We start from the raw sequence: 72089 nt of genomic DNA on the forward strand, positions 1-72089 counted from the left end.
TAATCAACTTCAGATTTTTGTTACAGTTTTATTTTTATTTTATTTTATTATTTCTTTTAAATTTTTTGTACTTGAATTTTAATTTTAATTAATGTAAAATTTATTTTTCTGTACTTTAAATTTTTATCTTTTATTTTTTGCATGTAGATGCTAGGATCTAATTAGTAGATCTTAGTACTAATTTATTTTTATATTTTTTAAATTTTTATTATTTATTTTTATTGCAAGTAGATACTAGGATCTAGTTAGTAGATCTTAGTATCCGATTTATTTTTCACACTTTTAATTTTTATTTTTTGACTTAAATTACTTTCTTCAAAATTTTATTTTTTTTTGTAAAATCAAAGATTTTAAATCAAAATCCTATCTTCTTTGTGGATTTGACCCGACTCACTACTTTCTACATATTTTTAATTTTTATTGAAGTCAGAATTTGATTGATAATCACGGTGTCCTAACGACAGCATCACGATCGTATTAGATCTCCATCACCCGAAGTAATTGGTGCACCTATGAGCCCATCATGTAAGCTTAACAAGGATGAAGGAGGTGAAAATATAGACTCAAAACTTTATAGAGGGATGATTGGTTCTTTATTGTATTTAACTGCTAGTAGATAAGATATTATATTTAGTGTTTATTTATGTGCTCACTTTCAATCAAATCCAAAAGAATCACACTTAAATGCAGTTAAAAAAATTCTTAAATATTTAAAAGGTATACAAACTCTAGATTATGGTATTCTAAGGACTTATCAATTGACTTAATAGAATATTCAGATATCGATTTTACTAGATGTAAATTAGATAGAAAAGGTACTAGTGAAACTTATCAATTTTTTGAAGTTAATTAATCTCTTGATTTAGCAAGAAGTAAAACTCGTAGCACTGTCTACGGTCGAGGCCGAATACATTATAGTCGGAAGTTGTTGTGCTCAGATCTTGTGGATTAAGCAACAATTTGAGGACTTTGGCATCAAACTCAATAAAACTCCCATAAGATATAATAATACTAGTACTATTAATTTAACTAAAAATCCAATTTAGCACTTTAGATCAAAATATATTGAAATTAGACATCATTTCATAAGAAAATATGTCCAAAATAATAATATAATTCTTGATTATGTATGTACTGAAAAATAATTGGCTAACATTTTTACCAAGACCTTAAGTGAAGATAGATTTTATGAAATTAGAGAAAATCAGAAATTCTTGATCCATCAGCTTAAGTATCTCTCTGATTCCAAGTTTTAATGCCAAAAATTTATTGAACCAAATTTGTTGAGCTCAATTCTCATCTCTCCTTTTTCTTAAGAGCTCAAAAGCTCAAAACTATCCTTCACATGATCAATCTCTAGGTAAACACCCTTCTCTCAAAGTTTCAAATTTTTTTTTAAAATTTTTTCATCATTCTTTTAAATTTTTTCATGCCATGAGTCGACCCCCAGGGTTGATCCTAGGATAAACTTGTAATTTTTGACAAAACTCGTCGGACGCTCTTTTTTTATTGAAAAATTTTTTGTTGAGCCGACTCTTACCCTTCTTCTTCTTTCTCCCACCAAACGAAAGCTCTCCCTCTCTTCTCTCTCAAACCGAAGGTTTCTGTCAAAATCTCTCTTCCCATCAATCTTCATCCTTCAAATCGTCCATTAAAGAACCAACTTCCTCTCCTCTTTCTTCCTTGTTTGGGCGGTTCGACCTTGCCCTAGATTCAACCCCTCTTCTCCAAATCGATGATTTACCTCTCCAAAATTTTTGTTTTTTCTTCTAAAATCCTTTCCTTTCTACCTCTCATTTAGTCTCCTAAGCTCCTTGCAAGTCTCTTTTGTCCAAATGGCTCTCAAAATGAAGCTACCGCAAAGAAAAAAATTTGTTTGCGGGTTGGAAGAGAATGTGCGTAGAAAAAGAATGGCAGCCGAGCCCTCTCCTGCTCCAATCCCAGCTCCAAGTCCTGCTTCAGCTTCTACACAGTCTCCAATCAGTTCAAGCAAGGTACCTCTCTCTGATCGAAAATAGAATCTGAGAAGAATATAGATTTCAAATTTTTTGAAAAAAAAGGGTTCTCTATTGGATCAAAGATTAAAAATCAAGGATGAGAGTTTTAATGTCTATTGAAAGAAAATACTTATGTTGATTTGGTCAGAGAATTTTATTTGAACTTAAGTTACTTCAATAGAACAGTAAAATCTACAGTGAAAGGTGTTGATATTATTCTTAATCCATTGCATTTGAGATAAATCCTGCACTTGCCTTGTGAAGGCTATACTCATATGGAGCTCTCAATCCAAGAAGAAGGAATTAATATTATCTTAAGGAGAACTTTTACTAAAAGTTTATTTGAACTTAAGTTACTTCAATGGAACAGTAAAGTCTACAGTGAAAGGTGTTGATATTATTCTTGATCCATTGTATTTGGGACAAATCATGCACTTGCCTTGTGAAGGCTATACTAATATGGAGCTCCCAATCAAAGAAGAAGGAATTAATGTTATTTTAGGAAGAACTTTTACTGAAAGTTTAAATAGATTAGAAGCCAAGATACTTTTAGTGGAATGAGGCTTTTGCATCACATGGTGATCAAGCTCTTTGTCCCTAGGAGTGGTAGGCATGACTTCTTATCTGGTAGGGATATTTACATCATGTATCATGTGATCATCCAAACCCCCTTGAACCTTTCTGCTTTGATGTTTGAGGCCATGAGGGAGACCTTGAACAGGTCTAAGGCTCACTTGTCCTATGGTACGGCACTCATCTGATCTTTAGGAAGTTCGGAGTCTGTTTTGAGGGGGAGGCAGTCACCAAATTATCACACTCTGACACCATCAACCGTCACACATTGCACCGCATGAATTTTTCAAAGATTGATGGCAGTTGGTCAAAAGGTGTTGAGAAGAGAGCAGAGGAGGAGAGACTGTCTTCACCTCTTCGTGATCACAGAGCATCTCCTGATATTCAGTTCGTGTCTGATCACGAGACTGGTCCCTCAGTGTCAGTGAGGAGGCATACTTCAGTTCCACAGTTAGGGAGCATGGTACATCCTTCAGAGTTCTAGATTTGCAGAGGCAAGTATTAGCCTTAGCCCATCTCCAGCCGCATGAGGACATCACAGAGGTCTCCAACCTATCTACAGAGGCGGCTAGACTTTGGGGAGTTTTGGAGGATGGATTTGATTTTTTGAGGAGAGGGATCAGGGACTCTAGTGAGACTGTCTCTACTCAGTTTGGTACCCTGATGCAGTCTATATCGAGAGCTTTAGATCTTCTGGACACCATCAGACTTTCTCTCCTAGCACAGTCCATAGCTTCCCAGTCTCCAGAATCTTCTCGTCCCTCTACTCATGCCGGTACTTCTATCCGTGGCCGAGGCAGACGTGGTCGAGGTCGTATCCGTGGATTTGATCCCACATCTCCTCATCATATCTCAGACTCTTCTGATCTGATGCCTCCAGCCATGATATATATTAGATCTAGAATAGTTAGTCTTCTATGTCTAAGATCTATCTTATGGTCTTTGTATTTGTTGGCTGATTGACTCTTAGATAGTTGTTATCCATGACTTTTGTATTTTGAGTTGACTCATATGTATTGAAACATCTATGTATTCAGTCACATTTTGGATATATATATTTATATGCTTTGAATTTCAATGAATATTTATGATCGGGATCAATTGAATTGTCTTAATTATGAGATATGAAAAATAACTCATATTTGTGCTATGAAATATTATGAATAACAATATCTTCTATATGAGCAAATTGATATGTCCTTTATGATTGCTATAATGAGAGGGAGTAGAAAAATAAACAATCAAAGAGGGGAGTAAAGAAATAAAATATGGTATCAAAAAAGAAGAGTAGAGTAAATATATCCTTTATATTATCCTTTTTTTTCTCTCTTCAAAATTTTTTAAGATCTTAATTGATGCTGTCAAAAAAGGAGAGTAAAGAATCAAAAATTGAGATCGAGCAATAAGCAATAGAGAAATAGAATCAAGAGCAATAAGCAAAATTATCAAAGTAAATGTGTCAAAGAACCAAAATTATCAGTAATTTTTAATTTAATCTTTCAAGCAAATGATCTTATAAGTAAATTTTAAATTGATCTTCAAACTACTCGTGATGCATTTCATTCAAATAACTGGCTATGATGTTTAAGTGATGCATCTTCATAAATTTGAAATTCATGTTCAATGCTTTATATATGTTATACTCTGCTTTTGCTCAAGTGTTTTGTCATCATCAAAAAGGGGAAGATTGTTGCTCCTTGAATTGATTTTGATGATTACAAAGCATTTGAGGGGGTTACTAATGATTTTAGGTTGGAAAAGATTTATTGTTCATCAGGGGCAAAATCATAATTTCACCAAGTCCTAACTCGAAAGCCTCAAGAGCAAGAACTGAAGATTTGTGATCTATTGGTGATTACTCTCCACCATCATTTGAAGTTATAAAAGGCACTTAAAGGAGAAATAAACAAGATTTTTCAAGCATTCATTTCAGCCCTAAGCAAAGAGTCCTCTTGAAGTTAAAGAAGCTTTTATTTCAAGTTCACCAACCCCTCAAGAGCTCATTCAAATCTTCAACTACCTTGAGAAAAATCAAAAAAACTTCCTTCTTATTGTGTAAAGTGTATTTAAAATTTTATTTACTCATTAAAGGAGCTAAATTTATATTTTCGTATGATTAACTCACATACTCTATTTTGTCTTGATCTTTAGTTTTGGAAGGGTTCTAAAACTTGAAAAGATTGATTCGAATCTTAAATCGAATTGTATTGGGTTGGCTTGTACCCGAAAAATAAGTGTTCTAGCTTGAGATAGCTAGAGTCGAAGGTACCGATGTTGTATTCTTGTTGAATATGGTTTAGTGGACTTGAATTCTCAAGTAGGAGCTTGGGGAGTGGATGTAGATGCAAATTGGCATCGAGCACTATAAATCTTGTTTGTTTGTATTGTGCTTACTTGCTCTCTTTCTAAATTTTTTTATCTACTCGTATTCTTGCATCTAATTTCTATACCTTGCTTAAATCACTCTCTACATATATCCTGCTCATTGTTATTTAATCCTCATAGTTCTAAATTAATATTAAATTTTTTAAAAACCTAATTCTCTCCCTCCTCTTGGTTGCATAGCTGGGCAACAGTTTGGTTGGGGGTAATCTGATATGAAAAAATAATTTTCATATCAGATTATCATATTTAGTATGAAAAATGAAAGAGAGGGATGGTAAAAAAAATTGGTGGGCCCCATATTTATTTTCTGGAGAGAGAAGATCAAATAAATACTATGGGGGGTTGGTATTTGATAAATTTCTAAGTGATGATAATCTATATTTGACAAAAACATCTCCAATAAAGCTACATATATAGTCATTGAATTTGTTCTAATGTCTTTCCAAATTCATTCAATAAAAAGCTATTGCAAAAAAAAAATAAAATAGAGATAGTATTATGTAAAGGACCATATGATTATAGTCATTATATAAAACTAATTTAAAATGATAATCGTATCTCAGTATTAAAAAATTATTTTATATTGAATGATATATTTATAGATTTGGCCATATTCCTATATATATTTATCTCCAACCAAATGTGATAATCTGTTTTTAATATCATTTTTCGAAATAATTTTTTTACCAATCAAACATAATGGTGCGGACACCAGAGCCATCAAAAATCGGCAACATAATTTAAGGCCATACTTGGATTTGTCCACGTCACCTTTGGAGCCACCACTCTCCACATGCCAAGAGAAGAATATGCATGCCAGCATATGCCGTGCTCATGCCAAGTTGTGTCAAGCATCAAGCACCCACATGAAATTCCATTTCTTCCTTAGAATTCCTTAAGAGTTCTTGGCTACTTACTTATTTTGTTGAAGGCTGATTTCTTTCCTATGGTAGATTATAATGCTTTACTTTTTTGTGGAGGGTTGATTTCTTCCTTGTAAAAATAAGAGATTCCTAAACAAATAGGACCCTTAGAGTCCTATATAAATCCTTGTATCTTTCATGAAAGAAAACAATGAATGATTTTACAAACTCCACAAATACTTGTGTCAATCGCTCCGAGAGGGAGAGGGTGTGAGACCCAAAATCGCCCCACAAGGGAGGGTGTGAGGCCCACTTTCTATCCTATTCCTTCTACTTAAGATTCAGTGTTCCTGCGACTCTGATCGACTCCACCATCTACCCACGCAAGCCTATTCCGTCAAGAGAAGATATGTCTCCTCCAGAATTTTCATCTGTCGTGCTGAGAGAAGGAGTGATTTCTTATTCTACAGATCATATGCTGTCAAGGACCTTCGTTCCTTAACAGTTGATCTTTGATTATTTTTTTTTTAATCCGATGTTGGTAAAGACCTAGTTCTTTATCGATGGATCTGTTTGGTTAAAAGATTAAGAGCCCTAATCAGAGTAGTTTCTTAACTACCACGATCCAGATTCTTATCATCTTCTTGGATTTTCTCACGGGTTTAATGTTTTATTTTCTCTCGTTCCATTCTTATTTCTTTTTTTGCTTCTACTCGTGAGCATGTTTAATTTCTGCTATCTGTTTATGAAATTTTCTATTACTAATTGTTTACTGATCTCTCGAATGGCATTCGTCTGTATCATTTAGATTGATCTCGCTTTAGTCTCGTATCAATCAATCACGCCTCCTGAGCAGAGTATAGGCAACTATACTGTCTGTCCTGGGAATAATGAGCCCCTGGCCGGACGTGATTTGTTGTTGATGAACAGAAGAGAGCTTGATTATTAGGATTGATTTTCTTTTTAGGATTGTCCCGCATCACATAATCAAAATTATTTTTTTCTATAATTATTTTTTAAATAAATAATTTTTAAAATTTATCAAATTATCCTGTAATCTAATATATCCTAATCAAATAGATTCTTGACTTAATATGTGGCATTGAATATTTGGCAGACAGCTCATTGGAAGCAATTATTGCGTTGCAAACTCAGTGTTGCGATCCCAACTAATATGCTAGTCGTAGTTGGCCACAAGTCATCCCTTTCGTTTAATTGTTTCATGGCCGACCATAACCACAACAAGCCATCCGTGGATTCTCAATGCTTGTCAGGAGAAGCAGAGTTGGATCGTAGAGGATTCCAATCTTTCTAGATCCTTTTTATTTCTTACGTGTAAAACCTAGAAGCATCTAAACCTTATTAATATTAAGGACTAAAAGCATACCTACACCCAAAGATTGCTTGGTAAGTTGGCAGAATGGAAGGACTCAATTTTTCATAAGCTTAAATACATAAATTTTGAGAACAAAATTTAATTGAGGGAGAATGTAGAATCCCAGCCTAAGCCCAGCTAGCCCAACTCCCTAGGCACACCTGTTAAGATGGTGCCCATCTTTATCTAAAATTGAAATAAAAAATTTATCCCATATTCCGCCGATACCCAACCCGAGCCCCCTCCATTTGCCCATCTCCTTCCACGCGATAAATCCCACAGCCCCATCACTCTCTCCCTGCCCTCTCATCATACCATGCCCTCGAGCACTCTCTTATTTCATGTTGCTCTCTCTCTTCTACGCACACTCTCCCTCTTCCACATTCTCTTACATCCCTATGTTCTTCCTTTTCTTCCTCTTCTTCTCTTCTCTTCTTCTTTTCTTCTCTACTCTCTCTTTGCTTCTCATCACCGTCTCTTCTTCTCTTACACTTCAACTTAGGTAAGCTCTAAATTAAATTCATTTTCTTATTTCTTGCTGTAAAATTTCTATTTTGAAGAGAGATGAAACCCTTCTCGAGGCTTGCTATACAATGGAGGATGGCATGGCCATCTCTTGCTTATCTAGAAGAAGAATAGTTCTTTCTTCCTTCCTTTGCCTCTCTTGACAGCAGACCTAGCACTTTACTCACCCTCTTTCTTCCTCTCATCGGCAAAACATAGCTCTCTCTCTCTCTCTCTCTCTTCGTATAGAGCCAAATAGTGCATCTTACACCAATAATTAATTAATCTTAATCAAAAATTAATCATCATTTCAATTACTTTCTTAATTTTTTAATTTGGGGTTGATTTAATCTAGGTCGGCCACAACTCGAGCTTGGAGAATACCAATGTGGGGTCTCTCCCCATCTTACTAATTGAGATAAACTCAGTCAATTAGTTTTTTAAGTTAATTGTTGATTATTATAATAGGAATAGAGTTGATGAGTTAGATAATAAAAATTTAGAGAATTATGATATAAGTATTTAAAATGGGAAAGAAGATGATTTTTGGATTTCATAGTATCAAATAGGGATTTGATATTAACTAGATATTCTAAGTGTGTTGCAAGCTGGATTATCACAATTTGATTTTACTGATAATCGATGTGAAGATTTCTAATCACCACCACTTGCACAATCAAGAAATCAGAATCATGGATATTTCATTTTTACATATAAATTTTGATTCTCTAAGATGCTGAACTATATTTAATTATGATAAATATATCACAAATAAATAATTTATAATATTAATGATAATAAAAATAAAAAATAATTAAAAGATTTAAAATTAGGGCATCTGGATTAGTCACAATATCAATATAGCCTCATCATAGGTAGAAATATAGTATATATTGAGTATGACCTCGCCACAAGTAGAAACATGATACACATTGAGTATGGCCTCATCACAGGCAAAAATGTGGTATATATATTGAGTATGATCTCACCATAGGACATATTTAAGAATAACCAATCATGAATAGGAGCATGACTGTGAACAATCCAAATATCGAAAAAATTGAATGTGGTATGCAACAAACATGTTATGATAATAATGCTAATAATGATAGTGATAAAGATAATAATGCTAATAATGATAATGATTATAATATCTTAATATTGATGCTAATAAGTGGTAACATATTTAAAGTGAAATTATGATTGAAGGGAATTAATGATTGGTTAGGTACGATAAGTTTATCAGAGCTGCTGTTTGATGGAACATCATATACATTTGAATTGTTATACCGTTGCAACTTGATGGACATACCGATATCCTTGTTGAGATAATCATATGAATGCTCGATTATTGATTGCTGAAATTTGAATCATTATTTTTTCAAAAGATATATTTTTAAAAATTGATATCAGTTTTATATTTGTATACGTGCTTAAAAAAATTTTACTGAGCCGTTAGTTATATTATCATTTTATTTCTTTTTCAAAGTCTGAGAACACCTAACTAAATACGGCTAAGTTGGAACTTTTAGATAAAAGATAGTAATAATTAAGTTTTGTATCTAATACCAAGTATATCCGAAACGTATATTTTGAATAATTTTAATTTTTAATAAAAAATTAGTATGTTGTTTGCATTAATTATTTATTTCTCGATATTATATATTCTAGTTTAGATTTATTGGATTTCTATATATTCTAGAATTACATTTCAGAAAAATATACAGCCATGTCATGTGGCTGATGCAAGTGTGAGATTTGCAGCATGACAGTAATTGACCATATGTGGTTGACTGACAATAAAATCATACTTAATGACATTTGTATTGGTGAAGATAATGGCGGCATTCTTGAACTTGGAATACATTTTATCAAGGAGATCACTCAATCTGGCATCAAAGACTTTAGCATCGCTATAATATGCAAGACATTGGAATGTATCAAGCTTGCTATCAGTTTTCTTGCACAATGCAAGTGATTGAGGCACACAATCGGGCCCAATACTTGGATAGGAAAAATTAACGGCCCAATATTGCATATGACAAACTTTCTGCCACCATTCTCATTTGTAGTCTGCAATTAGATAAAACATTAAGTTAATATGCTTAGACTTGGAGAGTATGTGGACTTGGATCATCATTAAGTTTCATTATTATCTCACAACTCTTGTTTAATATATCAGGATGCATGGAGTGTATAATACCATGCCAATACAGGAAAAGAATACCATAAAAGTTTTGTTGCACAGTGTTGCGTAGATGTTGAAAGGTGCGAACTGGGCCTTGTCCCAATAATCACACCTATCTAATTAGCAACCATAAATTTTAAATTTAAGTGTGTTCCTTAGTTAGGGCTGAATCCGGATCGGATATCTGCATATTCATATCTATATTTATTTTGTTTGACGAATATAAATATAGATATGGATATTATTCGGATGCAAAAATTTATATGTATATTTATTTTAAATGGATATGGATACAATTCAGATACTAAAAATATTGATATAATTATAGATATAACTTAGATTATTAAATTTTCTGACTATAAAATGAAATATATTATTAAATAAATGATAAATTAAGTTAATAACATATTTATATGGTTGTATATTTTTTTAAAAAGTTAATAAGTACTATATAAAATTTTATAGAATCATATGCAGATTTAGATATTCGGATATGGATCAAACACTTATCTATCCATATCCATATCTATTTTTCTTTGACGGATATGGATATGGGTATGGATATTAGTCAAATTCTTAAATTTTTATCCCTATTCAAATTGATTCGGATATGAAAATAAATTCAGATGGATAATATCTATACCATTTTTATTTTTATTTCTATTATTTACATCGATAATTATAGTATGGAAAGGTCTCCTTCTTTTTCTCCCGGAAAAATATTGAACCATGCTAATCAGTAGTTAGAGGGAAGTGTTTGGGGGTGTTTGGGATGGGGGGAGCGCTTGGGTTTGGTCCAAAGTCCACCTTTTTAATTTAAAGGCCTGGTATTGTACCAAAAAAAATTTAAAGGCCTGGTAGTCAGCATCAACAGTCGACGCCAATGAGAGCCACTTGATCTTTTCAATGGAGATAACACGAAAAGCTTAGTTCTTTCCACATTCAACGTGGTCTTAAAATAATACGAGTTATTTTTTTGGCTCAAAGTTTGAATCTTCTAGCCTATTCCATGCATTGAAGTTTGATAAAGTCTGTCATTTATATATTATGGGTCTTTGTTCCCCTCCAATGAATGTGATATATCTATCTTTGATTCTTCGTACATCATTGACCTGACATCATTCTTTGGCTCCTTATACCGAAGGTTGCTTGGGGCTGAAACCATATCCTTATCAATATTTATTTTATTTAATAAATATAAATATAGATATGAATATTATTTAAATATAAAAATTTATATCTATTTTTATTTTAAATGGATACAGATGCAATTTAAATATTAAAAATATAAATATAATTATAGATATTATTTAGATAATTAAATATTATAACTATTAAATTAAAAATATTACTAAATAGATGATAAATTAAATTAATAACATATTTATATAATTACATATTTTTTTTAAAAATTTATAAATATTATATAAAATTATATACGATTATATATAAATTCAAATTTTCAGATATAGATGGAATAGTTATCTATTCATATCTATATCTATTTTTTTTAACGGATATAGATATAAATATAAATATTAATTAGATTCTCAAATTTTTATCGATATCTGGATTAATTCGAATATGAAAATAAATTCAAATGGATAATATCTATACCACTTTAAAACCTATAAACTCATCATTAAGAAAATAAAGCATTTAATACACTGAGGCAGTTCTTTTATTTTGTGGTATGTATGCAGATGGATAAGGCTTATCACCGATCAAAAAGACGGGTAAGACACGTGCAAACCTAAGCTATTCAATGAATGGTTAAAATTTTCCATAGTACTCGAAAATTTGTTCTATGATTAAAATTTATAGGCTTGGTTGGTTGAAAGAAATTAGGCTTTAAAATGAGAATAGAAAAAAGTGACTTCCATTCCCATTCTAATTTTAGATTAAAATGGAAAAAACCCAAGAACCCAATCCTAACACTTCTCTAGATTTCAAATCCATTTTGATTCCGATTCCAATTCCAACTATGAACTAAATGCATCGGAGGAATATAACCATTCTAATTATTATTTCATCCCATTCTGATTTTATTTCAGATTGTAAAACAAATGCACCTTAACAGGCAATCATCAACCAAGTCTGTGAAGTTGATGGCTAAATTGAATACAGAAATGAAATTTCGAAGTGCACACGAAGTGGTCATCAATAAAACACCATATCCAGCAACAGTTAGATGTAACTCTTGCAAAGCATAATAATGATCCCAAGCTTCTATATGTGAAGGTGGTCAGCCTTTGCAAAGATTTTTTAACTTAATTTGGGGTTCAGAATACTTTGCTGACAATATCTTAGAAGCTATTATGCTGTTGGCAGCTTCAGTGTAATGAACTCCATCCCAACTGATATACCGAGAACCCACTGGACAAGCAGTGACATTAGGCTCACCACATTGCATACTAAATCTGTAATTATATGGTGTCCCACCATAGCCACAACAAGCCATCAATGGGTTCACAAAGCCTGAGAAAACAAGAAAATAAGAATCACTCCAAAACTTTCCCGATGCGATGTACAAAAGAGTACATCAAGTCACAAAGATTAATTGGTATAAAATCAAACTCACCGTATTTGGCATGATTGGTGATGAGACCATACTTGATCGCGAACATATCGGTATAAACAACTGTCGCATCCTTATATTTTGAACTAATTTGGTTGCAGAGGCCCCACAATCCAGCATTAAATTCTTTGGCAGCATTATTAACAGTTGCAAGACATCCCACTGCATCAAGCACACTATCATTTTTCTTGAGAAAAGCAAGCATTTGAGGTAAACAGCCCAGGGGACCAGTGTTGTATACCCAGAACTTTCTGCCACCATTTTTATATATAGACTGCATTCAGATAGAAAACAGTAAACTTAGAATCGCAACATGAATCTTCAATTAATTCCCATGAAAAAAAAAAGAGAGAGCAAATATTCAAACCATAAGAACTCTATTGACCCAGAAGAATGCATGGAATATATGTTGCAAACTCTAGAATAAGCAATTTATAGATAACATAAAGATATATGTCACTGAATTAACCAAAACCACCCCGCACATATATAGGAAGATATGCCAAAGAAGTTCAAATGATAATTAAGAGGTGCAACACATCATCAAAGTAATACTTGATAAAGTCGAATTTACATCATCCATCTCAGATATGGATTTACAAATGACACATTGTTCTTTTCATGAGAATATGAGTAACTAATGAGATTTACTGTGTAAGAGAATAACTTGCCTTGATGGCATCTTTGATCCTCGAGAGAATAGATGGGATTTTTTCAATGACTGCTGAGTAGCTTACATTTGAACTTAATGCAATGCTAATATCATTCTGCCCCATGTCAAAGGAATAAACCGCATTTCGGAACCCCTTTTCGCTGATCAATAATCCTAAGCCTGAGATATAACATACTTTCATATTCATCTGTAATAATTAGAAAAACTCTCTCTATTATTGAGAAAATGATGTCATGAATCAAGAACTGAGTACCAGATGTGAAGCATGCTTAAGCAATGGCTCAAAGTTTATATCACATTTACTTGATTCCACATGAATTTATGTTATCTGGACCAATACTCTCTTACTAGCTTTAATAACTTGGCTAGTTGCTCAGGCCCAATTCTTAGACCCATATACTGTTTTGCAGCATGCAAATCATGTCCCTGATGAAGTCCAACTAGCCTCACTTCATGCATGATCTAGCAACAACAATCACAGAACATGTACCTTGTGCCCTGAGCTCTCGAGTGCGATTCTTGAAGTGAAAGAATTGAAGTACTTGAGTAGACAAAGTGAAAGGAATTGCAGTTGGTTCAGTGGCTGCACCAGCTACAGCAAAGTTCACTCCATGTGAAAAATTCGAACCTGAAGACTCCAAGTATGGGCTCAAAAAGTTAATCTTCAAGCTTTCACCTGCAGGAGTAATAGACAATATCAGCATACACCTGCTTCCAAATAAGGCCAGGCATGGGAGCCCATGAAGGAGACCTAGCCTACCAAGACAACAACTCATTTTAATTTTAGCCTCACTTGGTACAAGCTGAACAGATCAAAGGTCCATAATTCGAACCTTTTCATTTGACTAACAAAATTTTAAACCAAGCTTCATGAGATCAGAATCAAAGAGAGAGATAAGATTATGACTCATAACTCGCTCTAAACTCTTTCCATGCAAACTTATTTGATTAGCATAGAAATCTTTTAATCAGTGCAATCCAATTAGAATAGAGGTTGTTCATGAATGGGAACAGAGATGGATCACATACAGATGAAATCAATGTACAGCTGGCCATCACAAAAGCGACCAGTGGTCTTGTGGAAGAACCGTCGGCCAGCAGGTGGGCCAAGGTAGAGGCCAAGTCCAGCCATAAGCCCTCCTGTGTCAGAGTTTGAATCTCCAAAATTGAAGAGGATACATTTGGAATGAACAACAGTTGGCAAAGAGCAGAATACATGAATCAGGACAACTTGTAATAGAAGAGCAAAAAGAAATAGAGGACCTCCTGACACCCCTGCAGTCATACCATTCCCCTTCTTGTATTCTCTGTGTTATCTGTCCTCTCATCTAGAACTGCACCTCCTTATCCTACAGCACAATTTATACACCACAGACTGAATTTTATCCACATGAAGAATGGAAGGGTCACATGCAGGTGAGAGAGTTGCATGTTACTATGTTAGAGCCTACACAAAAACTATATAATAGAAAGAAGAAGACAAAATTGCCTTTAGCATTTAGAATTTCTCAATTAGAAAAAGAGTGGATCAATACCTGTAAGAAAAAAGTCAATGAACACCAAACAGGATCTTATTTGACGCCCACCATCAAATTGGACATTGGGATCTAGACATACGAGCTCAGAGGACACAAGAATGAATATAATCTCAATAGCACAGCTGTCATCTACTGAGATAAGCAACAAAAGAAATTGTCAAGGGAGTTGTCCAAGTGATCACGTGATCTATTTCCCACTTGCTATGCTGATCTGTCATCCTGATTAAAATAATAAACCAAGATCCATGTGACCTTTAAAGAATAGAAAGTTTGACTTCTATTTATTGGGATATAAGCCTCCAACCATTATGCATATACTTCCCTTAAGACAAGGAGCGTCTACTTTAAGTCAAAGCTTTTACAGACTAACTGGTCTTTACTTTATTAATTGACATCTTTTTCTATATTCAGACCACACAAGTCGAGAAATTAGGTAGATCCAGGATCAGGAACTCAGGTGTTCCACTAGCCAATCTACTCTCATTAGGGAATTTGTCATTTGTTGAGATGATCATTATAGATTTCCTTTTCCCTCTTCTGTTTTTGACTTTTTTATTCAGACCACACAAGCAGCTGAGAGCTTAGGTAGAACTAGAATCAGGAGCTTAAGTGTTCCACTAGTCAATCCACTCTCATTAGGAGATTTGTCACCTATTGAGATGATAATCATAGATTATGGCAACTGAAGCCAGCACTTTTTTGTTTCTTTTTCCTTTTCTCCTTTTTTTTTTTTTGTCTGTGACCATCGATCCATCTATCTACATGTGTCTATTCGTTGACATCTTTTGACTTGTCTCTGTTCAATGACTTTCTTATTTTTAACATATCTAAAACTGTTGGTATTATGTGCATAGCATGGCTTTCCATTCACATGGGATTAAAGACAAAAGCAAAAAAAGACGGCTTAATGTCCTAAAACCATCAAAATCAAAAAGGAAGATGGGTAGTAGAAAAAGAGCTACAGATGAAATCTAATGCTTCATATGAAATAGGTACAGAAGTACAATTTATTCTGGCAGCACTTTTTTTGCCTCACAATCCCAGTGTAGGCTGCAAGCAGTAAGGACCAGTTCTGTTGGTGATAAAAATTATATCAGTGCACATGCATTGCTATATTCCTGACTGGAAATTTTTAAGACATAAAGATTATGAGATTATGTTTACCTCTTGTCCAGAGCAAATATGCATGAATTTAACTTCCTTAAAAGTCTGGCAACCATGCGGTGGATGTAACTTGATTGACAATAATTCACCTGATATTTCAATTTTCTTGAATAAAAGAAAAAAACTAACAATTTAATTGGAGAATTTAACTGTCCACAAAGAAAATATAATGTTATTTGATTTGCTAGACAATACAAACCTTGATCATGCATAATCAGTAATATAGCAGGTTAGGCCATCCAAATTCTACTGAAGCTGCCATCATAGAATAAACAAGTTCAAAGAGATGTACCAAATTTGATATGTTCTTAGGAAGAGGCTGCACCATGCCTGGGACATCACCAATAATCCCCGCAAGAACAAGACCCATCTTTGAAATGATGAAATCTATTTGCATCTCTCAAAATGATCTCTCGGCCGGTGACTTTTGCAATCAGCTTAACTGCAGAATGGCAATCCCCACACACCCTAAGGTTCTTCATGACACGAATCGGCACTCCTGCAGGAATCTTCAGAATCCCAAATGCCACTGCTTGCCTCTCACTATGGTACCGCAAGTTGTGAGCCTTCTGCTCCTCATCAACATCATGCAGCACATAGCTACCATCTGGAGAATACCCTGCCTCCCTTAACAGTCCATCTAATCTCTCCAACATGCCAACAATTAGTTTGTGCTCTGGATGTGCCATTACATCTCCACAGGAGAACATGTGCACATTCTTGCCATATTCAATCCAGCTAGACCCTGGAGACTTGCTCACATTCCTTATGCTCATAATCTTCCTCAGCTCTGCAACATCTTCCCATCTCCCACTGGAAGCATACATATTAGATAGCAAGATGTAAGGCCCTGCATTCCCAGGCTCCAAAAGCAACAGCTTTTTGGCAGCAATCTCAGCAATCTCTATATTCATGTGGGTCCTACATGCACCTAACAAAGCACCCCAAATGACAGCATCAGCCTCGACAGGCATGTTCCTGATCAAATCCATCGCTTCATCAACATGGCCAGCTCGACCAAGTAGATCAACCATACAAGCATAGTGTTCAGCTTTTGCTTCAACCGAAGAATTCGACCTCATTGATTCAAAAATTTCTCGCCCTTCTTTAACCTTCCCTGAATAGCTACAAGCAGAAAGAACACCTATAAATGTGATCTCATCAAGCACCATACCCGTGGACTTCATATCATTAAAAACACTTAAAGCTTCCTTCCCTAAACCATGTTGAGCATAGCCAGTTATCATCGAGTTCCACATTGCAACATCTTTTGAGTCAAACTTATCAAATATTTTCTTTGCCTTCATGAGTTCACCACACTTAGCATACATTGTCATCAAGGCTGAGACAACAAACACATCCGCACCGAAATGGGACCGCAGCACTGCTGCATGAACCTCCCTACCATGATCAAGAATTGCCAAGCTGGCGCAAACAGTAAGAATGCTGATAATTGAAGGGAAATTGGGACAGATTCCATTCATCTGCATCTTACGAAACACATCAATTGCAGCCAATTGAAACCCATTTCGCTCATACACCTTCACCATCGCACTCCACGACCCATCATCCCTCTCTGCCATCCTATCAAAAACCTCCCTTGCCTCTGCCACCATCCCATGCTGCCCGAAACCAAGGATCATTGCATTGCAAGCAACCAACGAGTGCTCCGGCATTCTCCGGAACAGTTCAGCCGCCTCCTCGATACGGCCGGCCTGGATATATCCAGTGAGTATGGCAGTCCACGAGACCTCGTTCCTCTCTGGCATCACCTCAAAGAGCTTCCTCGCGAGGTCCACCTGCAGATTCTGAGCATGTCCTGAGATCATGGCCGTCCACGAGATCACATTCCGCCGCGGCATCTCATCAAACATTTCTCTGGCCTCCGACATGCGTCCGAACTGGCAGTAGCCAGAGATCATACTGGTCCGTGCGACGATGTCCTTCTCGGGCATCTCGTCGAAGAGTCGGCGGGCGTCGTCGATGCGGCCGTCCTGGATGAGGCCGCCGAGCATGACGGTCCAGGAGACGACGTTCCGCTCGGGCATGCGGCGGAAGAGGGACTCGGCCTCGGCGATGGCGCCGGCTTGGACGAGTCCGCGGACCATGGAGGTCCAGGAGACGACATTGTGCTGGGGCATGGACTCGAAGACGGCGCGGGCGTCTGCGAGACGACCGTTCTTGAGATAGCCGGAGATCATGGCGTTGTAGGAGGCGGTGTTCCGCTGGGGCATTCGGTCGAAGAGCTTCTGGGCTTCGGAGGGGTGGCGGTTGAGGAAGTAACCGGCGATGAGGGAGTTAAAGGAGACGACGCTCCGCTCGGGCATCCCGTCGAAGACCTTGCGGGCGGCATCGATCTGGCCGAGGCGAGCGTAGCGGTGGATGAGGGCGTTGGCGGAGACGATCGGGGCGGTGCAGGTCGGGCGGAAGCGGAGCGGAGGGAGGCGCATCGATCCGACGGTGATGATTAGAGGGTTGGGCGGTGTTGGTACCTGAAAGAGCCGGGATTGTAGTCAATGCGTATAGATGGTGATTCTTGTGCATTGGCTCCAAGTCAAGGCCAAGGCCGGCCCCTGGGTGGCTTCTCACTCGGCCACGACCATGATAAAGCCATTCTCTAGATGGGCCCCACAATGCCATCCATCCCCTTGAGTCCAAGAAAAGAAAATGTGCTTTTTTTTAAAAAAAAATTTCGTGACAAACAAAGCACTTTTATTCGTCATCTTTTTACTACATTTTAGTACATTTAAAACGATATAAGAATGTAAGAGGATGGCCATTATAATAATTTTGAATGAGATTTGTTATTTTATATAACATATATTATATTATATTATATTATAGCATAGTATATATAAACACTTACAAGAGTCATCGTTACACTTTTATCATTATCATCATTACATACAAATATATATAAACACTTACAAGAGTCATCGTTACACTTTTATCATTATCATCATTACATACAAAAGAAACCTTTGTGACAAGATTTTTCTCTATAGTTCAAATATCTTCTGTAATTACCAATGTTAATACTACATCAATTACACACTAAAAAAAATCTTAAGTACTCTAACAAGATCAATAACCTGATCGGTAACTTTTAACTAATCTTTTTTTATAACTAATAAACAATACAACCATAGACAGATAGGTAGGTAGATCGAGTTTTTGAGATTAGAACAGAAGTCCAAGGACCATCAATCCACTTCCATCTTCATCTTTACACAAAAAAAAGAAAAGAAAAGAAAATAAAGAAAATAAAGAAAATAAAGCATCTCTCTCCCACGAATATTAGTAATAGCTGTCTTTTGAGCATTACCCTACTACCATACCAGTAGTCTTTCAAAACCTTAGCTTCTACCTTCTCTCTCTTGTCAAAGACCCTAATACCAGTCTCCTCAAAACTCCATTTTGCAGCTTGTCATGTCACTCTATCCTTCACCATGATGCATTCAACATCATGAACTATCTATCATTCCTAGCTTATCAGACTGGCTTCTTGTTTTTATTCAACAGAAAGCAAGGAACAGAAGAAATTGATATTATTTTCAATGAAAAAGAAACATTTCATAGCAATGCACCCTAAAATTAAAACCTAAAGAAGATCCAATCATTGATCATGAATGTAAGCGTGGTCATAGCTCAACAATGAGCCCCTCGTATAACTAGATAATCAGCCTCCTCGTTACTACATACAAGGAACATTTTTTTCTTCTTTTTTAATGAAGACAGAACTCTTTAGAATGTCAGGAAAAGCATCAGCCGCCAAGTCCAGAATATATGTTTTGATTATCGCCCATCAGTAACCCTACAAACGAAAAATAATTACAAGTACAATAACCCCAATTATATTTCTGGTTTGATTCTTTGTTCCCTACATAGGGCATCCACAAAGTTGAGATTCTACAAGGGTCCACCTCACCAATCTCCTTCAAATAGCAAGTTAGCTACAGAGAGTCATAAAGTGCCTGATAACCAGGTTCATAGTTGCATCAAAGTTTCTAAACACCAATGCGAGATAAAACACCAGAGAGACCAGAAAATAACTCGGTAATTTATAACTATATTTCATCTACTGATATCGAAAACTGAAAAAAGATTACAACCTGTAAGCTTCCAAAATGAAATTTCAGCAGTAGCTGAAAAACAATTGCCCCATCCTCTATACCATTCCCCTAAAACACCAACAAGAACTGAAAAAGTAGTAAACAAACAGCAAATTACCTCCACCGAAGTTTTAAGACTTGGTGGAGTGAATTGGACTGACAAAGAACGACGCGCTTCTGTAAGTTGGACTAACACTGGAAAATAGTTCAGTACGGTCAACTAGCATTGCCATTAAAAGACCCATTGAGACAATACAAAAGATAGAAAAAAGCAATCAGCTTGCTGTTGTAAACCTCCACTTCATTTCTTTGGTGGATGATTGTCAGCAGTTGATCCCTGCTTGCTAAGTTTTAGTCCTTCAGATTCACTAGGAACAGTCCCTGCATTTGTAAGCCTGGAGAATGATTCACCAAAACCTTTCACCTTGATTTGAACTGAACCAACTTTGACGACATCAGCTGGTGCGGTCTCTGCTGCCATGACCCCAGAGCTTTTCAAATCACCCCCCATTGGGTGAATAGAGAAAGACCCAATCTTCATTATAGTATTCACACTCTTAGCATCTCCTGCCTCATCAGGCTTAGCATTTGTGGTATCATGAGATGATTTGGAGGAATCCAGCTTTATTGTTATCTGTCCACTGCTAAGGACCGAATTACCTGAACTCTTAGCATCCTTGGTCTTTGTGGAGCCATCCAGTATTGATAACTGATCAGCTTTTCTCCTCATTCCATCTTCCTTGGGAGGTAGATGTACCATACAACTCTGTTTTTCTCTATCAGCTTTTGAAGGCTGATCAACTGCACCCATTACTTGTTTTCCATCCATTTTCACATGATGATCAAAGGTACTATTCAATTGCTTTTCATCAGCTTTTGAAGGCTGAGCAACTGCAGTGCTTGATTGCGCGCTGCCTGCCTTTGAAGGCTGATTGGAGAAATCAGTCGGACATTTGCCATTGGCTTTGGAAGGTTGATTGATGGCAACACTCGACTGTTCTCCATCTGCTTTAGGAAGCTGATCAATTGCAATACCTCGCAGTTTTCCACCTGCATATGGAGGATGACTAACCATAACATCAGTCTGTCTCTCATTAGCTGTTGGAGGCTGACCTGCTGCACTGCCAGGTTCTTCCTTGAGTACTTTTGAAGAGTGGTCTATTACTGATTGCTTTTCACGTGCTTTCAGGAGGTCTGTTGTACCAGCTGGTTTGTTTGTAGGAACAAATGCAGGCACATAAGGAGCCCCATTGAAGCTTCTCCCAAGATGCCTATATTTTTCTTCAAGCATCACCTTCTGTCGCTCCTCATAAAACATGAAGTCATCAAGTATCGATGTCCTTAGAGGGCTACTCTTGAATATATTCAGCATATTCATGCCTGAGTTATATGGTATCTGATATAAATGAGGCAAAATAATGAGCTCAAATTGGAGTAATTAGGAATTCCACTTTAAACATAATCATTAGAGATGCATCAGAAGAGAGCTAAGAAGTACTAAAACATTCAGTTGTGACAATCATTTTACAATCAATGTAGCAGCTGAGAGTCACCAGGGACTACGTGATATGCTGCAATTTTAAGTTGATGATAATAAAGCAAAAAGAAGCCAAAAAAAAAAAACAAAAAGGACAGAACAAAGAAACAAAATACTGTAAGAAAAATATGCAATTCATTATTAGCTCTCTCCATGTAATGGAACCAACAAGGAACTTGAAACGGAAATCTCAATGGAACCTGCAGTGCCAAACCAAAACCACCTATCCAGTAACAAAATCCCAACATGATCTTTCAACAACTATATGCAAGCAACAAGAACATCATCACCTCCCACCCAAAAATGGAAGAGGGATTCTTAACTCTTTGATATAAAAGTTAAAGTTTAAATTATAATAGACCAGGCTGATCAATAAAGAAAATCCTAATTAAGATCCTGTACATGAGAAACTGTATGATGGTGCCCTGACAAGACACTCAAAATATAAATAGAAAGGGAAACAAAAGTCACGCTCCTTGAATGTGACTCTGGTTCTTCACTTGGTTAAAATGCAAGAGTAGGACAAGCATCAAACCAGGTGTACTAAGGCTCAAAGTCTTGGCAAAAAATTCAAAATTCTAGAAACCAGATAAAAAAAAACTTAATTCTTCCTCCTTCATTTGTCACCTCTAGGCCTCTAAATTTTTTTAACCATCTTCAGAAAACAAAATTATTAAATAAACAAACACTTGAAAAACACTAAGAACACAAAATGAAAGCCTTGAATCTTTGACAGAAGTCCATATGCATTTCAACATATTGACAAATTAGTTGCACTGATAAGCAATGTCTACTCACAGACAAACTATGCCACGTTCTTGGTTAATCAGAAATAGACATGATGGATTATATGTGAATTGTCTCTCAAAAGCAATACAAAATTTAACCACATCTAATGTACATTCAATTACCATAGTAAACAAACTATGCCATGTTCTTGGTTAATCAGAAAGAGACATGATAGATTATATGTGACATGTCTCCATAACTTATCAAAAGCAATACAAAATTTAACTACATCTATGTACATCTAATGATCATAGCTAGTTAACGTTGTTACAGAATGGAACACTTCAACATGAAAAAAATAAGTTTCAGATATATGCACTTGGCCAACAGTAAATCAATGCTCAAGAAAGGGCAGCAAATAGTAAAGCAGGAAGGATTCGCCGATACCTCCTGGGTATCTCTGCTATTTGTTACAGGCTTGTTTTCATTGTTCTCTAATATGATGTGACGAAAGCTAGCATTTGGCACATCCTTTATGATGTGCCATTTGACAAGGAAGCTCCCAGTCCACTTATCTTGCTGCCAGAAATCCATGTCCTTCTTGAAATCAACAGGTCCAATCATCTCAGCAACACCACAAAACTGGCCACTTGCATTAACCTGCATGCAGTAAATTCACCAGCTAAGGATCACCATATAATGCGTCAACAGAGTTATGGTGCCTCAGATAAGGTATCCAAATTAAAGAAAGATCACTCACAGAAAAGAAGAGAAAGACCGGACACTTTCTTGGCTTTCCTACAGATATTCTCTGTGCATCTTCATATGCACTATCCAACCTCTTGTTTCCATTAGGAGTGCTTGACCACACATTATACTTGATGCTCTTGTGCACATCATCTTCACTATAAGATTTGATAACAAAGAACTTGGCATCTGGATAGTCAACTGGGAAGTCATCCCTATTATATTGGTCAGCATTAATGATGACGTTTCCCTCTACGGTACGAGCACTTGCTTTACTCAGTTCAGCCCCATCAGAACCAGCTGACATCCACTGACCTTTCAACCTGTTTGTCCTAGGTCCCCTATTTTGCTCAACTAATATATTTGGGCTTCCACTACCATTGTTTGCAGCTGCATTAAAATGGAACCTTGGTCTATATGTATCCACTGATGCCCATCCATGAACATTGGATCCAAAGTTTGTGGAGTCATCATTAGATGATGCAGCAACTTTGGTGGGACCAGGAACAAAAGTAATTTCTTGTGAGAAGCGATCTGTTGGTTGCATCAGACCAGAAGAAATACCCTCCTGCAAACAATGTATTCAAACACAAACCCCAATTTAGGTTTAAAAAAAGGTGCAGCAACTAATCAAGATAGTGAAGCAGGTTTAGCAATATAATCTCAGGGGACCTATAATGTGGAAATGCACAAAGAGAGAGAAAAATAAAAAAAGGACCATTAAATAATATGGCACAGTTAAAAATTAACTGAAGCCCATGACTAATCATTTTAAGTGGCCAATGATCCATTGAAAAATCAACTGCACAAAGGACATTCAATGAATTTCTGCCCCAATTAAAACCAGTACTGTTCCTAAATCTCAGTAATAGTACCTGATTTATAGTACTGGCACTACCACGCATCACGGAGTCCTGTAATAAAGGCTGATTACTTTGTGGCATATTGGCTTGGGTCCCTTCCGATGGTTTTGTTGTGGTTCGGTTCCACTGTGAGGACTGGTAAGGCTCAGATGCTGGTGCCAGACTCCCTGTGGCAGCTGTTTGAGAAGAGGCAGCTGCACCCAGAGATGCTTGCAGAGGAGCAGATTTTGTGCCTGCATTAGCAGATCTGATAGCAAATGATGCATCACCGCTGAACAACAAAGGGTCCGCAGAGCTATGAGGCACAAAATCCAAAGTAGGGTGAACAATGATTGGAATATAAGCAGGTGAAGAAACAGGAGTCTGGTATGGACTGCTGAAATACTGCTGGTTTCCTGTAAATGTGCCATCAACTCCTACGACCGCACCAGGTATGTAAGGATTGTATTGGTTGTATGGTGTCTGTGCATATCCATAGCTAGGTGTATAATATACATATGGCAAACTTTCAGTTTGCATGCCCTGCAAGATCAAAGAGCAGAAATATTACAACATAAGAGGTGCTGGGTAATATATATATATATATATATACATACATAACATTATCAGTCATCCTAATCAGACTTCATTTAATTAGACTTTACCGAGTAATGGAGATCTTGACCATCTAATGCAAAAATCCCATGGTGGTCACCCCATTCACCAGGCGGTTCAAATCCTGTTTTATGAAGTACACCAATCAGGCAACAGAGACCCCCCAACATTTAAAAATTACTTAAGTTGATCACTCAATAATGAAATCACCGAAGCTAAAAATTCACCTGTACAATAATACCCATAATTGTTAGCAGCTGGATAGTTTAGACCCTGATTAAAAATATATTCTGGTGCCACTTCATTACCCATGTAATCAACCCCACCAGGAGGAGGAACAAATGCAACATGGGGGTTCAGACCAACACCAGGCATCTGTAAACCAGAGGACAGGAACAGTTCTCATTAACAGATGGAACTCTTATGTCCAAAGAATACTAGTTAAAATTATAAATCTATAAAACCATCTGCTTAATGTAGAAAAGCAACTATCATTTCATGCAACAAAGAAAATGCTGAGATCCCATGCACATCACAGTGTCTTAACCTGTAGTGGCCTGTCGACTTACGCCCTTTCAGCATGGATAAACATGACTTGATACTGCTCAGCACCAAGCCAAAAAGTCCTTTTAAAAAGTAAAATAAAATAATCACATTCTCTGCCGGCAGCACTTAAATCCTTGACCTCAAGAAGTTTTCATTTGGCTAGAGATTCTCATTTTCAATTATTTCTTTAGTTTGTGAAGTTTAATCATTCCATAAGTAGTAGACTAAAAAGAAAAACTTATTCAATCAAGGCTCGCTGAAATTGTTGATGTCCAGATCTTCTATTGAATATTATATAGTATAATGCAACTAAGTGCTGCTGAAAGGCAAGAGTACCATGTATGTCTCTGTAGGTCCAGGTTCAGAACCAGCATGCATCTCTGCACCAGAATGGCTGCCCTTGTGGAAGAAACAATGAGAAGTATGAGAAAGTAAGCATTTACAAATACCCATGCCCATTTACAATATAAGAATTAATAAAACAAACTGTATGCACACAAAAGCCAATTATTAGAAAAGTCATGAGAAAAAAAAAAAAAAAAAAACAAAGACAATACAAGTTTTAAATGAACCCTGCATATAAGAACAGTAATTAAAAAATATTCTGTTACCAACAAGAACTTTACCATTCAAACCTAGAAAAAAACTTAAATAAAGGGCAATAAGGCCCTCAAGGTTGCATCTTCCACAATGCCAGAAAATAATGAGGCAGAAATGAAAATGTCGAGATGGATTTGTAGCAGAAAAGAAGGATACAGGGCTACAAGCATATTAGAAGGGATTGGAATTGCACAAGTTGCAGATAAAGTGATACAGAACTAACTGGAAAGGTATTGGCATATTAAGTGAAGACCTAAGGAGAACAGAAATATTAGTAAGAAGCGGTTCTCAAACTCGTCCTGAAAGATCTGAAGAAAATGTAGGAGAAGACCAAAGCTAGCATTAGCAGATTTTGGTTGAGAGGATTTGAATAAGCCTGTAGTAAAACTAGAGCCCTTTGTAGGAACAAATAGCAAATCATTGTTCATAAAGCAGTAAAATCTGGACAAGGCATGATGGCTATGGTTGAGGTATCTGATAACAAGATTCTTCCCCCCAAATAATAGATAATGGCTATTTAAGTGAAATCACATTCAAGAATTACCTTGGGAGAGGAAATATGATTGAATAGTTGGTAATTATATGTGCAAAAATTAATTCATTTAATGTAAAAATAGGTGCAACTATCAACTACAGATGATTATTCAACATTCCCTTGGGATCAAAATCGAATTGGCATAAAGCAAGCAAACAAAAGAAACGTACTACATTATATATACCTACATAGAATTGTGTTGAACTTGTCTTGGCTAGAAATTTATGTGGAATGCAATGACATTGACAAGCATAATATTATTCTTCTCATAATTATTTTAAAGTGCTTCACAAAAATATTATTTCTATATGTGGGCATCGGTTCTCTAGTTTATGGCCAATGATGCACTTTCTCACCAGAAAGAAAGTTTTATCAGAAAGTTGATTACTAATTCTGCATCCGATAATACTTGTTCTCGAGTAAGTTATCAACATTTACAGTAAAACAAGGCAGAACATCCACCTATTTGCTGTACTACCTATAATGCCATTTAAGTCAAAGCAGAGGCCAACTTTAACAGGATGCGACCTCTCTAATAACACAAATCATAAACTTCAACCTTACAATACAACACCTTCCGCATATCATAAGGCAAGAATATTCTTTTATCACCAAAAACAAATAATATCGTATATCAAGCAATTAAAAGCAAACAAATTCCCCAGTCACGCATCCGAATATCATGTTCTCAACTATTTTTTCTTTCCAATAGATAAAAGTTGGGCCGCTAAGACAGGGTCCATAGTGACATAAGAAACAAACATCGATAGATCAACGACACAATTCATATAATAAAGCCAAACCACTTCATAAAACGCAATCCGGAAGCATAAAAGACCCTGAACCCAACCCAAAGTCAATATTTTTCCCGCTGTAGAAAATCAAAAGACCATCAAGAACCCATGAAAACCATGAAATCTTGCAGGAAAGACCAAAAATATACCAAAACACAGCATAATAAGTGAAAAGGTGAGATTTTTTCCACGTATACGAAATAAGAGAATCAAAAAAGAAAAAGAGAGAAGCTTACCGGCAATGGGAAAGGGAACCTTAGCTCAAGCCATGAGCGACTCGGTAAGAGGGAAGACGGGGGGTAAGGGGAGGGAAATATGGGAACCTTCTATGGCGGCAGCAATTTCTTGCACCATAATTTTTCCAATTCTGGTGCAGAGAAGCGCCTCAAAAAGCCCTAACCCTAAAATTTATACATTTCAAAAAGGGAAAGGAAAAAAGGGTTGAGGGGGCCGCTACCGGGAGGGGCTCAGGCAATTTATAGAGAGAGGCAGGGGGGGAGGGGGGTTGCGGGGAGATTCTCAAATGGAAAGCGTTAGGAGAGCCGGTCTGATACTAACAAGAGTGCCCTTGTCTTTGTTACTAAAAATCGAAAATACCCCTTTGTTCTGCTTACAATTATCTGACGAAATGACCGTGGGAAAAGGGATTGGTGTAATATGATTTCCTGATAAGGGTAAAATTGTCATTTGGGGATTCCTTTTCACTTTTGCTGCAATCTGAGTTGCACGAATCTAAATGGACGTGGGAGGTGGCTCCTCCTCTCTTTCTTTCCACCCCCTCCCAAAACGATAATGAGTCCATTTCCGTAGATACAAATTGTTTCTCCTCGTAGTCTCTGATCAGAAAATTGGCCCTCCTGACCTAATCGGGTGCATTAGCATGGATCAGGAAGTTCTTGTCACCTATGGATCTATGATTAAGTTTGGCAGGTATAGCGTGAAAAATTGCATTCTCCAATGTACATTGATCACATCGGTGTATACGAGTTGTGTCCATATATTTTACATATGGATGCTTAAATTTGAGAACACGTTTGCTACGTTGGAAAATTTTTTCTTTTCAAAAAATTTTAAAAAATTATTTTTTATAAATAAAATTTTAATATATTTGATTGATCATAAAAAATAACTTATTATAGAATAGCTTATATATAGTTGAACATCTATTCTCTTGAAAAAATTATGTAAAATACCTATTATATCCTGAATAAATATAAGACGATATCTTTTTGAAACTAAATTTTATATAAATATAAATATTATATTTATATTAATAAAAATATAATATTAATATATTATAATAAAATATTAGATCATAATAATTTGTTTAAAAAATTTATAGGAATATCTCCTCAACTTTAGCTCAATTTTACTCACACCCCTGTACTTTAAAAAATATCAAACTGGTCCTTCTAGTTATCGATATATTCCAATATGATCCAGCTGTCTCTATCCGTTAATAAATTTTTTTAAAATAATAAAAATACCCATCTCTTTTTTTCTTCCTTCTCTTCGATTGATCCCCTCCTCCATGATCTGCGTCTCTCTTTCTCCCTCTTCCTTCCTTCTCTTTTTTCTTCTCCTCTTCTTTCTCACCCATTTTTCCTCCCCTTCCTTCTCTTTCTCCCTCCTTTCTTTTCCTCCCCTTTCTTCACCCATTCTCCTCCTCTCTTTTCTTCTCTACTTTCTCCGTCAATTCTCCTCCTCCCTTTTCTCCTCTCCTTCCTTTCCATGGACTTCTCCTCCTCATCCTTTTTTTTCAAGCCGCCCACAAACTATCTCTTTTACGATGGCTTCCTCCACCATCCATGTTTACCTTCCCTATCTTCTTCCTCCCCATCCTCTTCTCCTCCCTTTCATCCTCCATCCTATTTCTTGTCGACGGCCCCTCTCTCCTCCTCCCATTCTTTCTCATTATCTTTCTCCTTCAAACCAACCTATGAGCTCTATCCCTTTAGATAGCCCCCTATATCTGCCTCTTCTTACCAGCAAAAAAATCCTTCCCCTCCTCTTCCTCTTCACTCATTTATCCTCCTTCATGAGGCTCCCTCCACCTCTTTTTCCTTCTCATTCATTTTATTTTTTCATTATCCTTTTCCTCCAAACCACTCATAAGCCATCCCTTTTACGGCGGCCCCTTCCACCGCCACTCCTTTCCACTGATAACCCATTCTTTCCCTCTTCTTCCTCTCCGTCTTCTTCTCCTTTTTATCCTCTTTCTTCTCTTCTAATCTATTCCTTGCGACCTTTCACCCCTCCTCCCCTTCCTTCTTATCTTATTTCTCTTTCAAGTCCATCCATGAATAAAGGATATTTTTATCTATTGAGAGAAAAATCTAATACCATTTATTAATAAAATAAATGATTGAACTATATTGAAATATATCGATAACTAGAATGATCAGTTTGATACTTTTTAAAGTATATAGGTGTAAATAAAATTGAGCTAAAATTGAGAGGGTATTTCTTTAATTTTTTTCAAATTTATTGTGTTAATATGATACTAATATATATATATATTAATATATTAATATTTTAATATAATAAATTTATTAATATAGATATAAATATAATATTAAATATAATACTATATTAATAATTTTATTATATTAATATATTAATATATTAGTATAAATATTAAATAATATTAATATTATATTTATATAAATATTAAGATAATATTAATATAATATTATATCACTATTCAGTATTTCATTCTAACCATCTATTGATATTTTACAAAATTTTAGCCGTGGATCTTAAAAAGATATTTTGGAAAAAAAAAATACCATCACTTTTCGTCCCATAGGAAATATCAAAATCTATCTTCTTCATGGATTTTTACTTTTCATGAAATATAAAAAGTGACTTTCCACAGAAAGAACTTTTTCTATTCTCTCTTCTTTTAAAACTCTAACTAAACAAGATGCCCCCTCTCTACTTTTCAAAAATTATCTCTTCCCTCATCCACTTCACGTCAACCAAATGAGTCCTAAAAGGTGATGCATGGGTTCTCTAATTCTCTATGTTTTGATTGTATACATATTTTAATGTAGGGTGCAATATAGCAAAAGTTAAGACTTAACTGTATATTTTATAACTAGAGGTGCAATTGATTCTAGTTGAGTGAATAACTAAGTGCTTGAGTTTGACTTTTTGGATTCAAAACTCTATTCAAGATTACTGAAATTTCAATATCCAAGTTTGAATTTGACTCAATCGAAAAAAAAAATATTTAAGATTGATTTTACTCAACTCAAATATAAACCAAGCTCAAATTTGAGAATTGATTATAATTTAAAATATGATAAAAATATTATATTATATTATATTATAAATATTAAATTAATAATATTATATATATATATATTCAATTAGATTTATGAATTTTTAAATTGAGTATTTTGTTATTTGAGTTCGACTTTAAAATTTTTTTGAGTTATTCTAACTCAATTTGAGCTTTATAATAATGGTTTTGAGTTGAGGTTAAGTAGCTCGTGAGCTCCACTTATTTATATTTTTATTTATATTTAATCTGAAAAAAAAAGTTGCATGGTTGAAAAATATATATTAATATGAAATAATGGTACAAATGAGTCTATTAATAAACTTTCTCGATATATGTATCATAACCCACATGTCAAGTCATATCTTTATTTTTCTGGGGATGCTAGAAGAATTGGATAGTGTTAATGTGATAATCCGGCCCACTAAGCCCAGTAAACAAAAAAAAAAAAAATAGAACGGAGAGGAAGACTCCCGATCGGAGTCTTCCTCTTCCCCGATTCCGATCAAGAATCGGAGTCCTAGGGCCATTAAAAGACCCTAGGACGAGCTCTATAAGAACCCCCTCCTCTCCTCTAAAAGTAGATCCATCAGCCACCGATGATCGCCGGAGTTTTTCTCCGATTTTTTCGATTGAAGCCGCGACTCCTCGACCTGTGCTCGCCGCGATTTCACACCGGTGGGGGTCATCGGAGGTTGTGGTAAAGCCTCCTTCCTCTTCCTCTCTTCTTCCCCTTCTTCCCCATGCCTGTGGGTACGATGGCCGGCGACGGATGTCGTCGGATTTTGTTGGAAAAAAAAACCCCTGTTCTTACCGATTCTTTTCTCCGATTTTCCCGGCACCGACGGTCACTACCGACCGCCGGTACGGGCCCCTCCGAACTCGGGGAAGACCGCCCTTACCGCCGGCCACCGTCGGGCAAGGCGTGGCCGTGAACGACCGATATAAGGAACGGGGACCTCTAGGTCCCCTGTTCCGGCCAAAGAAGGCCACGGGGAAAAAGAAAAAAAAAAAGAAAAGAAAAGGAGAAGGAAAAAAAAAAGAAAAGAAAAAGGAAAAGGAAAAAGAAAGAAAAAGAAAAGAAAAGAAGAAAAAGAAAAGAAAAGAAAAATATATAATCATATAATAATAATGATAATAATAATAATAATAATAATAATAATAATAAAAAGAAAAGAAAAGAAGAAAAAGAAAAGAAAAGAAAAATATATATTTATATAATAATAATAATAATAAATAAAAATACACATAAAGGGAAGTTTCACTCATCCCTTTCTAAAGTCTTTCTCTCTCTAGAATTGGATTCGTTCTCTCTCTACTTTCTCTCTTTAAAAAAAAAATTTCTCTCTCCAAGAAGTCCTATGAATTTCCTATTGGGCTATCTTCTCCACTCCTAGGGATCTATGACCTTAAATCAGTTTAGAGCTGAAGGAAGAGATTTATTGGACTGATCATCAAATCGGTCATTTCTTTATATTATGTAATTTTATTAAATATATAAAATAAAATTTATTGATGATTTAATATTTTAAATAGGACGGTCCGATTTTTTTAAGGAAGATTAAAAGGTCCAGGACGATCGAGGTAAGTGGATTTTATGTTCCTTATTTATTTTTAAATGATCATGCTTTTATGTAAATAATTGTTATTGATAAAATCATAATTTTTTTATAAAATAAGGATCGACATATGTGACATAAAAAAATATATTTTATTATGAGCATTGATTTCATGAATATGTCTTATAAAAATAGCATGATTATGAAGCATGAATTTCTTTATTTTTTCATTTATGTATATGTATGTTTTAAGAAAAAGATAAAATAATTTCAAAGGCTCTCAGATAGCTATGAATGAATCCCTTCGGGAAGGTCGACATCCGGAGCTAGCATCCTCACAAAATATGGCCCTACTAGTGGGTATAAAGTTGGCACATGAATTAAGAACTCTGTCGATTAAGAAATATGGCCCTGTCACGGGTATAATAGTGACCTTAGCATGATTGTCTGTGAACAATGTTTTGAAACATGATATGAATACATGATGAAAATGATTTACGATTCATAATTGTGAAATATACATGATTTATGCATGCATGATGAGCTTATAACTTGTTTTATTATATGCTCTATGAAATATTTATTTTTACAATAATTGTTATTTGCTAAATGATGCATTATCATAGAAAACTTATGCTTGATCCGGTAAGGAAGCGGAAGTCTACTTACTGAGCTAGTGTAGCTCATATTCTTTTTGTTTTCTTTTTCATGAACAGAGGAATAAGGTTAGGACCGAAGAACAGGGAATCCAGGTTTGGAGATCAGCAAAGCAAGCTTAGAAATTTTGCTCTAGGAATTCAGTTTATGTTTATGGATTGTAGTCATTATGAATTTTAAGACTTGGATTATTTCATCTTTGGATTTAGATGCTCTGAACCAGTTTTGGTTTAATTAAATATTTGAATTAAATTTTATTATTATATTTATTTGTGATACATCTGTTATTATGTTTAAGAAGATGAATTTTGGTTTCGTGTTATCGTGGGTCCATCCCTCGGTAGTATGACCGTGTTATGTCCCGGGTTTGGGGTGTGACAGTTAACATCCCCAACCCGTCCCTCCACAGTTAAAAATAGAACGGCTTGCGCATCTCATCTATCAACCGTACATAACAAGGATGTTTAAACTAGAAATTATTCATCTTCACGAGAGAAGATAGTTGAAATCTCAATATATTGGCCACTTTCTATGTGCATGATGGTGCATCATATAATTACCTCATGATAAGTTGAAAGTTGATATTATTGATTCAAGGTGCGAGTTTAGTGCTTAGGATTAATGTTATCCTCTTATGTGCAAGTGATGCAGCAAATGGCAACTCCAAATACAACAAATTCGATCAACCAACACTGCTCCTTTATATGCACATCCACAGAATGAACCTATTTTATGCCTTTCAGCTGTCAAGAAGAATGAGAAGTAGAACAAAATGGAGGTCATAAGACTACGACCTGCACCACCGCCAGGTATATAATTGAATTAGTTATAACAATGTTCACTTTAACTCTCAAACCAATGAATGATACTTTGATAACATGACACATGCTTAAAATCGCATTGCAACAATTGAGTGGACTCAAGTTTAGACATGCATTTATTTATGTACCTTTTGAGTGGTTAAATGCCCATATGGAAATGGAGCTACGTTAGTAATTTATACGATGACTGAAAAGAAAATTTGGAACAAAAAAGATAGATCACAACGTATTTTTTTATAATTAATAATACATGCAATATTTCAATGGGCACATATACTTTGGGAAGGAGCATTTGGAATATATGTATCATGAATAATCTGTCTTTTTTTTTTTTTTTTTCTTTTTTTGTAGATGAAATCTGCTTTTTCCGGTTATGGTCTTTGGTCTATCAATCTCGGATGTCCATTACTTTTCATGATTGCTCTCCTCTATCCACCTCTGTTCTTTTGTCACATCCCTTCTGGAAGCTTATTATGGAGACAAAGTTGATGACATTCTCTCAGAATGCTATCTTGAAGGTGAGGAGTCAATTATTTGCAATCATTCGATTAGTATTATAGTGACAAGGCATGTTTCACTTTGGGGGTGCTTGATATCTCTAGCACGGTCCCTACAAGCCCGAGGAAGGATAAAGTTGCTCATGAATGTGCCACCTATGGCACATCATTATTTCCACCATGATCTCATAGCATTTAAATAAGTGCTCTTGAATTGCAATGCAAAAGTTGCTTATTTCATGGATTGTAGCTGCGCAAATTCAAATGCGAATTGCGTTTCAGGAAAATCGAATCAAAAATCTTCTCCAAAAGAAGGTAACGTACCAAGCCTTGGCTATCAACGATCATTATTTTTTATGAGTACTTGAACAGTTTACTGGTGGAAATATCTCGATACAATGTATGAAAGGATAGCTTTATTCTCTCTCTTTCCTAAGCTAAAAGGCAAGCGGTACCGTTAGGGTATGGTTGGAATGTTCTATAAATTTGAACTAGTTGATGACTCACGCATTATGTTGAATCAGATGTATGAAAATAAATTTTTAAATATTATTATCTTATTTTTAATTGTTCAGATGTTGTTATTTTTAGGATTATAATATGTAATATTTGATAGTTAGAAATATTGACGTACTTATGAAAAAATAATATGAAACAACTAATTAACATGTAATTAAAGAAACACAGATCTCTGCAATAGTGCAAAAAGAAATAATAGTGAATAAGAAAGAGTAATTTTACATCTTATATATGAGGAAGAAGCGTCATACATCTATTAAATGAAAGTTAATATATATTCTTGGTGGACTACAAATATTAATAAATAAGCAACCTTTGAGTTCCCAATGCACAACACATGGCCTTATGGTTTACTCAAACAATTGAAAAAATGAATTTCTAAAACAATAATTCAGAAAATATCAACCACGTAGTAACTTAACATCATACAAAAAGATTAATTAAATATTAACAACATATCAAAAGGAGCATTTCCAACATTTAAAAGATGCATTATGCTGGCCCCAAATTCTTCCATCAATTTTCACAGATGATGATTACACAATATAAAGAATAGAACATCAGTTATCATAACAATCATTCAGAAAAAAAAAAAAAAAGGGAAGAAAGATAACAAAGCATACCCCAGGAGAATTTCTTATTATGGACATGCAGATATATATAAGCTTGCGAAATAATAATTTTTTTCAAATTTTATTATCTAATATCAGTGAATAATTAATATTAACAGAATAATTACTAAAATTATTATCAAAATTAAATTTTTTTTTTGAAAGTAAAATAGTATCGGAGGTTCGGGATGGTGGAGGTGACCCTTGGAGAGGTTACAACCGATCGGCTCCATAATTTTTTTTCTGTTTTTCTACTCATTATGATATAGTGGAACAAAATACGAACATATCATCATATTTGCCCACTCACACTATCTTTTTATTTAATACCCTACCAAATCTATTTTTTTCTCTATTTTTCGATGCAACATAGGATGCATCTTCTTCTCTTCCATCTAATCCAAGCTCTCCACCATCCTCCTCACCATGCATAGCCAACCATCCCTCTTTTAATATCCTGCCAAAGTCAGATAGAAAAAAAATATTTTAAATTATTATTAGTAATAAAATATAATAATATTATTTTTTTTTTCTCTCCCTCTTCAAATATTTTTTTTTTCTTTTTTTTCTTTTCCCCCTTCCCTTCTCTTCCTCCCACTGCCTCCCCCCCACCCCTCGCCCTCACCGTGTGAGACCCAGGTCGCGGCCGTCTGCACTGCCCCTGCTGCAGCCCCGTCTCACTACCATCCGTGCTACACCTACCATCTGCACCGCACCCGGTTCCGACACCACCAACCCCCCTCCCCCTCCCTCCTTTGGCTCCGACACTACCAACCCCCCTCACCTCTCCTCTTCGGCCCCAGGCGCGTCCCGCGCCTCCCCCACCTCAGGCTCTGCGGCTTGACCTCACCCACTATGAAAGTGGGCGTTTGCAAGGCTCGAAGCAAAAAAAAAAAGAAAATGTCATCGGAGAAAAAAAATAGAGGGGAAGGAAGAGGGAGGAGCACAGACAGAGGGGTGTGGGCGGTCGTCGGTACTTGCGGAGAGCTGCGAGGGCTCGGGTTCGTCGGGGTCGGGGGAGGGAACAGGAGGGGACAGCGACGGGGTGGGACCACGAAAGGTGCGGGGGGAAGCCAGGAGTCCTAGTTGGGAGGCTTGGAGCGGCTGAATATAGAAGCTTCGATGGTGATAGCTGGGATTTTGTGTTGGTAAGTTTTTTTTTCTTTTTATTTCTCTCTTTTTCAAATATATGGGAAGAAAAGCACCTGAGGTAGATGGAGGTGGGCAGAGATCTATGAGGAAGGAAAGTGACGGCAAAGATAGGCGGAGGTGGCCATCGGTGAGAGCTCGACAAAGAAAGAGACCAATGAAGACCGACGGGAGGTGGCGGCAAGCAGAGAGGGAGGAGGTCCAAGCAGAGCAGGGAGGAGGTCTACGTGAGGTAGCAATCTGAGTTGGCAATACCACAATATTTGGAGAAGCTGAGTTGTCAACACAACAATACTCCTCCACAAAGTATTGCTTTATATATATATATATATATATATATATATATGATATGATAGGTATTAGGTTTAAAAATCCCACCTTTATCTCAAGTAAGTTTTACTTAGGGTTGACGTTTAACCCAACCAATCAATTCCAACCCAAACCGACTTAATCTGACTTGACTCAATATATAAATAAATAAATAATCACACTTAGGTTTTATATAAACTACTTATATATTTAATAATTGTATCTTTTATCTCATCATGTATAAGCATATCATTAAAATTTATGAATGGTTGATGCTTTAGTCTAATAGCATTAATCCAATAAAAATATTCTAAACCTTTTTACTGTATTAAATTTTTATTTAAAATGATTTAATTTAATTAATGCGGCATAACCTAACTCGACCTAACTAATTTGACCTAATTTGAATTGAGCTTAAAATGAGACTAGGTTGGGTTGTGCTAAGATTTGCTCTTAATCTAATCCAACATGCCCAAATTTGCTGTTGAAATAATTAGTCATCCATACATTTTTGAAAAACATGCCAAGGGCATCACCATATTTTATACCTCTCACTAATGGAGTATTGATGTGATGCAAAATGCCTGGGTTGGTGATCTCCCATTGAGCTAGTGGCCAACGATGATTAATATGAGGATTACGAATAGTTTGCGGGTAAGTGATCTCCTCTTATCTAAGAGGAGGTAGAACACTGCTTTGGTCACTCACTTTTTTGGGAGTAATTAGCTAATTGGATTCGAGTGATTGCTATTTTGCTATATGTTATTTCGATGTGTGGATTTAGAGATCCAGCTCCAGCTTGAGGGTGAGGATTAGGAACCTGTACAACCTCTTCAGAGGCAAGATGTTGCATAGACATGGATGTTGAGTATTCATTCAAAAGCAACGTTATTTAGCTGAAAGATGGGTTGGGATCACCTCCCAACTAGGGGATTCTAAGGAGGAGGGAGATGGACATCCCCCTGCTTGCCTATGTGGTGGAGTAGAGGAGTCTATTAAGCATACCCTTTTTCAATGTGAAAGGGTAGTGCAGGTATGGATATTGGTGAATGCCTTTTAGGAGGTTCTTCGATTGGCAACTTTCCTAAACTTATTTCTAGTACAGATGAGAAGTAGTGGATCCCAGCCACGGTTTAAGATAATAACTATCAAGGGAGCCTACATTGCTTATCATATTTGGTTGGCTAGGAATTTCTAGATTTTTTAGGATAACACTCAGCCGCCTAAGTTCAATTTGAACAGAGCCTTGATTTAGGCCATGGAGATTGCCCACACACATGATATTGGAGAGCCTTTGATAGCTCGCGATATTTGGAACTTCCTTACTGCTCATGCAGTATATCAGACAATCTTCTTTGCTTGAGAGCCTCCGCCCTCAAATTTTCTCAAGGTCAATGTCAAAGGCAACATGATAGAGAGAGGTAGCAAAGGTGGAGCAAGAAATGATTGGAGGTCCAGCCTCTTGATTCTTGGTAGCGGAGGAGAGTTCGATCTTCAGTACCTCAATTCTAGGGATGAAATTGAGGGCTATTTGGGAGGGTATCCACTATGCCAAATGAGTCTTGAGTGTGGATTCCATCTTTCTAAAGGGTGACTACTATTGTGGTTGGTTGGATTTACAGTCAGAGGCTCGAAGCAGGAGGGCCAGTAATCACCATCTTTTACAGGATCTATGGCACTTAGTAAGGGAGTGGATAGCCTTCATTATGAGGCATATTTTTCGAGAGATGAATAGTGCAGTAGACTAGATGGCTTCATTTGTTGTTGACCACTTAGGAAAGAATTATGGACCAATGGAGATTCTATTTTGAGAACATTCTGAGATATTTTATTTTTTGATTTTTTTAGATGTATTCGTACTAGGATTATATGAAACAACCAATCTAGCAACAAAAAAAAAGAGAGACAAGCATCTATGAGTTATGGATAAATCAAGAAAATTAGTTAAGGATCAATTTATCCAACTTAGGCTATAGATACCAAAATTATACATATATAAGTTTACCAACTCAATCATTCAATCGGTTAGTTTAATAAAATATTCAAGCTAGCTTGCCATAGCTAATCCGTCGACCAAGGATGAAATTAGTTGATAATTCTAATGTTGGAATTTGTTGCTATAAGTCTTTGGCTCGAAGTTGACATGGCTAAAGATGGACGCTATTTGCCAAGACATCGGAGGAAACCTACAAAGAAAGTCCACACTCGTCGAAGGTTTTCCGACGAGGGACCCTCCGATGCTAAGTTAGCTAGAGTTTGAGAACATTAGGAAAAAGAGATAGAGTGAGGGAGAGCGGAGTGGTATTCTCTTCTTCCTTCTCGTTGAGCTTGCTTACCTCAGGATATCCTTCATACCTCTTTATATGAAGGTAGAGCGATAGGTGGTTAGCCAGAATACGTAGGCCATCAGGTCTGGTCCTTTAAGCCCTTAGGTCATGATTTGATAATTTATTGGGAGAGGATTCTGCCCACTAATTTTCAGATCAAGATTGTTAGTCATGAGTGTTGGTCATAAAGTTTCTCTATGTGAATAAATGAGCTAGTTGTCTGAGGCCAGCATAGAGTTCAGGCCCCAGGTGTTTGTATCAGAAGTGGTCCCATCAGGTTAGTTTGGGTATGCCCCAAACAGAGGGGTAGTTCTGGTCGGTGGGTCATCTCTACAATATTTGCCCCTCACTTTCAAGTTCGAAGTAGTTTTACAACTTCAGACAAAGGAAGTAGTCAATCTGAGTATCTGATAGCTAGTTGTTGATCTGATTTCCTTTTGAAAGCGTTCATTTTGCTATACTTGATGGAAGGAGCTTCCGAGGGTTGTTGATGTCTCGCTTTGCGATCTATACTATCATTATGAGGGGAGGAAGCTCGAGAGGTCACAGAATAATAGCTTAAAAAGAAGAGATATGAAGATCATTTCTGGATTCGCTGGGATTTGCCATGTGTCAGGCATTGATGAATCCCAAAGCATGCCTTGCCAATTCACCTTGTGCAATTTGACCTCAGAAGAGTGCGATGAAGAGTCGCAAGATCTATCGCTTCTAATATCGGCCAAGTGCCAAGATCTGACAATTTGATGGCCAAATCTATGCCATCAGTGGTCTATATAAATAAACCACCCATCTGATCAGATTTTCTGCCATCCAATCGCTCGAAATTCTCTCATTATGGTAGCTGTTAGAGGAAGGCTCCTTCTTTCTCTTGCTAATGCCGTATTGACTAGTATTGGTGATCATTTTGCTTTCCAATTGATCTTTCATCTATGGCCTTATAGCAATAAAGCTGTCACTCTCATCCATCAAGTTTGCGGCGAAAAAAAGGATGAGCTCTTCGAGTGGAGAATCTTCATCAAAGAAATTGAGGGATGGTCAGTTGGGGGCTCCAAATCCTATTCTGCTGCAATCCTCGAAAATTGGGAAAGTGATCGAGGATAAGTTGAAGCTTGTTGAGGCCGCGACCAAGGAGGAGGAGGCGAAAGCTGCTATCGAAGTTAAAACTCAAAGGCATTATGGAGCACAAAACTTTGACAGAATTTGAGAATAAGATCATCAAAGCTTCATCGATGGCTTACATATATAGCTTCCAAGACTGCAAGACACGTCTACGTCGGATGATCCCCAAGCTAAACCTAAGTCGCCTTTATCTCGAGAATAGTGATGAAGAAGTTGGGACATTTTCATTGAATGAGGATGAGTCTGAGCCCCCTAAGCCTGCTCCAGGCGAGATTCCATCTCCCAGTATCGAGGATGTTACTAAGACTGCATTACCCACATTTGAGGACTGGGTTTTTTTCCTCTTTGTAATTGCTTTTGGTATTCTTTGTTGGCAAATTTTTATAACGAATCTTTGTTAATGAAACATATCTCCTTTTTATCCTTCATTTTCTGAATGAAATGAAGTCTTTTGTTTCTTTTTGGCATCCATGTTTGTTGGCTCTTGTGGCGATCAAAGGCTTGGGTGGGTCCATCTCCTCACTCGTCTTGGTGAGGTATTGCCCACTTTGGCCGACCCATGGCATACAACTGCATGATTTTGGCCTTTGAAAGGCACCTCATCAGGGGAGAGAAGGCCTCAATCCTATGCAAGCTAGGGCCTCCCTCGAGTTGCAATTGATGTAGGAGCACGGGTGTCGTCCTCTCATGATAGCTCTGGTCTAAAGTGCTACCGGCTTGTCCATGCGCGCCACGTGCTCGATGTAGACAAGTGTCGCACCTACCCTCATGGATTAGAGAAAGTGGTCCATCTCAAGGATCGCATGGCGAAGAGCCATACGACTCGAAGGCTCGAAGGGCATAAACTTTAATACTGATGCTTTTTTATTATGGCGATACATTGGAAAGGACAATTGGGCTCTTTTTTCAAACAAAAATCATATGGGGCGAGCACTATAGGCCATCATATGGGATGGACATAGTTTCATGCCACAATTTTTTTTTTCGTATCTTAAAGACAAATTTAGAAATCAAATAGAAATTGGATATTTCCTACTAATGGAGTTCATTAGCTCCATAGCTAAAATAATTAAAAAAAAAGAAATAAAATGCATGCCTAACAGAGACCCTTCGTGATCGTCCATATCCTCTTTCTTTTTTATCAAGTTTTTTCATCCATTATCTTTCTCATCAAGCCATTTTTTCCATCCATAAAGTCTTCTTCCCAAGTCTCTTTCTCCTCTTTCAAACCTCATGTGCTATCTCTCTGAGATCCTCCTCGAGGCTCTTTCACCTCTATCAAATTTTTCCTAAGGTCTTTGCATTTAAAAGTTCACAAAAATTGTATTTCATTTTATTTAGAGGTGTGTATTGGGACGTCGATGAATATTTTGCTAAATGTGTATCAACTGACCATATATTATATACTAGTGAATACTAAGTTTAGTAAACTATATATCAATTTATCTGTAGATGTGTATTGAGTCGTTGCTGGATGTGTATTAAAAAAGCTTACAGCATGTATCAATAAACGATTTAGTATATGTCATTTATTCATGTGCTGTGTACTGATAAATGATATGTTTTGAAAACTATATATCGCTTTACCTAAAGATATATATTGGGATGTTGGATGAATATTTTGGTAGATATATATCAACTAGTTATATACTGTGTACTAATGAATATTAAGTTCGATAAACTATATATCAATTTAGCTGTCTATATATATTGGATTAGTGCTGGGTGTGTATCAAAAAAACTTATAGTATACATCACCTGGCTATATATTTAGTATATATCATATGGTCATATAGTATATATCATTAAAAAAATATGTACTAAAAATAAAAAAAAAATAATTTAATCATGAGACTAATAATTTCATTAGTAGAAAAATTTTTTAACTTTTAAATTTAATATTGATATTAAGAGAAATGTGGCATATTATAAAGCCCGTCCCATATGATATTTTATAATGATTTGTGTTTCCTTCTTCCCAAGAGGCATAGTCTCTAAAGCCTTTCAGGTGATGACACTTATCGTGCAATCAGAGATGCAGTTGAACGTGCTCGGGTGGAAAATCAGTAGCACTATACTGGTAGCATTACCAAGACAGCAAAATTGGAAGAGGTCATACACTTGGATGAGCCACACAATTCTGCAAAGAGCCCGGAGGCTGATGATAGTATGGAGCATAGTTTGCCTCCTCTACCAGAAACTTGCAGTGATGGAGGTTTACATTCAGAATGTGATATTGCAGAGGGGTTGCTATCAACATCAGATCTTGTCTCCAGCTTTGAGAAATGCTTTCGGTCAATTAATGAGAGGATCTCTCATCAGAACCGAAAGGCATCTCAAGAGCCGGAGGTTAATTATCGGTTGAAGCCGTTCGACCATGCCGCTGCTAGGAAAAATATGAAGTTCAGAGATGTCAAAGAAAAGGATAGAGCCGAAGGTGATGATGGCTTTCGAACTTTACCAGATTCCACAGAGATGCATGAAGGCTCTGTGTTTGGTCAGTCTCGTGGTGAAGAAAGACTGAGGGGCGCCAGGCTTTTCCACCTTCAGGCAACAAAAGCACAACCTATCACTAGCATTGCCAATGTATTACATGTATCTTCAAAGTGCTGCTTCTATTCAAGTCTCAAAAAAGGGGTGCTATACGTGGGAGTTGAAAATAATAATAATAATAATAATAAAGGAATCGGAGGCGCCATTTTGTAACATTTTCCTTGCAATCCAAATATGTCTGTGAATTTTGGCCAATCTAGTAATTTAATAGGGTAAAACAGAAGCTGTCCGAATGGGGAATGGGAAAATTCCTGTCATGCTTCCTTCTGAAATCAAAAACCTCAATGGCTAAATTTCAAATAGTAAATAAATAAGATAAACTAATTCCCCACTGCAGACGGCTGTTTCTAAATCATACAAAATTTAATGCACCCAAATCTCAGTTTCTGCGCCATATTTCATATTTGCTTTCCCACTACAATGACACCCTGTACACTAATGATGCTGGTTGATGGGATTTAGCTAGTTCTGAACCAAAGGACCACGCAGCCATGAAGGAAAAACCTAACTCAATATTTTAAGGGAGATGTATCATTTACACCATACTCGGCTGACTTGCGGCTGCAAAAAGAACACCTGCACAACATTTACCACAACCTATCTTAAAACAACAGTCATAACAGCTTTCAGTAAGAGAAAGCTCTTCCTTGATTCCCACTGTCACAGCTTTATCTTGGCAAGTCAGCTACAAACCCTTTATATGAAGCTGAATATTATACATCATTGATGTTTATATAAAGAAAATAAGGAACAAGAAAGCTGCTGAAAAGGCTTTTGGTGCAGCTATCCAGCATATCAACAGTTCATGAAAAAGGCCCACAACAAAGCATCAAGAACGCATAATGACATGACGTTATAGAGATGGCAATTTGATTCCCCGCCAGTTCTATATTTTCCTTTTGAGTAGAAAGGACAGCTCTTGCCTTCAGTCAGCAGTCCAGCTCTGCTCCACTATCTCGCGAACTTTGCGATTGTATTCACGCTTGTTCTCACTGAACATGCGAGCTGCCTCGGAATTTGCAGGGGAGTTCGGGTTTGGGTCGCAAAGGAGAGACTACATGAAAAAAAAAGTGCCTGGGTCAGTTGCTGTATCTTAATCATTATGAAATGATCATAAACCAGCAGTCGTGCCATAAAATGGGCAATAGACTATGAAATGAAAAGCAGCTGAAACCAGTCACCTCACACACACACTCACAGAGACAACGTGTGAGAGAGATGGGGCCAACAATGCGGGCAAAGGAGCCATTTTTAAGAACTAGCTAGAAAAACAGTACAGCTCACAATAAAATGCAAATTTATGATTCATATATAAATGAAGTCATTGATATTAAACATTGGGTGACAGCTTTTGTTTCTTCATTTCTTTCTAGCATGCTGATAGAAGAATATCTCATCCATAATACATCCTCCTCTTCGAGCTGCAAGCTTACTCAGGCAGATGGTAGATCAAAGCTTGCCACAAGTATTCACTGCACATGCTAGTAAACAACCATAATACCATAAAAAAATAGTATCTAAGTTCAACCAAGAACAAGCCAGAGATAAAAATATTTGAGGAAACTATGCTAGTTTAAGAACCAACCAGATATAAAAATTTGAGGAAACTATGCTAGTTGCTAACAAGGTAAGTCGTGTTCAAAAATCATTGTTTATCCTGTTAATTGGCTAACTCATCAACCAACATACAGGCCCTGCTGAATCTGGCATCTTTTAAAGATCCATATTCTGAAATCTGAACCTTAATAATTAAGCTTGTATTGCTTCAATAATCAACAGCCAGATGCCTCAAAATTTCCATTTTATCCTTGAGGAATGGAGGAGGATCTACGTAAGCTCCAAACAAGCTGCATATGGGCAAGTTTCCTCATGAGTTGGCTCTTTCAGTATTTCTTTCATGGTCTTCTATGGACAATGTATCTTCATTCTAGCATGAACCCTTGCTCACACCAACTTCCAAACCGCATACACTTTATGCCCATGAAAATCACAATCATGCATTAGTTGTCTCCTTGCACAAGCCATGTTTGCACCAATCCACTGTTTTTTTAAGTGAAAATGGAAAATAGAAACGATCCAGCCTGTACACATGCTTTACCTCAACATTCCATGTTTAAGGTCTCTAGAAGCGTCCGCACTTTTGGGCACATAGACATGGTTGAAAACTTAACTACATACATACATACTCACACTTTTGGCACTTTTGTACCTAATGAAAAGCTTAAACAAATACATCAACTTTAATTAAAATGCATCAACTTAAGTCAAATGCGCCTATGGGATAACTAGATAAAGGATTTTAAGCTTTGTTGCTGCCCTTTGACCAAGGTTTGCAATCTCAGTACAGGATGCCTACTGGTACCCAACTGCTATTACCTTGTACTGTGTCACTATGGTACATACCTTGATATTGATAGTACAGGGGGTGTACGAGTTTCAGTACCCTACCAATATAATATAATACAACATTACAACCCATACCAGGCAAGCATACTCCAGTACAGCAAACCATGGCTTCGACAAACACTAGGAACAGCTGGCCCTGAGAGAATGATTTGGGCGACTCCCTGCTCCACCATCTCCATCTTCCAAGTGGGTGCTCAAGCTAAATTGTAGCAACTCTTATTTGAGGGGTTTGGAGTTTTTGAGCACTTAAGGGTGTTATGATTCTTTTTGAATTGGCTTCTAGGTCTTTCCTTTTGTGCACAAACACAACAAGATATGATTTCTTAAAGTGCTTTTCTTATGTTAAGTTTTATGGTTTTGTGGCATTTAGGGTTCATTATAAGGGTAGATCTTTCGCATTTTCCCCTTAAAATGACATCATTCAAATACTTGCTAATTCATGGCTGATCTATCATTTGTTTTGTTAGATAGCATATATTTCTCCTAACTTTTCAGTTTCCCTTCTTTAAGTATCAAAATATCTGATGTTCTATAATGTGTCTATGGGTGCCCTGTCCCTGTGCCAAGTGTGCAGCATCGACCCATGCTCATATTCTCTTAGCATGACCTCAAGTGCGTTCATGTATGACTTCAAGGTAAAGGTTGCCTGAATGAGTCACATCAGGTATCATGATTTTAGGTTGCATGCACAGGAGGTGAGATCTTGATGTAATGAAGGTGCATCTTCATGTGGATGCAAGGCAAGGAATCAAATCAGCAGAGGGATGGTATTCAGTCATGGTGACGGGTGTTAGTTGAGTGTGTGCAAAAAGCTTGAATACCTTCTAATTCATTCCTAGGTGAATTGCACGACCGATGTGTTGGGGAGTTTCGAAGAGATCATTATCTTGATTAGCTGGAATTTAAAAACTGTGGGCAGACCAGGACTCTCATGGCAGGTTCCTACCAAAAAATAGCTTGCATGTGTACATCAAGCATATTTGGAAATGCAGAGTGTGCCGCATGAGTTTGAAGTTTAGTAAAGCACTATCTCTAAACTATTAATAGATCTTTTCATGAAATCAAGATAGAAGATCAAGCCTTGTTAATGAGAAAGCAGAAGACTTGGTGAAAGACACCATAAAGACTTGCTGACTCAGGTTCGAAACAGAGGTTATAAGGACAGCGAACTACCTTGAAACGAGCAGAATCGGATAGTTTGCTTGGTTTGGATCAGTTGAGGCCGGTTCAAGGCCTGTTCCAAACTAAACATGTGTCTTGACCAAGTTTCCATCCGGAACAGGTTGGGATACCCTGAATTGGGCAGTTCAGGGTCGAGACAATCGACATTGAAATAAGGATATTGGGAGCTCTATTTTAATGCGAGCAAGACCCAGCTGGCACCAAGCAACCCAACTAATGAACTAGCTTGTACCAATTGGTAACAACTGGGACAGCCAAGACATCTCAATTCATGTGTGAGCCGGTGTCTTAAAAGCATCCCAAGTACATTCTCTCATTGAAACAAAATGGTATGGTACTGACATCTTGGTACCGGTAGAACATGAATTCTTGTGCCATGTCTTCTTAATCATATTAAAGAAAGAAGATACATATATATTAAAGAGGTCTGTTCTTACAGTTTCTTTTTTTTTTTTTTCCCATGCATGAAGTGACCAGTGGTGCTATACCAACACCACCTGCAGCTCCATGAGGAGCTTTAGTGATATATAGTGATCATATATTCCTATAAAGAATGAATTCAGTATTGAATGCAAGCCTGCTACTGAGCTGCATGAAATCACAAGTTTTATTGAACTGCTTTCTTTTCTTTCCATTTTTCTTATCATATCTTCAAATAATTTAGAAAATTAAAATGCCTTTATTCTGTTGTTGTCATCAGTTGTATCAACAAAAATGCATAGAGTAACACCAATGCCTCCTCTACTTGCTGAAAATCAACTTTTACTAAACAGAACTTTAACATGGTTAGCCAACAAACAAAATAAACATTGTTGGGCATGCTATTTTCATAGACATTTGGAAGAACTAGCAAGACTGGAAAGCAAACCTGAATAGAAGTAAGTATTGCTGCAACATCATATATAGGACTCCATTGGTTTTGTAAAATATCGAGACAAATGCTTCCATCCGCATATACTGGTAGGAGCCATATATATGGTTAGACACCATTACAATCTTGACTGATGATTCAGTTATAGTTAAAAATACAGCTACAAACCAAAAGACTCATGCTACAACTCAGGTTTGGAGCAAATTATTAACGTAGATGTCTAAAGTGATAATAATCTGGAATATTGACTATGATAAGCATTGCAGGAAGACAAGATGCGACAATCAAGCAGACTTTTATGGTTAAAGCTTCAACTTACTGTTGGGATGAAACATTCGTGAAACAAACCGGACATTTGGTGGCTTATTAGGATAATCTTCTGTAAACTGCAATGTCAGTTTAAATGTACCTAGAGAATATGCAAAAGAGATGGTTACACAATGGAATAATAAGATTATTATATGAAGTGAAAAGAACATATACCAAATAAAAAGATGGAACAAAGAAAATAAAAACAATCAAACCAACAATGTCATAAACAAACCAAAAAAAAAAAAATCAAAGTCGTCAATCTAGATCAAGAACCAATAAAGTATTAAATATAGGGCCCAAAGTTTATATAAATTATATAAGAAGGACCTATAAACAAAGAAAAAGATTAAAAAAAAATTGCAATCTTGGCATAATTGATAGGAACCTAGTTCCACCAATGGTATTTTCCGCAGAAAAAATAAGAAAAAATAGAAGAAAAAGGTCAAAGAAGAATAATCAATCACTTCAAGGGGACTGAAACCTACAAAGCCAATAGGCAAATTTTATTAGTTCCAATGCTTGAATACCTATGCCCAAGGGCAAGTTTCACAATCTCAATACCGGACCCCATACCAAAAGCATGCTAATACAGTGTCGGTATGCCCAATATGGGTGTTGGTTCGGCATACCAAGACTCGGTACAAGGAGGTTCGATACTAGTACAGTATGCTAAGCCTGATACAAGATGGAATGCACTAGTATAGTGAACTTTGCCCAAGAGGCTTACATATTTATGGACAGCTATGCCTTGACTAATGGTAAAGACCCAAACCTAGAAGTATTAGAAAACCAAATATAACAAATAATCGAAAATAAAAAAGAGAATATATAAATAAGAACCCATTTATGTTTTTTTATAATATTAAGAGTTGTCTCATTTCACATCCTTCAAATGAACATTGTCCTCAAAGTTGAGTTGTAACAAAAGATTTTCCTCAATCAAATGGCATAATAAAGTACTTCATGCATTTTAAACATTTGCTTTTTTGTACGTGAGATCAATAATGGAATTGTTGGATATTTCTAAAGATGGTTGATCATAATGATTTCCTAGAGACACTTTGAAACAATTGAATAATGGAAACTATTGGTGGTACCACATAAAATGGATCTTCATATTGTTGAAGTTCATCATGATCATCATCTGAACCACAGTTCAGTCATTCCCCACCATCACTTTTTCCATTGCTTTGTCTCTTTGATAATTGAATTCTCAGAAATATCAATCACTTTTTCCATTGCTGAATATTTCATGACCATAGTTTCAATGATTCCATTAATAGTTGAATCTTCCTTGATCATATCATCCATGTTTTCATTGTTGATCAAATCTTTCATTATTATAGTACCTTTGAATTGATGACTGTCCATCATTAGCAGTTGGGGCAGCTGAATTTCACTCTTAGTTAGCTTCAAACCACAGTTCAGTCATTCCCCACCATCTTCTCCAATACTTGCCCCTCATAAAAAACCTGCAGTTATATTTTTCCAGGACACGATTAATTGGATGGTGGTCCATCAATACTGTTATCACAAAGATTCCTATCCCATTCATAACCACCATCACAAGTTGCCTTAGGAGGTTGGTTGTTAACAATTATGTTGTGATGCTGAAGTCCATCATTAAGCTTCTCTTCATGTAGACATGCAAAGGAGACGGCCACTTCATGGTGTGAGGTCTTTTCATTTTAACTTCATGAAGAAGTCCATCAATGATCTTTCCTAGAAATTCGTCATCTAGACAAATTGACTTGATACTCTAGCATAATAGTTGTTTGTTGAACTTTTGCAAGTTCACCAGCTACATTTTTATTTTCAGTTGGATCTAAGTGCACTAAAAGACCATCAGTAAACTTCTCCCAGGAAGATAGGCCATGGCATGACATGAACCAATTGCACCACTAAATGGCAATTTCTTTGAGACTAATGAAAGGAATCTCAACTTTTGATTCAGCTGGAGTTTAGTGGTAGCAAAAAGGCTTCTCAGCTAGTGAAATCCATTCAGTCAGATCACCGCCTTCCCATGGAGGAAACTTCACAATTATGCAAGGATAACATTGCTCTAGATGAAAAACCACTTCTTGATTGTTATGATTAAGTGGACAAAAATCAGGATCACCATCATCATCATGATCACCATGATTTCTTTGTTACAAACTGAGTGCTTGAACATTACAACTATTATTTAAGTCATGTTGAGTGCTGCAACATGTTGGGGAAGGTTTGCAAGTAACTCTTTCATGTTTCATCTCCGCAATCCATTGATTAATTGAATTGCTTCGTACTTGTAACTAGTTATTTTGTTGACAAGAATCTCCTGAAGCTTGTTGCTAGATATTTTGGTGAGATGAATCTCATGCAGCCATAGCAGAGGACTTGAGACCAACTATGCCAAGCTTCTGGTTATGCACAGGATCGATGCTCTGAGATAATAGAAACCAAGTTCCCATCAATGGTATTTTCAGAAAAAAAAAAAAAGAAGAAGAAAAAGGTGGAATAAGAATATTCTATTCCTTTGAGGGGGCTGAAATGCTAAAGCCAATAGGAAATTTTATTAGCTCCAATGCTTAAAAAGTTAAATCCCTAGACCAAAGGAGCTTACATATTTATAGACCACTATGCTAACATTAAAGACCCAATCCAAAAAGTACAAGAAAAACCAAGTAAAACAAATAACAGGAAATAAGGGCAAAAATAAATAAGAATCCAGGTATGGTTTCCTAATAATATTAATAGTTGTATCAATAACTGAGTATTATTCAAAACCTGAACATTCAAATTAAAGGTGAAAAGCTAAAAGCTGTTTTGCAGGACAGGATTTATTTCTAGATCATTACCCACTGCCTTCAGGGAAAAAACTTAGCTTGATGGTCCTTACCTAATGGAGAAATGAGGAACAGGGCAGCGAAGAAAAATCAAATGTGAATCATGTGTTGATAACATGAACAATTAGCGAAGGTAGTAGCACAAGCCAAGATAGAAAAGGAAATCATTTTCCTAATGTTCCAGAACCCAAGCAAAGCCTTGAAGCAATAAACATAATGACAAGACTAGCACAAGTTCCCTACAAGTACTGGAGAGGCTGCAACATAAAAGACAACAATAACCTACAAAAAGCCAAACAAAATGCTGAATGAAACTATTGAGGTTCTATAGCTTTGTTTTTCAGATGTACCAGATTACACTAGCCATGAGACTCGGACTATTCTGTAGAACTCCATGTGAGATGGAAATTAGCAGGATAGAAACAATTTTCTATTTGAATCTAGGAACAACCACTATAGTTTTCAACATCTTTTCCATTAGATGCTGCAAGGAAGATAGATTAAAAAAAATTTATCAGTTCCTTTTATGAACATCACCACATGAAAAAAATTCTTCCCTGCAGCAAAATATACAAAATAAAGCACCTTGAAGGAAATGAGATCATCTCAGATTTCCCAGTAAATAATAAAGAGCCAGCTCCAGCATGGTAATTAGATTTCTCAGCAGAAACTTCCTATAGGGTCGAAATCTAGATATTTTATCAAGAGAGTTTTCCTTATGAACAGACATAGGATCTCCATTTGAGTTTGTAGCAATCCAAGGGTCTGTTTGGTTCCTAGAAATTGAAGATGCTCAGTGTTTAATGGTGGTTGGAAGAACATGGTCAAAACTAAACAGCAAAATATCGGTTCTCTCTTAGTTATCAGGGATAATAGATAGAGATGCTGTTCCTTATTTATAGAGTTTCCACAAGTAACTCAGTTATGTATGAATAAAACTAAAAAAACCTTGAATCTGATAAAAATATCACATGACAAGATGGGAAGATGGGAAGGATAAAAAAGGTAGGGTAAGAGCTTTAGGAACAACTTTCATGCTAAGGCTCTAATTTTGCAACACATCTGAATTTTTCTCGTCCTCCTGAAAGGGGGCATATGGAGGTCTTACCCACTGAAATAGATTTCTCCATAATCATGAATGTACCACTAAAGGGGCATATTGTGAGTTGTGACCATCTGCCCCTTGATAATCATCAGAATCTGTTGCTTTGGGGTCCTATATTTGAAAGTTTGTCATTTTCTGCTTGAAATAGTTATACCAAGAATTGCGTGCAGCTGGAATCACAAGTAGGACTGTAAACAAGTTGAATTCGGGTCATATCCATGCCTGAGTTCGGATTCGGGTTCGGATCCATCAAAATGAGTAAGCACTGAACTTGCATCCAATCTCGATTAATGACAATTCCAAGTATGGATTTGATTCACTTAGCATATGATTTTAGCAGGCCAACAAGCTAAGAATTAACAATTTCCAAAAGAAAGGATTCTTATCACAACGGCCATGATTTGGGAAGTGAATGATTGGTTGGTTTTGAAAAATTTCAATCACTTTTGAGATAGATTTAAATTTTTATCTATATTCCACTTGAATGAAACAAAATCCATATCTAAATGTCAGTCAGCATTATAGCAATGAGCCAAAGTTAAAGAAAGCATGCATGAGAAGAGGATGTAAATCCAAATATGAAGAAAAGATATTTAACACAATCATCTGGCCAATTTTCTTTACATTCCTATTTTACATATTCTACATATATAGTTTGTTTTCCAGTATTCAGGTTAGGAGGTTTTCCAATTCAAACATAGCTAAATCCAAGTTCGATCCAACAAGAAATCAGATCCTATATGTAGAATCTGAATTTAATCCGACAATGCTATCAAAAATTTAATTTGGATCCAAACCCAATCATCATAAAATAATTGGATCGCATTATTGAGTTTTTGGGCACCATTTACACCTGTAATCACAATAACTCCAATTATCTTTTAGGACAACTTTTTATGGAGACTTTGCTTACCTCAGCTACTGCAACTCTTATGTTGTTTTAATGTTATGGTAAAATGTCTACTCACCTTTCTAGCAAAAAGTGCTGGAGAAGGGGCAGTTGCAGTAACCGGACATGCTAGTGTCAAGATACTAGTAACCAAACCCACCCTTCAATGAATATCATAAGTGTATGAATAGAGAAGCCAGATTTGATAAAGAACCAAATGAGGACTCTCTACAGATAGTTATCTCTGACAACAGAAAGGAAAAATGGTTATAACCTCTCCATATAATTTAAGACTAGTGGTACCATGCATCAAAGGTCATAGAAATTAGAACAATTGCACACAGCAAGTAATGAATAAGAATTCCCATACTAAGTCTTAGATAGAAGGCACATCATGCGAAGTTTTGAAAACATGTATAGAAGCAATGATCATTAACGTCAAGCCTTGTCCCAACCATTCTAGGTTGGCTTTATGAATTCTTACTCAACAAGCCATAACCATAACCATCTAGTTGAGTTTATATATATATATATATATATATATATATATATATATATATATATATATATAAAGCAATCTATCAAAGTACATCTAGTGATGTTGAAAATAATAAACTCATCTTCCACATTAATCACACATAGCCTGACCCATATTATGTATTCCTAGCAATATCTGGATCTAAAATTATCAGGCCTCAAAACCCATATGAGAGAAACACGAAGGGAAAAAAAGAAATCCAAACAGCCCAACTGTAATCTCAAAACAAAACAAGTCAGCTCACTTGAAACCTAAAATCTATTCTTGGTGATATCCAAAACCCAGCTGAGATTAGCGCAACCAAAAGCAGAAAAACCACAAAAACATGATCGTGATTTCAGAAGTTCAGCAAAACTCTAAAATAAGTTTCGACATTTCACTCCCCCAAAAAATTACATGCTCGATGACCTCTGTAGACCTTCTAATTCAAATACCATAAAATTCTTATAATCCAGGTCCTCAGATATCTCAAATCAAATCCACCAAATAGATCACACGCCCCACATCCTCATTCCAGCAAATTCACGAGATGATAAAAATATACAATGTAGGAAAAAGAATATAACTTTCAAACCCCAGCTCAATTTTAACCCTTTCAAAAGCTTATATAAAGAACCAAATCGCTGGAGAGTGGAGACTACATTAGAACAGCAAGAACGAACGATCAACAGCATCAACTCACCTCCATCCCACGGGGTATCATCAGGCCTGCAAATCCCTACCAAAAGCCCATCAAAACCCAATTCAAAACAACAATTGATCAAGAAAAAAAAAAAACGAAGCTTTATGGGGTCTACCCAAAGATCACGGCGTTCCAGAGCATGATGTTGTTGTCATGCGGCGCTCCGCTGACACCCGCCGGCGGATCCTGCTGCAGCCTCTTGAAATCCCTCATCAGCCGCTTCCTCGCCGGCGTCGACATCCCTCTCCTCCCCTTCCCTTCGCCTCAAAGATTGGATCTTTTCTTCAATCTCCTCCTCCAAGGAGGAATCGAAACTGACCACTGAGAAAAGGGAGGAGAGAGAGAGAGAGAGAAGCCGACAGGAGCCCATGTTGGGACACATTCGCATCTCTTTTAAATGGCCACTTGGCTAGGGGTGCAAGAACGAAAAATTATGCAATGGTTAATAGAAATTACTGCTATTGGATGAAAGATTCTCTTATCAATTCATGTGTGTTCTCCTTTAGGGACTATTTATTTGATGGGTGTGGTCCATTCAAGAGAACTTTTGGGGCATTGGGATTGCTTTGTTATGAGAGATCACTTGGTTTGGAGGACAAAATCTAAACTCTAGGCAATGTTGATAGAATTCATTATTATGAAATGGAAGATCCTCATCATGTCATGAAAATTGTTATTTGGTCTTTTCCGTTTGGGACGGTTTGGTTAGGAGTGTGGTCAACTCAAGGGAAGTTTGGGACCATTGGGGTTGCTTTTTTTATATTTGTGGTCACTTTGGTGGGTGTGGTCAGAGACCTTTTGGGGTATCGGCATTATGAGAGATCACTTGGCTTTGAGAACAAATCTAAAATCTAAAGTCTAGGCAATGTTGATAGAATTGGTCATTATGAAATGGAAGATCCTCGTCATGTCATAAGTACTGCTTTTTTGGTTAGTTTGATTGGGACCATTTGGTTAGGAGTGCAGTTACTTCAAGGGAAGTTGGGGAGATTGGGATTGCTTTTTATATCAGAGGTCCCTTGACTTGTAGGACAAAATCTAAAATCTATGATTTTTTTGTTTATTTTGTTCAGACAATGTTTAAGTTCATTGGATTGAGGTGTGGTCAAATCAAGAGGAAATTTGGGATTTTAGAGGTCACTCGGCTTGAGGTCAGTTCAAGACAACTTTGGGGCATTTAAATTGCTTTTCCATATCACAAATGCCGAGGTTTTAAAGCAAAATTTAAAGCCTATGTAATATTTATAAGGGCCTTGTGGTGGCTACCGGGAGTCAATTTCTTGACATCTATCTTTGGAGCAGAGCTAAGGGCCATCTGGTTGGATATCACCTATGTGAAGCTGATATTAAGGGTTGGCTGTCTAGCTATTAAGGGTGATTTAAATACATTGATGGGATGGATTTAGGAGCAAGAGGGATGACAGATTCTCATACCCTGCTATACGATATTTGAAGGATTGTGATGGAGTGTGCCTCACTGCATTTCAAGCATATCTACCACAAAACAAATAGAGCTACGGATTGGATTATCTTTTTATATAACTGAATACTCATGAGGTATTCTATAGATCAAAATATTCACTGTTTCAGTTATTTTTTGTGATGCTTTATTTTTTTTGATTTTATTGAATGTATTCACACAAGACGTGTATGATCCATCTATCTTATCAAAAAAATAATATTTATAAATTTTATTAATTGAAAGATTTTTATTTCTTTTTTTATTTTGTTTTGATGGTGTTTTAGCACTTTGCATTGGGAGTGTGGAAAATTCAAGAAGAATTTTTGGGTATTGGGATTGCTTTATTTTAGAGGTTACTTGGCTTTTGGAACAACATATAAAACCAATGTAATTTGATATAAAGATTCTCATCTTTTCATGAGTATTTTTCAAGGGGAATCTGGAGTCACTATGGTTGCTTTGCACTAGAGGATCTCACGGTAACCATTCAATCAAAGTGAGTGGGTCAGGGTGGGTGGCAACATGAGTGGGCACAAGGCATGGGATCTCATCCCTCCATACCTTTTTTTTTCCTCAAATTATAGATTCTCATTGGATGCCTTTGTGAAGAGGATGGAGTACTTGGAATTTACCACACTTGTTGTTCATTGATTGGATGTTCCTAGCCCTCTCTTGATGTTATTTTGAATGGTTTGGAAAAGCCAAGGTGATGCCTTCTGGTTGGGTGTAGTTGGTTGGATGATCTCGATGTAAACAGATACATGTAAAGCCATAGAGCTGCGGACTTTATGTCAAGTTTAACAATTGCTTTTACTAAAAAAAAAAAGTTTTAAGAATTGCTCATGGGACCTCATAATGACACAGCTATCTCTTCATATTTTAGATGGTGGAAAGTAAATCCATGGTAGAACAAATCTATGATCTACAAATGATTGCACATTAAGTTCATTTTGAAGGGATTTGTGTGGATGAACGGATCCAAGTTTCAGCCATCATTGAAAAGTTGTCCGAATCTTGAAAGGAGTTTGTCGAAGTCTTGAGGCAAAAACAAAAGTAACTTCCCATTGCATCACTTATTGCTAGTTTAAGAATAGAGGAAGAAGCAAAGAACCAAGGCTATGGAACTCAATGGCTCCAATGAGACTATAATAAATTTAATTACCTCAAATGAGAATACGCCAAGAGGCCATGTAAACAATAATGCCCTTGTAAAGCCTAAGTGAAAGAATATGAAATGATGGCCAAATAGAAACTAGTTTCACTCAAAGCAACCACTAAATAATGGCAACCACTCAAATAATAAAAATAATTACGATTGCTATGTATTTGGTAAGCTTGATCATTCTACTATGTTGGTTATGTCTCGAGTTTACAAGCTTTAGAAAAGCGAAAAAGGATATTTTTCATGGAATAGAGTGAGCAAAGTGCATGGAGAGATATGACTTTCAAAGATATGTTGCATTCTCCTATAATTTGAAAGAATTTAGTTTCCACTTTTCTTTTGAATAAGATTTGTTTCAAACAAGTTATTGAGGTTGATCATTATATACTCTTTAAAATTGTAATATTTATTAGGAAAGATTATGCTTGTGATGGCATGTTTGAACTTAACATAGAAATAAATGAAAATTTTATTTTTTTTGTTAATATTGTTTCTCATGTGAATGTTTGACATGATAGATTATATTATATAAATCTCAAATATATATATGTTAGAGCCCATTCAAAAAAGAACTCTCTTGCTATTTATTTGTTTTTTAAGGTTGAAAGTTTAAATTCAAAAAAGAACTCCATCCAGAGTAATAGTAATGTAAGTGTTCTTTTTTTGCAATCACAGCATCCTCTAAGAGTGAGGACTCAATTCATCAAAAAGTATCAAATATATAAAAATATAAGTTATGTAGACTTAATTTCTATACTTGAAAATGAATTTGAAAAATGTGAATTTTGTACTATGAAAATAACAAGAAAGCTTTTAAAAGTGTTAGGTGTGGTTCTATATGATTAGAACTCATTTATTTTGATATTTATAAATCTGAAAGTAATTTGATATGTGGTGGTAACCGATATTTTATAATTTTTATTGATGATTTTTTTAAATACTCATATATTTATCTTATGAAACACAAAAGTGAGGCATTTGAACAATGTTCTATTTTTTTAAAATAAAGTTGAGAATAAATTTGGTAAAAGGATTAAAAGGTTTGGAGCGATAGATATAAGGTATATGACTTTATTGATTTATAAAATCTCATGGTATTATTTATAACGTTACTCCTCCATACTCACCTACTTTTAATAGAGTTGTTGAATGAAAGAAATAGAGCTCTAATAGACTTAGCCAATACTATGCTTGCTAGTTCTGAGGCATCGATAAATTTATGCAACAAAGTTTTTTTGATAGCAAATTTTGTTTTACATAGGGTACCACATAAAAGCACTCTTTTGACTCCTTTTGAGTTATGGATTAATTACAAACCAAATTTATATATTTTTTTTTAAGTTTGGGGTTGCCTAGCATATGCAAGGCTACCGAAACCAAAAAAGATTTAAATGGAAAAAAAATTTCTATATGTATATTTTGGATTATGCATCAAATAGCAAAGTCAACAGATTTATAAATCTTGATAACAATATTATTATCGAATCTTTGGATACAAATTTTCATAAAAATAAATTTCCCTTTAAATCAAAAATAAGTAGGGTCATGAGCTACAAAAAATACTGGGGAACCATCTACATCTAGATCAAGAGATAAGAATGATAAATTAAATAATAGAACCTAGGATGAGTAAAAGAATTAGAATGGAAATAGATGTTGGTCCTCATGGTATGTGTATAATGTACAAGGTGCTTTACCTCCTTAGAAGAGGCTTTATCTTCTTCTTATTTAAATTTCTAAAGAGAAGCCATCAATTATGAGATGTATTCTTTAATTTCCAATAATACTTAGAAACTTGTAAACTTACCCCCATGTTGTAAAACAATTGATTGTAAATAAGTACTTAGATAAAAATTAAAACTTGATAGAATAATCAAAAAATTCAAAGCTAAGCTAGTAGTCAAAGGCTATAGACTAAAAAAAAAACTGATTTTTTTGATATATTTTCTCCAATCACCAAGGCATTACAAATATTAGATTACTTATTATTGTAGCCACTATTCATAATTTGGTCATACATCAAATGGATGTATGGTAGTCTTTTAAAATGGAGACTCCAAAAAAGAAATTTATATAAATCAGCCTAAAGAATGTGTCATGCCAAGTAATGAAAATAAGATATGTAAATTATTGAAATCTTTATGCAGTTTAAGATAAGTACCTAGATCATGGTATGAAAAATCTGATATGTGCTTGCTTTCAAATGGTTTTAAATCAAATAAAAGTGACAAATACAAATATTGTAAATCTATTAATGACTCTCATATGATGATATATTTGTATATCAATTATCTTTTAAATTTTGCCTCTAACTTATCAATTGTAAATGCTACAATATTATTACTTGGAAATAATTTTGGTATGCAAGATTTAAGGGAGGCACATATGATACTTGGCATGAGAATTACTTAAATTTCCAATGGCATTTTATTGACCAATCTCATTACATATAAAAAATTTTGAAAAAAATATTAATTTTTTGATTGTAAATAATTGAGCACTCCTTTTTGATGCCATTATGCAATTCTTTCCTACAAAATATGAGAATAATATCGATAATTAAAAAGTGTATGCGAGCATTATTAGTAGTCTCGCATATGCCACATATTACAATAGGCTTGATATTGCCTATGCCATGGGATTGCTAGAAGGGTTCATCGGCAGACCAAGCATCAAACATTGGAATGCTATAACTCATTCAAAGAAAAGTTTGAAAAGAACCATGCACCATGGTTTATTATATCATTGATATCCTATTGTACTTGAAGGGTACATTGGTATTGGGTAGAATGCTTTGTTAGATGATTTGTTATCTATCACCGGCTATGTTGTTACTTTGGATAGTGGAGTGATATGTTGGAAATAAAAAATAATAAATTATTGCTAAATCTACTATAGATGCAGAATTAGTAGTCTTAGCCTCAACTAGTGAAAAAGCTGGTTGGTTATATAAATTTTTTATTTGAAATCTCATTATGAGAAATATCTATACCACCCATTTTAATTCATTGTGATAACACTTATATCATTTAAAGAGTATGGAATAAATATTATAATAGAAAAAAAAATCTAGATCTGTTAGTAAAAAATATATAATATTTTATATAAACAATGGTTCAATAAATTTTGACTAAATTCGAACAAAAGATAATCTTGCGGATCTATTTTCAAAGGCTCTAGCTAGAGGAGAAGACCTAGATAATATCGAGAAGGATAGGGATGGTAGTCGGATGGATATTTTTGAGTATCCGATCTGTCTCATATCTTAATGGAATCCGTTTAGCATATCCTAATAGGGTTTGGGATAGATTTGGGATTTAAAACTAAAACCTGTTCGGGTTTGGGATGGATTTGGGATTCACATCTCAGGTTCTCACTACCCATATCCACATATATTTATATTAATCATTTGATCCCTTCAAAACCCTAGGCCATGGTCTAACTATTGGTCAAATCTAGATTCATCTCTTCTCTTAGCCACTGCTTCATCCTCCAAGCTGAAGTCTTCCACGTGATCGAGACTCTTAAGAATGAAAAAAATAGTGGATGAAGGTATTTGAGAATCTCCCACACGATCATAATTTCTGAGGATGAAGGCATTTAAGAGTCCACCAAATCAAAGGAACTATGAAAAAAATTTAAAGGTGAGATCTTTTTCAACAAAAAATGATCATTTCGTTTGTTTTTCTCTTTTTTTTTCTTTTTGCTTCTTTTTCTTGTCATTTCATTCCCTATTTTGGAAATCTATGGGGAGGGAAAGCACCTGATGGAGATCGAAGGATTTTTTTTTTTGCTTCTTTTTCATGTCATTTTATTTCCTGTTTTGGAGATCCATGGGGAGGGAAAGCACCTGATGGTGATCGGAGGAGTTTATTTTTTTTCATTTCATTCCCTGTTTTGGAGATCCATGGGGAGGGAAAGCACTTTATGAAGATCAGAGGAGTTTTTTTTTTTTTTTTTGCTTGTTTTTCATGCCATTTCATTCCCTGTTTTGAAGATCTACGGGGAGGGAAAGCACCTGATGGACATTGGAGGAGTTTTTTTTTTTTTTTTTTTGCTTTTTTTCTTATCATTTCATTCCCTATTTTGGAGATCTATGGGGAGGGAAAGCACCAGATGGATTTGGGTACTCGCATAATCCGACATAAATATAAGATAATCGGGTGGGTTCAAGTACCTGATGGGTACCCTAATCTTATTGTGGGACATATTTGAAAATATAGGCTGATTTTATAATCAGATTTGGGATGGATTCAGATAGCTAAAGCCTTAATCGAGTTCGGATATGGATAGAGCAAATTTTATGGGTACCCTACCTGTTGCCATCCCTTGAGAAGGATGAGACTTAAGCCCAAAGAAGAATAAATTGCCTATAAAGAAATCCTACCTAGTGACTGGAGATCCCAAGAATTAGGTTCAAAGGGAAGAACAAATCATATGCACTAAATTTATTATTTTTGCCATCCCTACAATGTGAAAGCATGAATCTATAACAAACATAAATGTTAAATTTTCATTAAAACTCTTAATATAGCTTATAGCTTTTATGACTAGATGCTAGAGTTATGGAAGCATCCTTGATAGACCCATCCAAATGAGTATAGAAGTAGGGCTGCTTTTTATAAGAATTAGGCTAATTCTTTAAGCCACTCATGAAAGCTAGGATCAAGCACAAGGTTGTAATATCCTGGCTTTTAAGCTCATTGTAGAGTACCTAAACAGTATGTGTGTGAAGCAATGTCATATCTTCCAAAAGATAGTAATAGTTTAAGGCATTGTTCACTATTAGCTCTAAAGCAATATTGTTGAAACATTAAGTGGAGGTTCAAGCTATTGGCACCCTCATTATGCATGATATTCTACTTTTATTTAGAAATATGTATATATTTGTTATCTATATTCTTGTAAAAATCAGTGGGAGATTATTGATATTTTTTTAAACAATAGACAAAATGAATAATTTTTTTTGGAGGCCATTTAGTATTAATTATTACATTGAAGTTGGCTGAGTTTAGTTTTAACAATTGAATATGAAAAACTTCAGCCATTAAAGTAGAATGATTTTAATCTTATATTTCATGCATTGGCTAGTTACAAATTTAATTTTAAAACTTCAGCCATTAAAGTAAAATGATTTGAGTTTTATATCTCATTCATTGGTCAATTACAAATTTAATTTTAAAATGCCAACCATTAAAGTAGAATGATTTTAGTTTTATTACTCATTCATTAGCCAATTACAAATTCAATTTTAAAATTTTAGCCATTAAAATAGAATTATTTTAGTTTTATAGTTTTAAAATCTTAATCATTGTCGGGTTATAAAGTTGAAAAAAAGAAAATATTTATATTAACCCAAGATTTGATTTTAATGATAACAAAATATTTAAGTGTAAATGATACTAATTATATATCTTTATAGAAGAATAGTTGTCAGTTCTCTCAAATACTCATAATGATCTATCAAATTAAAAAAAAAAATTCTCAAATCAATTAAGTGAAAAGAATTTTCAAGATAATATACACAAGTTTTGATTTAGAAGAGTCAACCCTAAAAAGTCAAGATGAGCCCCTAAATATCCACAGACTTAAACAGAAGACTCATATTTTTAGAGAATTTAAGAGTCGAGCCATAAAATTCATGAGTTGACCCCAACATGATTAGAGCAGATTGTTAATTTCCACAAGTTGACCCCAATTTTCTAGAAGTCAATCTTTAAATGGTCTTAGGCCCAAGATAGAGAACATGCAAAACTGATCCTAAAGTAGCAAGAGTCGACCCCAGATCCAGCGGAGCTGACTTTTGGATGGTCTTAAAGAAAAGATAAAAAGCTGAAAAAAATTTTCTCTATGAGAGTCAACACCAACACTTCATAATTTGACTCATAGTATATACAAGTCGACCTTAGCTTTACTGAGAATCGACCCTAAAATGGCATAGGCATAAGATAGAGGACTATCAAAATGATAGTGCTTCAAATATTGACTTGTGGGATAGATGAGTCAACCTTTGAAGAAGAGGAGTTGATCCCTTTGCAAGTAACAGCTTAATGGCTAGTTTTTCTAGTAGCTTCCAACGGGCAAAAAACAACTCCAATGGCTATTTTAACTTCTACAACAACTAGTTTATCCTTTCCAACCAAAATTAAAGATATTTAAGATATGAAACTAAATTAATTAAAAAGAATAAAGAGTAGTGGAACGAATCCTTAGACACCCAAGTGAGCCTTAAAGCTATCCACCAAGAGTGCATTCAATCCTTCAAGCCAAAAAGAAAAGTCAAGAGCCTTAATTGAGTAAGCTACTAAGAGAATATACACTGCAATCATTGAAAATCCTCTCATTCATTGAAGAAAAGAAGTCCAAACTTCAAAAATCAACCATCTTCTACTTCTGATTATGCTTCAATGAGCTTTTTTTTTCTTGAGCTTTAGCTCATTTGTTTCTAGACTTATTTATATATCTTGCTTTCTTTGTAAGTTTTCAGAATAAAAACTTATGGGAGAGATTCTTCCAAACCCGTAATTAAATAATGTATTAACTAGGTCTGGGGTGGTTTAGTTGGAAAAAGATTTTTGTTGATTACCCAGCAAAATCAACTAGATTGATTGGGAATCCAAGTTAAAATAATCAAACTGTAATCTTGAGTGATTATAATTAGAATTTCTAAGGAGGGGGTTGGAAAGTGGATATATGCATGAAGTTAGCACTGAATCACCTATAAATCTTTGTGTGTTTATGATTGTGTCATACTTTTATTTTCTTACTTTATATTTATTAGTTATTACAGTTTTATCTCACTATAATCACTTCACTCTTATGATTAAATACTAAAATTAGTACACATAATTGCTATAAATTTTTAAAACCCCTAATTCAGTACCCCCTCTTAGATTGCTTCATTCGGGTAATTTTATATATTAAAATTTGTCTAATTGAGTTGCTCTCTATTGGCTTATGAATAAAGTACAACTGAATCAACGAGGACTCTAGAAAAATTCTAATTTTAGTTCTTTTTCCTCCCTATTCTCCCTTATATTATTTATACCTTTCATAATTCTTCTACATCAATATTGAAGCATATCAAATTCTTTAGATAAAGAAAGTTCCATTTGAAGAACTTCTCACCTTATTGGTGGTGCAAACTTGTAAGGTATATAGTTGGATAGCTAAGCTTGTTATATTATATGGATGATATACAAAAAGTTATTATCTATTGCATCCAGAAATTTTATAGATGATACATATTGTTTCAAGAGAGCGTCTCAATCTACATCTCAATTTTGCCACCTTTCTTACGTAAATTTATTTATGGATAATTTCTTAAAATTTCTAATAATATCTCTCTATTTTACTCTAACAATTACACCCTACCTCAACATGCGCATTTGCTAAATTGAGTTTAAAACTTCTTCAACTCTCTCTAGCTACTACTTGTCAAATCACCTATTATCATACATTCACAAATAAACCAGGGGATGCATCTAATTCATGTAATGACATATTAAATTATCCACCACTAATTATTGGGAAACACTAGAATACATGGTGGTGATTTAAGTAGAAAGTCTATGAAAAATATAAAGCATAGAAAATATAATTTTGATATATCTTGCAATGATTTAGGTCTTTCTTAAAAAAATATTGTAATGATTTAAGACCTTTTTGTCATGCATTTTAGAAAAGTAGTAGAATATTGTTGGTAACATATTACACACTTAAAGCCATTTTTGAGGATTTTTTTTTCTATTTATCTTTTCTATAGAGTTGAATTGTTTCTTTTTTTTTTGGTCCAAAACAAGGGAGAAGGTTCTAAAAGCAAGATAATGTAATTCAGATTAGGAAAACAACAATCACAACTACAAAGAAATTGATATCTTTCTTCTTATATGCATCACTCTAAATGCATCAGTCAATAATAGCTAGATTAAGTTTGAATAGAGTTGATTCTTTTTTTGAAAATAAAAATCTCTATAAAGTGTATAACCAGCCAACCAGTCAGCAACCTAGTTGCTTTAGACATGAGATGTGAAAAATGTGTCCAAATTGCTATGAGGTATTCTTAAGACGTAAGCATGAAATTCACACTCAATAAATAACTCAAGACTTTATTCATGGATCAAGAATTATATAAACTATTAAAATCTACTTCGATATGCTTACATTCCTGATGCATAATTGAATTATGTACTTTTATGAGCATCTACATCTAAATTACTTTTTTTTTATGTCAGAGAAGGTGTGTAAAATCATCATCAATGCTTTGCATAAAGGAGAAAGGTTTGTAAAAATTTATTCATTCATATTGAAAAATATATACTAGGTATTTGATATATATACATAGGATACAAGCCATCAATCCTAAAATCAAGTAATTAAATAAGAAAGCTAATCCAATTTTTCTAAACAAATTGTTGACCCAATCAATCCTAATAAGTTACAACCACATATACACAAGGTCATAAATAGACAAAATTTGATATTTAAAATTTAAAATTTGAAATATCACAATACGTCCCCTCAAATTGGAGCATGAAGGTCACAAACACCCAACTTAGAGAGTAAGTGCTGAAATTGATATCAACCCAAGGTTTTGGTGAACAAATCAGCTGGTTGCATTGAAGTAGAGATGTGAGCTGGAGAGAGAAGGCCTTGTTGAATCAAATTTCGAATAAAATAGCAATCCACCTTGATATGCTTAGTTCTCTCATGAAAAATAGGTTTGACAGCAATGTGAAGTGCGGCTTGATTATCACAGTATAGTGAAATAGACAATGGGAAGAAAATACCAAGAGAACTTATGAAATATTTAAGCCAAACAAGTTCACTAGCTATATCCACCATGGCATGATACTCGGCTTTAGCTGAAGAATGAGAGATGCTACTATGTTTCTTGGTTTTCTAAGATATGAAAGAAGAACCCAATATGATAAAGTAATCAACAACCGATTGCCTAGTCATGGGATAGGTTGCTCAATCAAAGTCACAATAAGTATGTAAAGTGAGGTCACTATCTGCAGAAAATAGAATACCCTGATCTAAAGAACCCTTCAAATAATGGAGCAAATGCATAGCGGCATTAAGATGACCCTGACGAGAGTCTTGTAAGAACTGACTTAATATATATACTGAATAGATGATGTCTAATCGAGTGATAGTCAAATAAATTAGATGCCCAATAATGTGACGATATTGCGTGAGATCTAGAATAGGATCACCTGAATCACTGGAAAGACGATGCTGTTGAACGATAGAAAAATCAAAAAGCTGAGCTCCTAGTATCCCACATTCTGTTAAAATATCAAGAGCATATTTTCTTTGAGAGAAGAAAATGCCAGAAGGAGATTGAGCTACCTTAATACCTAAGAAATATTTGAGTGTACCTAGATCTTTGATGCTAAAACAATGGTCAAGATAAGCTTTGAAAGTAGCACAACTTGTGGAGTCATTACCCACCAAAATAAGATCATCCATGTATATCAAGATGATAAGAAAAATATCGCCACATATATAAGTAAAGAGAGAAGGATCATCAGATGATGAGATAAAATCATACCATTGAATAGTATCTGAAAATTTCTTGAACCACTGACGAGATGCCTGACGTAAGCCATATAAAGATTTATGCAGCCGACACACCATCCCTAGCTGTGTAGACTTATATCTAGGAGGAAGAATCATATAAACTTTTTTTTTAGATCCCCATATAAAAAAGTATTGTTAACATCAAGTTGGTAAAATTCCCAACCTTTCACCACCGCAACAGCCAATAAACACTGAATAATGACCGACTTAGCTACAGAGCAAATGTCTCGTGAAAATTCTGATCCTCTATTTGAGTGAAGCCTCGAGCCAAAAGATGAGCTTTGTACGATTCAATCGAACCATCCGGATTAAATTTGATTTTATACACCCACTTGCAAGTGATAGGTCATTTTTCAGGGGGTAGAGAAATGACAACCCAAGTGTGATTAATCTCAAGAGTAACAAGCTCTTTGGCCATTGCATCATACCAATGTGCATGTTGAACTACCTGAAAATAAGTTTTAGGTTCCTCATGAGAACTAAGAGCCTACTAAGAAAGCATGATGAGTGGTAGAGAAATGATGATATAAAATAAAATGAGAAAGAGGATGATTAGTACCTCAAGAAGCAGCATTGGCGGGGAGCCGACGTGAAGTATTACCTAAAAATTGGCAAATGTAATCTTGTAAATATGATGGGGGACGACCAACACGCTTAGGCCTTATGGAGAGAGAAGTTGGAGGCTGATCATGTATGGAGGATATGGAGTCAATAGCGGAAAAAGAGGAATTGAAGCTACCAAATTCATGATCGAAAGTAGAATCATGGTCATAAACTGAGGCATCAAATATGGGATTGGGAACTAGAGAAGTTGATATGGGTACGTAAGAAATATCATGATCTTTGACTATGTTGGGTATAACTGGAGAAGATGAACTATCTACAATAACACTCATGGAGCCATCCAAAAAGAAAAAACAGACTCACAAAAAATGACATCCTGTGAAATATAAATTTGATGAGTAGCCAAATTATAAACCCGCCAGCTTTTCTTACTATGACTGTAATCCACAAAATGCATTTAACAGCTCGAGCATCAAATTTGGTACGAGATTGATCATGAATTCAAGCATAGCAAAGACAACTAAAGACTCAAAAATGATCATAAGAAGGAGTGATAGAAAATAAGAGCTCATAAGATATCTTTCCAAATAAAATACTAGTATATAGTTAATTATGTAGGCAGTAATAAGCATACATTCGTCTCAAAAATGAATAAGAAGGTTATCCTGAAAATAAAGTGCTCGAGCAACTTCTAAAAGGTGACGATGCTTACATTCCACACGACCGTTCTGTTGAGATGTATCAACATATAAAGTTGGATGAATAATGCCGTGTCAAGAAAAAAAAATTTGAATTAGAGAAAATGTAAACTTGGTGCCATTGTCCGTGCACACAAATTTGAATAGAAACATTAAATTGAGTGTGAATCATAGCATAAAAATGAGTAAAATAATAGTAAACATCAAACTTGTATTTCAATAAGAAAACCCAAATAGCATGACTAAAGTCATCAACGATACTTAAAAAATAATGAGCACCTGATAAAGAAGTAGTTGGATATCGCCCCCACACATTACAGTGTATTAAAGAAAAAAAAGTACTTGTATTATTTTGACTAAATAGAAATTGAACATGCATTAGTTTTGATTGATGACAAATATCACATGAAATAACATTATTAAGAATTGAAGATAAATGAAAAAGCTGAGATAAACTACGAAAAGAAACATGGCCAAAATGTTGATGCCACAAAACTGCACTGGTAGTATGACAAACTGATGAAACAAGTGAAGCAGTCACAAAATGAATGTAATAAACTCCATGTCCTGCGTCACCCAATCCAATCCACCTTCTCGATACTTGGTCTTGAATGACACAAAAAGTTGGCAAAAAAGTTATAAAACAATTGACATCATGGGTAAGCTTTTGAATAGAAATTAAATTACATTAAAAACTCAAAATGTGAAGAACTTCATGTAGTATAATATCGGTACTAACGGGGATATTCTCAACATGTGAAACCGATAATTGTGTCCCATTTGGCAATCGAACAAAAGAAGAATTAGAAGAGGATGGCAAAGATGAGTGACTCGAAGTCATATGATTAGAGGCTCTGGTATCTAAAACCCAATCAACAAGTATAGGAACAAAAGAAATGTTACCAACCACATTTTCATTCGTCACAATTTTATCATTGTTCAAAAGAGAAAGAAGTTGCTGGTATTGATCTGCAAATAAGTCAGAAAGTAGAGAAGAATCCCCTATGGCCTAGGCATGATGAGCAATAGAAGCCCCAGAGCCACGGTTCGATGAGGACATGCCACCATTTTTCTGCTAGGACTTGTTAACTTGCCAATTAGATGGGAAGCTAATAAGTTTACAATAGTATGCCCTGTCTTTTGACAATGCTCACAGATGATTCGTTTCTTGTCCTTATTCTGTGTAGAAGGAACCACATTAGAAGAGGCTAAAAATTTGTCATCTCGCACATGTAGAGTAGTGCCTTCGATATTTATCTGACGAGTAGCATGAAGGGTCTGCTATTTCTCATCCTGACAAACTAAAGCATAAACTCGACTCAGATTAGGCAAAGGCTCTTGACTGAGGATCAGTGATCGAATGGAACGAAAGGAGTCGTCAAGTCCCATCAAAAACTAGTGTATTTTTTTTCTTTTCACATTCCTGCACAAACTTCTTTGCTGCACGACATGAACACTTTGGGACAGAGACATATGTAGTCAATTCATCCCACAAAGATTTCAACTTTGTAAAATAAGAAGAAATAGAGAGATCTTTCTGAGATAATAAACTAAGTTCCTGATGGAGATAATGAACCTGGAGAGCATTCCCTTCAAAAAATTGATCGGCAAGATCAGTCCACATATCCATAGTAGTGTCTGCATATTCAACACTGTCATGCAATTTCTTGGCCAAAGAATTGAACCGCCAAGATATGACCATGGAGTCGCACTTTGCCCACATCGAAGCATCTGATGAAGATGCCTCCGACTTCAGCAAACTCCCATCAACAAAACATAGTTTATTTTTTGCATGAAGTGCATTAGTCATGGCATGAACCCAAGTAAGGTAATTCTCTCCAGTGAGTAAGTAAGAAAGCAAAACAGTACCTGAGTTATCAGAATTGGTGAGATAATAGGGAGAGACTAAATCCATATTTGGGCGAGATGATGAACTAGATTCAAGTTTCATAATTGCTCTGATACCATGTAAAAACTTATTCATTTATGTTGAAAAATGTGTACAAGGTGTTTGATATATATACACAAGATATAAGCCATCAATCCTAAAATCAAGTAATTGAATAAGGAAGCTAGTCCAATTTTCCTAAACAAATTGTTGATCCAATCAATCCTAATAAGTTACAGCCATATATACACAAGGTCATAAATAGACAAGATTTGATATTTGAAATTTGAAATTTAAAATATCACAGTAAAGTATGAAGGCTTGAGAATTTTTTAGTAAAATCCATCATGGCATATTTATGTATTATTTAGTCAGGTATGTACTTCTAAATGACTAGATCTTTGAGATTTCTTCCTTCTCTTATATTTATCTAAAATCCAATATTAAATTTTGTTCTTCATTTGCCAATTTAGGTAAAATACTAAATATGAATTATTGATCTATCCTTTATGGCCCATGTTGGTCTATCAAAATTTTAATTAGATTCCATTGTCAACCTAAATTGAGTACAAAGCTAGCAAACTTATTGTTGATCATCAAGTAAATCCAACTAATTAAGTTTGAATGGACCAGATGTAAAAAAAAACTTACACTATTGAATCCAGTATGGAAAAAATCAGATCTGAGTTGGGCCAATCATAATCTTCAAGAGTAATTATTTGCATACTATATATAGTGTAGAAAAAATACACCGTCCCATCTGATTGGACTGTATAACCACTGCTTTCCAGCGTACATTTAATTCCTGTAGTTTCTTTTTTAGTTTAAAATTTTAAATGACTAAAATGTTCCTCCTCTTTTGAAAAATAATGACATTTTGTGGTCATATTATTACATTCTGTAATTAAATTAGAACTTTCTGCACACAAAATGTAAGAAAAAGTGAATGAACTATGAAGCATTATTCTTCTTTTTATAGTATAGATTGGTAATTATTTTCAGCATACTTATCCTCTTTTGGTGCTTCCTTATTTGTTGACTCTATTTTTGGTCGTTGCCTGCTATTATTGAACAAAAATCATATGGGGCGGGCACTATAGGCCATCATATGGGGTGGGCCTAGTTTCATGTCACATTTTTTTTTCTATATTTTAAAGAGAAAATCTAAAAGTCAAATAGGGATTTGATTCTCTTACTAACAGAGTCTGTTAACTCCATAATTGAAATAGTAAAAAAAATAAAATAAAATGCATGCCTAAGAAGGACTCTTCATGACTGTTCGTATCATTTTTCTTTCTCATCAAGCCTCTCTACCATTATCTTCCTCATCAAGCCATTTCTTCCATCCATAAGGTCTTCCTCCCGAGTTTTTTTCTCCTCTTCCAAATCCCATGCATCATCTCTCCTATCCATGAGGTCTTCATTGAATCTTCTGCTCCTTTTTTTATTTTTTTTTTAATTTTTTTATCTAAAAATTTATAGAAATCATATTTTTTTATCTAAAGATGTATATTGAGATGTTGGATGAATATTTTATTTGGTGTATATCAACTGACCACATACTATATACTGATGGATATTAAGTTCAGTAAACTATGTATCGATTTATCTATACATGTGTATTGAATCGCTGTTGGATGTGTATTAAAAATATTTATAGTATGTATCAATAACCATCTAATATATATCATTTACTTATATGCTGTATGGTAAGCGCTATATTCTGAAAATTATGTATCGCTTTACAAAAAGATGTATATTAGGATATCAGATAAATATTTTGCTAGACGTGTATTAACTAATTCTATACTATATACTGGTGTATACTAAGTTTTGTAAACTATGTATAAACTAGCTATAAGTGTGTATTGGATTGTTGCTGGATGTGTATTAAAAAATATTATGGTATATATCATCTAGCTATATATTTAGTGTATGTCATGTGATCATATAATATGTATCACTAAAAAAATATATACTAAAAATGAGAAAGAAAGAGAATATCTTAATTACAGAACTAATAACCCCGTTAGTAGAAAAATCTTTGACTTTTATACTTATTCTTTAAGATCAGTATTAAGAGAAACGTAGCAAACTATGAAGTCTGCCCCATATGATATTTTATAGTACCCATCCCATATTATTTTTGTTTGCCATTACCTACATCAGTAACTTCCTCTTGTCTCCTTTTCTAAAAAGTTAATTATAGTAATTAACCAAATATTGTCTCTTGTATAAGTGACAAATGGCAAAACATAGTTCCTTTAAGTACCATTCACCAATGGTTAACTAGATATTGATCAGCCTTATATTTTTGGCCATTATTATAGTTAATTAATGATAGATTAATTTGAATGTAAATAGTCTATTTTTCTTTAAAAATCCATTTTATATTTGGTTCTCAATACATTTCATATTATATATATATATTTAACTTGACATGAGATGTGGGTCCGTTACTAATGTGTGTTTCAAATTGTTTTGTACACTTATTCTGGGTCAAATCTTAAATGATCTAAAAAATAAGATTTTTTAAAATATTGATTTGTCATAATGAAGTTGGATAAAGACTTTGGTCTTATTTGGGATTACCATCAGTAATTAATAAAATTTTTGAAGCTTTTGGAAGTAGAGCTTTTGAAAAGTAGAGCTTTTGAAAGTAAAATTTTTACAAAAAACTATTTGTTATTTGATAACCATATTTATGAAGTACTTTGAAACATTAATATATATTTGATAACTAAAATAAAAAAAAATACTTTCGGTATGATAAAATAATAGTAAAAGATATTGCATAGTATTGTATAGTAGAGAATAATATAATATAATATATTAGTATATATTTAAATATTATTATATAATATAATATTATTATTATATAATAATATTATAATTATAAATAATTTATAATATAATATAATATATTAGTTATAATATAATATAATAAAAAATTATTATAATATGATTAAATTATATTATTATTAAAATATTTTTTCTATGCCTTCCATCAGAATATCCAAGTATCTTTCAGGAGAATGAAAGATTTTACTAAATCTACGAGGTGGAGAAGGTATTATATATACTGGCTCAACTTGAATAGATTTTATAGGTTTTATGACTCATTGTTCTTCACAGATTCTCTCTTCGAACTTAATTTTTCTCCCACTATCTCTATTCTGGACAAACTATTTCTTCAAGAATATAGCACGTCGGCTCACAATCATATTATAATCCTTTGAAAAGTAAAAATAGTACTTTAAAGACTCTTTAGGATATCCTATGAAAATGAGTTCTTATAGACCTAGTCTCTAACTTATCCACCTGTTGTCATTTAACATGAGCAGGATGTCATCAAATCTTGAGGTGATCAAGATTTGATTTCTTATCATACCACATCTCATATAGCGTAATAGAAATATACTTAGAGAAAATCCTATTCAATAGATAAATAGAAGTAAGCAATGCATATCCTTAAAGAAATAAAGATTAGTGAATCTCATGTGAACGGGACCATATCCAATAGTTCTATTTCTCATTTCTGATATCCCTTGAGTTGAGGTATACTAGAAGGAGTCTATTGTGAGACTATGTTATTTTTTTTGAGATAGTTTAGAAACT

At 35.1% G+C, this 72089-nt stretch overlaps 5 protein-coding genes across 28 annotated transcripts; all 5 read right to left on the minus strand.

Annotated features, from left to right (window-relative positions):
- Positions 1-9715: 9715 nt before the first annotated feature.
- On the minus strand, positions 9716-14421 carry LOC105045109 (GDSL esterase/lipase At1g09390). The gene is made up of 6 exons (XM_029264379.2): positions 14166-14421; positions 13627-13812; positions 13135-13295; positions 12467-12737; positions 12177-12363; positions 9716-9770 (listed from the first exon to the last, which is right to left on the minus strand). The coding sequence occupies exons 1-6, from the start codon at positions 14419-14421 to the stop codon at positions 9716-9718; spliced, it is 1116 nt and encodes a 371-aa protein (XP_029120212.2).
- On the minus strand, positions 12600-18431 carry LOC105044957 (pentatricopeptide repeat-containing protein At1g56690, mitochondrial). Of its 22 annotated transcripts, none has more exons than XR_012141390.1 (5): positions 16038-18431; positions 15839-15943; positions 15679-15746; positions 14672-14806; positions 14420-14485 (listed from the first exon to the last, which is right to left on the minus strand). XR_012141390.1 is itself a non-coding variant. In XM_029264563.2 (2 exons), exon 1 carries the CDS (start codon positions 18286-18288, stop codon positions 16177-16179), a length of 2112 nt encoding a protein of 703 aa, XP_029120396.2. In that variant the 5' UTR covers positions 18289-18431; the 3' UTR covers positions 14382-14485; positions 16131-16176. The 22 variants fall into 22 exon arrangements, 2 of the variants coding, with proteins under 2 accessions (XP_029120396.2, XP_019706490.2); XR_012141387.1 differs by having other exon boundaries at positions 14672-14893; XR_012141397.1 differs by lacking the exon at positions 15679-15746 and having other exon boundaries at positions 15839-15927; positions 16131-18431.
- Positions 18432-19877: 1446 nt separating this feature from the next.
- Positions 19878-27335, minus strand: LOC105044959 (uncharacterized). Of its 3 annotated transcripts, none has more exons than XM_010923074.4 (8): positions 27132-27335; positions 25303-25360; positions 24648-24795; positions 24471-24544; positions 23839-24348; positions 22977-23531; positions 22664-22876; positions 19878-21346 (listed from the first exon to the last, which is right to left on the minus strand). In XM_010923074.4, the coding sequence occupies exons 2-8, from the start codon at positions 25342-25344 to the stop codon at positions 20252-20254; spliced, it is 2637 nt and encodes an 878-aa protein (XP_010921376.1). In that variant the 5' UTR covers positions 25345-25360; positions 27132-27335; the 3' UTR covers positions 19878-20251. The 3 variants fall into 3 exon arrangements, with proteins under 3 accessions (XP_010921376.1, XP_010921377.1, XP_073113698.1); XM_010923075.4 differs by having other exon boundaries at positions 19959-21346; positions 25303-25365; positions 27132-27269; XM_073257597.1 differs by lacking the exon at positions 27132-27335 and having other exon boundaries at positions 19959-21346; positions 24471-24647; positions 24729-24795; positions 25303-25342.
- Positions 27336-42932: 15597 nt separating this feature from the next.
- On the minus strand, positions 42933-53488 carry LOC105044960 (ubiquitin-conjugating enzyme E2 2). The gene is made up of 5 exons (XM_010923080.3): positions 53228-53488; positions 53113-53138; positions 47081-47170; positions 46759-46847; positions 42933-43356 (listed from the first exon to the last, which is right to left on the minus strand). The coding sequence occupies exons 1-5, from the start codon at positions 53350-53352 to the stop codon at positions 43228-43230; spliced, it is 459 nt and encodes a 152-aa protein (XP_010921382.1). The 5' UTR covers positions 53353-53488; the 3' UTR covers positions 42933-43227.
- A 13632-nt stretch (positions 53489-67120) lies between these two features.
- On the minus strand, positions 67121-68567 carry LOC140857941 (uncharacterized). The gene is made up of 2 exons (XM_073257351.1): positions 68160-68567; positions 67121-67189 (listed from the first exon to the last, which is right to left on the minus strand). Exons 1-2 carry the CDS (start codon positions 68565-68567, stop codon positions 67121-67123), a joined length of 477 nt encoding a protein of 158 aa, XP_073113452.1.
- Between the last annotated feature and the right edge of the window lie 3522 nt (positions 68568-72089).

This window comes from Elaeis guineensis, chromosome 5, assembly GCF_000442705.2.
Source record: "Elaeis guineensis isolate ETL-2024a chromosome 5, EG11, whole genome shotgun sequence".
NCBI lineage: Eukaryota > Viridiplantae > Streptophyta > Magnoliopsida > Arecales > Arecaceae > Elaeis > Elaeis guineensis.

What these genes read in the sequence shown, in the direction of transcription:
- LOC105045109 (XM_029264379.2), bottom strand. Translation starts at nt 14,421, where the DNA reads ATGACTGCAGGGGTGTCAGGAGGTCCTCTATTTCTTTTTGCTCTTCTA. An exon ending in TCGAGAGCTCAGGGCACAAG is followed by an intron (nt 13,296 to 13,626) that starts GTACATGTTCTG and finishes GTTATATCTCAG; the next exon opens with GCTTAGGATTATTGATCAGC. An exon ending in GGATCAAAGATGCCATCAAG is followed by an intron (nt 12,738 to 13,134) that starts GCAAGTTATTCT and finishes ATCTGAATGCAG; the next exon opens with TCTATATATAAAAATGGTGG.
- LOC105044959 (XM_010923074.4), bottom strand. Translation starts at nt 25,344, where the DNA reads ATGCATGCTGGTTCTGAACCTGGACCTACAGAGACATACATG. An exon ending in GTCAAGATCTCCATTACTCG is followed by an intron (nt 24,349 to 24,470) that starts GTAAAGTCTAAT and finishes TTGATCTTGCAG; the next exon opens with GGCATGCAAACTGAAAGTTT. An exon ending in GTGCCAGTACTATAAATCAG is followed by an intron (nt 23,532 to 23,838) that starts GTACTATTACTG and finishes CATTGTTTGCAG; the next exon opens with GAGGGTATTTCTTCTGGTCT.
- LOC105044957 (XM_029264563.2), bottom strand. Translation starts at nt 18,288, where the DNA reads ATGCGCCTCCCTCCGCTCCGCTTCCGCCCGACCTGCACCGCCCCGATC.
- LOC105044960 (XM_010923080.3), bottom strand. Translation starts at nt 53,352, where the DNA reads ATGTCGACGCCGGCGAGGAAGCGGCTGATGAGGGATTTCAAGAGGCTG. An exon ending in TGGAACGCCGTGATCTTTGG is followed by an intron (nt 53,139 to 53,227) that starts GTAGACCCCATA and finishes AGGGATTTGCAG; the next exon opens with GCCTGATGATACCCCGTGGG. An exon ending in TGATACCCCGTGGGATGGAG is followed by an intron (nt 47,171 to 53,112) that starts GTGAGTTGATGC and finishes CATATTCTCTAG; the next exon opens with GTACATTTAAACTGACATTG.
- LOC140857941 (XM_073257351.1), bottom strand. Translation starts at nt 68,567, where the DNA reads ATGAATAAGTTTTTACATGGTATCAGAGCAATTATGAAACTTGAATCT. An exon ending in TTGAAGGGAATGCTCTCCAG is followed by an intron (nt 67,190 to 68,159) that starts GTTCATTATCTC and finishes GTGTCATTCAAG; the next exon opens with ACCAAGTATCGAGAAGGTGG.